General features: G+C 36.7%; 1 protein-coding gene and 1 long non-coding RNA gene across 3 annotated transcripts; one reads left to right on the forward strand and one right to left on the reverse strand.

Annotated features, from left to right (window-relative positions):
- Positions 1-30,062: 30,062 nt before the first annotated feature.
- LOC122197333 (uncharacterized) lies at positions 30,063-32,401 on the reverse strand. Of its 2 annotated transcripts, XR_006190578.2 has the most exons (3): positions 31,953-32,392; positions 30,652-31,639; positions 30,063-30,542 (listed from the first exon to the last, which is right to left on the reverse strand). It is a non-coding gene; the product is annotated as an uncharacterized LOC122197333 (long non-coding RNA). The 2 variants fall into 2 exon arrangements; XR_006190577.2 differs by having other exon boundaries at positions 30,652-32,401.
- Positions 32,402-38,674: 6,273 nt separating this feature from the next.
- LOC111907858 (5'-adenylylsulfate reductase 3, chloroplastic) lies at positions 38,675-41,304 on the forward strand. Its single transcript, XM_023903662.3, has 5 exons — positions 38,675-38,852; positions 38,951-39,118; positions 39,577-39,706; positions 39,844-40,630; positions 40,886-41,304. Exons 1-5 carry the CDS (start codon positions 38,780-38,782, stop codon positions 41,114-41,116), a joined length of 1,389 nt encoding a protein of 462 aa, XP_023759430.1. The 5' UTR covers positions 38,675-38,779; the 3' UTR covers positions 41,117-41,304.
- The last annotated feature ends 30,785 nt before the right edge of the window (positions 41,305-72,089 follow it).

A 72,089-nucleotide genomic window follows, 5' to 3' on the forward strand; every position in this document is an offset into this window, starting at 1 on the left:
ACTATTTTTAATTTTATAAGTAATTTAAATTTTGAATTAATTACAACAATTATAAATAATAATTTATTTCTCTTAGCATGATTTCGATCATTAATCAGTACCCATTTCAAGAGATTTAAAAGAGAAAATCAAATTTAACTTGTTAAATATAATAGTGTAAATTTTACAAAAGTCACAAAAAATTGATTTTGACAACATTATTTTTATTTTCAGTTTTGTCACTAAGTTTTCAAAATTTTAAAAAGTTGATAACTTAACTAGTTAACCTAGTTACCCGTCAACATAACATGATGATGTGTCAGTATTTGATGACGTGACATATTTACATAACACTATTTGGTTACGTTACATGATAACGTGTCAAAACTGGAAAAATGATAAAGACACTAAGCTAACACTTTGTCTTTTTTTTCAAAATCAGACATCATTTTTTTTTTCAATTTTGTTCAATGTTAATCATTTTCTGTTTGAAACAATATATATATATATATATATATATATATATATATATATATATATATATATATATATATATATATATATATATATTAAAACATATTCTTGTATAAATACAAGCTTTTTACACTAAAACCATAATGTTGTATACAGATATATTTTATTCATATTATAACCGTGTTTTTTTTTATTAAATACAACCAGATAAGCTGTGATAACTCAAACTAAAAAAATGTATAAATATATATAATTTGACTATATTATTAAAATAATATAATGGTGATTAAGTAGGAGTAAATAGAGAAATTATGGAATTTTAATACCAAAACCCATCACTTTGATTAGTGTCATAAATTTGGACTTTTGGGTTAACTAGAAAGGTTACAAACTTGGGCATTATAAAAGGTATGGGAAATAGAGTGTAATGCCCACAAAAAAAGTGCAAGAAAGGTTGGGGAAACAAAAGAGAAATCGGGGTTTGAAGTTCGTGAAGGTTTTCAAAGCTATTTTACAAATTAAGGTATGTCTCTTCGATTTGAGTTTGATTAAGTTGCTTGAGTGGGTTTATAGGATTTTAATATGTATTTTGGTTAAATCCTATGTCTCTTTTTGGCCAAGGAATAATCGAATTTGGTGAAAAACAAATGTTATGTTTTGGTAAAAGAAATGGTGAATTTAATCTTGCTTTATAATAAATTATTCAAGATTTAGTATATAAATGTGTTATTATGAAATGGAGATGATTAACGGTGGTTTTATAAATTTTATTTGACAACAGTTTTTAAGTTTTACTGTGATAAAATGGTCGAAAACGTTTTTATTGTTCGGGTAAAAAAGAAAAGAATATGGATCTTTTGTTGAAACGGTTTTCTTGATGTTTCAAATGATAAAGAAAATGAAGAAAAAGATAATAATATTTTTTATTAAAGTTGTTATGCACATTCTGTTTTATATGATGAAATAATTATTGGTTGGCCAAAGGAGACATATGTGTGATGGAACCAAAACAAACACCTAGGATGTTTTCTAGAATTACAACCTTAGAAAACTTGTTGGTTAAACGTAGGGTGCATGTCTGCAAGTAGCGTGACGACATCCGGTTAAGACCTAATGCCATCAAGGTGAGTTTTTCGTGTTCTGTGGTTGCTCGCACATAAATGTTTGTCATGCGTTTATTATGTGGTTTTTATTTATTTATTGACAGTATGTTTTATGATAAGTATGGTTGCGTACAAATGTTATTTTAAGTCATTTATCTTTTGTGCGTTTTCTTGGGTGACATGCTTAGTGGGAATGGGTGGGTGTTTAATCGTCGTGAGCATGACGGATGTGTGTGATCGGCGGGGATGGGAATTGAGAATCATACTCATTTCCTTGGATATTTAAAATACTTGAGTACAATGGATGATTAGTTGTCTCAAGGAGAAGGGAAATGAACCTTTGGTTCTTTCTCTGGATAATTAATCGTTCCCCTAAATTATGACATTGCATGATATGTGTGTTGTATGATTTATTGAAACTATATGACTGTTTATTTTTTTAAGTGATGAACATGTATGTGCAACACGAACTCACTAGGCTCTAGGCTTACCCATTTAGATACTTTAAATGTGCGCAACCAGGAAACTATTTAGCAAGTGGCAGAAAAAAGTTCAAGGAGAAGGATTGATCCAGAAGTCGACAGAGGAATTCCGCAAAGACGTAACACCCGACGTTGTTTAGTTGAAGACTTTGTTTTATTTTATTTTGTTTCCGCTGTAGTTTAGTCTATAAGTAAGTGCTTAATTGGTCTTGGGAGATGTTGGAACGATTATTTGTTAAATAATCTATATATGAAAATTGGGGTGTTACAAGTTGGTATCAGAGAGTTGTTTAAGCAGATTAGGTGTTTCCGTAAACACTTAAGCTTAGACGGAAGGAGCAAGAGGTAACCTAGCAACTAATTTAGACCATATCTTACTAGTAGGCATCATGTCCTCAAGGATATCAGGGAAGCTTACTTAGGTAGCACTAGAGCGGGAAGACATTCCAATTTAGAGCCGATGTTTCTACACCTGAAGAAGTACTAGAGACTCTTGTAAACCCTACATCCAGTTGTTGGCGCTCTTAGGGTCGAGGTAGAGGTAGGTGTAAGGGAAGAGGTCTAGGAGTCATCATAGCACTGATACGAGCACAATTGGTGAAATTGAGCTCTAACTCCAATCGAGGTCGTGGTCGGGGTCAAGATTGCGGACAAGGTCGTGCAACAAATATGGTTACGCGAGAATAATTAACTGACGAGATTGCTCAAGATATGCAAGCTACATTGTCGAATGTAAATGTTCACGACCGAGATGCACTATAGAATGTGAACGGTGGTAACAGGGTTGATGAAGAAGAAGGCTATGGATATGGTATGTCGCTACAATTTCTGACCCTAGTGTTGCACTACGATCACAGAAAGATGTAAACGACAAATGATGAGGTAATTGTTACAAGACGTTCATGACTTGTAAAACACAAACGTGTCGCGGGGACGTTCCTATCATCAACGTGGATAATAGAGATAGAGGAAATATTTGATTCCGATTAGTGTGCAAATAAGGACAATGTGGTTTATGTCGTGATGATGTTTAAAAATGAGGCTTTATATTGATGGGGAGGGTAAAAGAAGTTAGGGTGTCAGATACAATCAATAGGATGTCATGGGATGAGTGTGCCAGAATCTTTAGAGAGATGTTTAGTCCTCGAACGACGATCAAGCAATTGGAGGAAGAATTCTTGAGGATGGAACAAGGAAATGTGACAGTGAGAGAGTAAACCAACAAGGATGAAAGAATTTAATAGTAGTTGCAAGATTTGCTTGATAAGGTTTTTATTCGACATAGTACATCACCATGGGTGCACTAGTAGTGCTCGTCACGAAAAAAAAGAGGGGACGATATATATGCGCATGGATTACCAAAAGTCAAAGAAGGTGTAAGATCGTTACAAATTATGGAAGATTAACGTTGTCACTTATTCACTAAGCCGTATGTAAGGAAGGAACCAAGTAAGATTTATTTGATGAGGATTGATGTAACCTTCGGTGTATTGGGTGGACTGAAGAGGAGTCGAAAGAATCCTCGGTAGAGGAGAAGTGGAAAGTTTTTTTAGAATTGTTTTCCTAATATATGATGATACGTTTAATGAGGACATGGGTGTATGATAGCCGGGAAAATAACGGGTGTGGTGTGACCGACGGGAGATAGGAAATTGAGACGTTACTCATTTCCTTGGATATTTAAATGCTTGAGCACAACGGACGGGTTGTGCCAAGTCGGAAGGGAAGCGGACCATTGGTTCTTTATCTGGATATATAAAATGCTCCCTTAAACTGTGTCATCGGGTGAAATGTACGTGACGGAAAAGTTAGTTAAGTTGTGTGTTGATAAGATGGTTCAATTGTCTATTTATGACCAGAACCTTAATTTTATATCATCATTTTGGAAGAGTTTACAACGAGAAATGGATTATCTATTCATGAAGTTAATGAATGTGGAGATATAACTCATGAAAGCACAATGAAAGTAACGACATGAGGAAACGTATGAGATAATAAGACCAAATACCCTTATTTGTTTTTTAGTTCAAATTCCGAGGACAGAATTTTTCGAAGGGGGGAAGTTTGTGATAACTCAAACTAAAAAAAATGTATAAATATATATAATTTGACTATATTATTAAAATAATATAATGGTGATTAAGTAGGAGTAAATAGAGAAATTATGGAATTTTAATACCAAAACCCATCACTTTGATTAGTGTCATAAATTTGGACTTTTGGGTTAACTAGAAAGGTTACAAACTTGGGCATTATAAAAGGTATGGGAAATAGAGTGTAATGCCCACAAAAAAGTGCAAGAAAGGTTGGGGAAACAAAAGAGAAATCGGGGTTTGAAGTTCGTGAAGGTTTTCAAAGCTATTTTACAAATTAAGGTATGTCTCTTCGATTTGAGTTTGATTAAGTTGCTTGAGTGGGTTTATAGGATTTTAATATGTATTTTGGTTAAATCCTATGTCTCTTTTTGGCCAAGGAATAATCGAATTTGGTGAAAAACAAATGTTATGTTTTGGTAAAAGAAATGGTGAATTTAATCTTGCTTTATAATAAATTATTCAAGATTTAGTATATAAATATGTTAGTATGAAATGGAGATGATTAACGTTGGTTTTATAAATTTTATTTGACAACAGTTTTTAAGTTTTACTGTGATAAAATGGTCGAAAACGTTTTTATTGTTCGGGTAAAGAAGAAAAGAATATGGATCTTTTGTTGAAACGGTTTTCTTGATGTTTCAAATGATAAAGAAAATGAAGAAAAAGATAATAATATTTTTTATTAAAGTTGTTATGCACATTCTGTTTTATATGATGAAATAATTATTGGTTGGCCAAATGAGACATATGTGTGATGGAACCAAAACAAACACCTAGGATGTTTTCTAGAATTACAACCTTAGAAAACTTGTTGGTTAAACGTAGGGTGCATGTCTGCAAGTAGCGTGACGACATCCGGTTAAGACCTAATGCCATCAAGGTGAGTTTTTCGTGTTCTGTGGTTGCTCGCACATAAATGTTTGTCATGCGTTTATTATGTGGTTTTTATTTATTTATTGACAGTATGTTTTATGATAAGTATGGTTGCGTACAAATGTTATTTTAAGTCATTTATCTTTTGTGCGTTTTCTTGGGTGACATGTTTAGTGGGAATGGGTGGGTGTTTAATCGTCGTGAGCATGACGGATGTGTGTGATCGGCGGGGATGGGAATTGAGAATCATACTCATTTCCTTGGATATTTAAAATACTTGAGTACAATGGATGATTAGTTGTCTCAAGGAGAAGGGAAATGAACCTTTGGTTCTTTCTCTGGATAATTAATCGTTCCCCTAAATTATGACATTGCATGATATATGTGTTGTATGATTTATTGAAACTATATGACTGTTTATTTTTTTAGGTGATGAACATGTATGTGCAATACGAACTCACTAGGCTCTAGGCTTACCCATTTAGATACTTTAAATGTGCGCAACCAGGAAACTATTTAGCAAGTGGCAGAAAAAAGTTCAAGGAGAAGGATTGATCCAAAAGTCGACAGAGGAATTCCGCAAAGACGTAACACCCGACGTTGTTTAGTTGAAGACTTTGTTTTATTTTATTTTGTTTCCGATGTAGTTTAGTCTATAAGTAAGTGCTTAATTGGTCTTGGGAGATGTTGGAACGATTATTTGTTATATAATCTATATATGAAAATTGGGGTGTTACAAGTTGGTATCAGAGAGTTGTTTAAGCAGATTAGGTGTTTCCGTAAATACTTAAGCTTAGACGGAAGGAGCGAGAGGTAACCTAGCAACTAATTTAGACCATATCTTACTAGTAGGCATCATGTCCTCAAGGATATCAGGGAAGCTTACTTAGGTAGCACTAGAGCGGGAAAACATTCCAATTTGGAGCCGATGTTTCTACACCTGAAGAAGTACTAGAGACTCTTGTAAACCCTATATCCAGTTGTTGGCACTGTTAGGGTCGAGGTAGAGGTAGGTGTAAGGGAAGATGTCTAGGAGTCATCATAGCACTAATACGAGCACAATTGGTGAAATTGAGCTCTAACTCCAATCGAGGTCGTGGTCGAGGTCAAGATTGCGGACAAGGTCGTGCAACAAATATGGTTACGCGAGAATAATTAACTGACGAGATTGCTCAAGATATGCAAGCTACATTGTTGAATGTAAATGTTCACGACCGAGATGCACTATAGAATGTGAACGGTGGTAACAGGGTTGATGAAGAGGAAGGCTATGGATATGGTATGTCGCTACAATTTCTATCCCTAGTGTTGCACTACGATCACAGAAAGATGTAAACGACAAATGATGAGGTAATTGTTACAAGATGTTCATGACTTGTAAAGCACAAACGTGTCGCGGGGACGTTCCTATCATCAACGTGGATAATAGAGATAGAGGAAACATTTGGTTCCGATTAGTGTGCAAATAAGGACAATGTGGTTTATGTCGTGATGATGTTTAAAAATGAGGCTTTATATTGATGGGGAGGGTAAAAGTGATGGGTTTTAGCCATAACAACTTTCCTATGTGCGCATGCAAAACCCTAATGCTCGGATCTAGGCTTTCTAATAAACATGCTTTGAATCCAAGACTTCTAATAACTAATTAGGCTAAATAACAACATTGAAATAGATCTAGAATCATACCTTTGAGTTCCTTGTTGATCTTGAGGTCTTGGAGCTTCTAGAGTCACAAATGTCACTCCTCTGATGGCTTACAAACACCAATAGCAAGGAGGATGATTTAGGAGAGAGGAGAGGGGAGGAATTCGACCAGAGGTTCCTTACTTTAGGTTCTCACACGAATTCCTTATGCCATGGGGTCTATTTATACTTGTAGACTCCTTAAGGATTACAGATAAGTCCCTATCAGATAATCTTCTCTTAAGGCTATCCAAATCCATTCCTAGATAACTCTAATGGACGATTTTAGCTATCCTAATCCTCTTAGAATCCGTCCATAGTATATCCAAATGGATTTACAGTCTAAAGTTTAACTATCAAACAATTGACAGTTTATACCCCTTTATTTAATTAATCTCTTTAAGTCACCAAATTAATTCTAATTAATTCTATGACTTATATTAATCAAATAACAATATATTATTCATTATATTATTTCCATAATATATTAATAATATTTACTCTCTCTTAATAAATCATCCTATCAAGTTGCTATGGTGAAGGCAACCCAAAAGGACCATGCACAACCGGATATAGTTACAGCCTTAGACACTATTCCAACAGTCTCCCACTTGGATAAGTCTAGTAACTATACAAGTACAATTCGGTTTGCAATCGTAGCTCTCAAAGACGCTGTCAAACTCTGATCTAATCAATCTTGTCCTTTAGATAAGGGATCGTACAGTCCTCTGTTAGATATCATGCTGACAATCCTATGGAATGGTTAGTCAAGCATTTAGGTTTCTCGATCTCTGATTTATTTGACATAGAACTTAATCGAACACATCAATTCAGTTCTGACCGGGCCCGGCACATAAGTCAAATCAAATCATCGAGCGGCCGAGATATCGCTTTTACCTTCTTAGATAAAAGTTACAGATAAACTTCGACTTATATGCATTTACTTATTCATTAACCAACTATACACAACAATGCGTTTTATAACACCGAGTTACTGATGCGTTTTCGCATTATCAATGTACAACTAATTAACAAATAACAAACCATATATCTAGGTTTTAAGACTATATGATATTATCGTCTTGCGATCATCCTTTTATATCTTATTCCATAAGGTGATTCCAGCAAGCGCGGGTTTGTTCCAATGCTCAAAACTAGTTCATAAGCACTCATGAATGTTGCAGCAACCCTTTGCTATGTCTAACACCATTTAGACATTCTACACACCAATTCATGACAATCTTCATTCATATCTACTTCCAACATATGAACGATTGTGGACAATTTGAACAATTCTATTATTCCTAATAATTTCAATTATTCTGGAAGTCAAAACATGCAAAGTGAAACAATAGTTAAACAATTAACATAAGACAGTAACATTACTCATAAATAAAACTCCTTTATTTAATCATCAAATGTTAATTACATTTATCTATTACATGTTTCTAATACTATCTAATCTATGCTAATATCATCCTTCAGCCCAATGCTCCTAGCATGCTGTAAGTGCTTAACCCTACTCAGTCCCTTCGTAAGCGGATCTGCTGGGTTATCTTCTGATGATATCCTCTTCACTACGAGTTGTCCTTCTTCTACACGATGTCTAATGAAGTGATATTTTCTGTCGATATGCCTTGATCTACCATGATCCCACGGTTCCTTGGTTAAGGCAACCGCACCTTCGTTATCACAGAAAATCTCCATGGGCTCCTTTATGGCAGGTACAACTCCAAGATCACCGATGAAGTTCTTTAGCCATATTGCCTCCTTCGACGCTTCGCTCGCTGCAATGTACTCTGATTCGCACGTTGAATCAGCTACGGTTTCTTGCTTGGAACTCTTCCAGGTCACTGCTCCTCCATTTAGGGTAAAGACCCAGCCCGACTGCGAACGGTAATTGTCCCTGTCGGTCTGAAAGCTGGCGTCACTATACCCTCGCACCTTCAAGTCATCACTCCCTCCGAGGACTAAGAACCATTCCTTCGTCCTCCAAAGGTACTTAAGGATATTCTTCACCGCAATCTAATGTGCTTTGCCAGGATTCCCTTGATATCTGCTAACCATGCTCAAAGCGAAGGCTACATCAGGGCGAGTACGAGTCATAGCGTACATGATTGAGCCAACTGCGGAAGCGTATGGTACTCGGCTCATTTCTGCTATCTCAGCTTCGGTACTCGGACTTTGAGTCTTACTCAACTTGGCATTACTTTGTATTGGTAATTCTCCCTTCTTTGAGTTTTCCATACTAAAACGTTTTAGTACCTTCTCCAAGTAAGTGTTCTGACTAAGTCCAATTAGTCTCTTACTTCTTTCTCTCACTATCCTTATTCCCAAAATGTAAGAAGCTTCTCCGAGGTCCTTCATAGCGAAGCACTTCCCGAGCCAGGACTTAACTTCCCGCAGAGTCGGGATGTCGTTTCCTATGAGTAATATGTCATTGACATATAGAACGAGAAAGCTTACTATACTCCCACTGGCTTTGACATATACACAAGACTCGTCTTCGCTTCGTACAAATCCAAACTCTTTGACTTTCTCATTGAAGCAAAGATTCCATCTGCGAGATGCTTGCTTAAGTCCATAAATGGACTTCTCAAGCTTACACACTCTATTCGGATGCTTCGGATCCACAAACCCCTCGGGCTGAGCCATGTAAACATCCTCAGCCAACTTCCCATTAAGGAAAGCGGTCTTGACATCCATTTGCCAAATCTCATAATCATGAAATGCGGCAATAGCTAGCATCACTCTAATAGATTTAATCTTCGCAACTGGTGAGAAGGTCTCATCATAGTCAACTCCAGGAGTTTGAGTAAAGCCCTTCGCAACCAATCGCGCTTTATATGTGTGCACGTTTCCATCCACGTCGGTCTTCTTCTTGAAGATCCATTTGCACCCAACGGTCTTACGTCCGGGCACATAATCAACCAAATTCCAAACTTGGTTATCATACATGGATTGGATCTCGCTATCCATTGCCTCTTTCCATTTCGCAGACTCCAGGCCTGCCATGGCTTCCTTATAGCTATTAGGTTCATCAAGATTTATTAGTGTACCATCACTAATATACGTGTCCCCTTCGGTAGTAATATGAAAACCATAAAACTGGGGTAGAACTCTAACTCTATCAGAACGTCTAAGAGGTAAGGATTCGTCAATCGGTTCAACCGGAGTTTCCTCCTCGGGTTGAGTGCCAGCGATAGCGGTTCCTTCATCTATCGGCTCTTGAATCTCTTCAATCTCGATTTGCCTCCCACTGTCTCCTTGGCTTATGAGTTCTCGCTCTCGGAAAACTCCTCTCCTCGCAACGAAGACCACATTGTCCTTCGGTCTATAGAAGAGATATCCAAAGGATGTCTGCGGGTAGCCGATGAAAATACATCGCTCACTTCTAGGTTCAAGCTTGTCGTGAGTATCTCGTCTTACGAAAGCCTCGCATCCCCAAACCTTGATATGAGCCAACGAGGGAGCTTTCCCTGTCCACATCTCGTGAGGTGTTTTGGCAACCTTCTTGGTAGGGACTCGGTTAAGGATATGGGCGGCAGTCTCTAAGGCATACCCCCAGAAAGAAATAGGTAGTGAAGCACGACTCATCATAGAGCGAACCATATCCAATAAGGTTCGATTACGCCTTTCTGCCACACCATTCAACTGCGGTGTCCTAGGAGGCGTCAATTGCGAAACTATTCCACACTCCTTGAGATAATCGTGGAATTCAAGACTTAGGTACTCTCCTCCTCGATCGGATCGAAGCATCTTGATTTTCCTGCCCAATTGATTCTCCACTTCATTCTTGAATTCTTTGAACTTTTCAAAGGTTTCTGACTTTTGCTTGATTAAGTAGATATACCCATATCTACTATAGTCATCGGTAAAAGTCACGTAGAAGCGGTTCCCATCCTTCGTGGTTGATCTAAATGGTCCACATACATCGGTATGTATTAGGTCCAATAGACCCTCGCCCCTTTCACATGTACCCGTGAAGGGTGACTTAGTCATATTTCCAAGTAAACAAGATTCGCATGTGTCATCTTCCCTAAGGTCGAATGACTCCAACACTCCATTCTTTTGGAGTTGGGCTATGCGTTTCTTGTTGACATGTCCAAGACGACAATGCCACAAGGATGCTTTATCCATACTAGTGGAAGAATCAATATTCAAAACATCATTTCCTAAGTTATCAACAATCATAACGGTTTCATATATTCCATTACATGGTATAGCTTCAAAGTAAAAGACACCATTTAGATAAGCCAAAATAGAACCATTCTCATTATTAAAAGAAAATCTAAATCCTTGTCTATACAAACCATGAAATGAAATGATGTTTCTAGCCATTTCTGGCGAATAGCAACAATTGTTCAAATCTAAAACCAAACTATTCCTAAGCACCAAAGAATACACTCCAATCTTGGTCACAGGCGACGATCTTCTTTTCCCCATGATTAGATTTATCCTTCCTTGCTCCACATCCCTACTTCTTCTTAGTCCCTGCACATTAGAACAAATGTGGTAACCACAACCGGTATCAAGGACCCAAGAAATAGTATGATTAGAATCGTTAGATTTAATTGTGTATATACCTGCGAAAGATGGCTTGATCTTTCCTTCTTTGATTGCTTGCAGGTACTCTAGGCAGCTTCTCTTCCAATGTCCTATCTTGTGGCAGTGGTGGCACTCTGCCTCCTTCGGGTTAGGACAGGGCTTAGCGGGATCAACTTTGGTCCCACTAGAAGAGGCACCATCTCGGGCTTTCGCCTTGCGATAGTTCTTTGATGAAGCTTTCCTCTTCTTTCCCTTTCCTTGACCAATAGCCAAGACAGGAGCAGCGGGCGGATTGGGAGTAGGTGCAACAGACTTGTCCTTGAAGCTGCTCTCAGCGACTCTCAAGAGACCTTGGAGTTTGCTTAGGGTGACCTCCTCTTTGTTCATGTGGTAGGTCATCCTGAACTGGTTGTACATCGGAGGCAAAGAGTGAAGCACCATGTCGATCGCCAAGTCTTCCCCGAAGTCAACATTTAACTTGCGAAGGCGGTCGACATACCTTTGCATCTTTTGCAAGTGCACGGTAAGAGATTCTCTATGACCCATCTTCGCGGAAATCATGTTAGTGAAAATCTCATACCGCTCTTGTCTCGCGTTTTGGTGGTACCTCTCCAATAAGTCTTGGTGCATCTCGTACGGGTACATGTCCTCGTAGGACTTTTGGAATTCGGAGTTCATGGTAGCGATCATGATGCAATGTACCTTCGTTGCATCTCGCTCATGAGTTTCAAAGGCGGTGATTTCGGCTGGAGTAGTGATTTCGGTGTTGATTTTCTCGAGCTTCTCATCAAGGACATACTCCTTGTCCTCATAGCGATCAATGGTGCGAATGTATCTTATCCATTCGCTAAAGTTCGTTCCATCGAAGGTGACCTTTTGGCAAAGGCTCATCAACGTGAAAGAACTAGCAGCAGCGTTGTTTGCGTTCGACATCTATAATTAGAAAAGGACAAAGATAGATTAGAATATGAATCCCTAATTATCACCCAATAAGAAAAATTAGGGCTAGGATCCAACAATAACATTTACATATTAGAAAAGGGATGCCGTAATCTAACATGCAAATACATTGAAGGTAAGTGAATGACGATTCACTAATTCTCCATCACAAAAACCTAAACTATTAGTCCTAAGTGTTTTTGAGAATTCCTAGGTTCGGATGAGATTCATTGAAACTATTCAATGGCATGTTTAAATCTCGATATGCCCCTCTTGTTTGTGACTGGGATACCGAGGATCACAAAGCGGGTGTGAATAACCATGCAAATTCACATAGTGCCTTCATTGTAACGATCACCTATTCGATGTGCCGGTAAACCACAGACGCTCCATCGAACTATGATATACAATGAATCACCCTTTGCCACCTTCGCTTAGAACCAATTAGTGTGTCGGTAAACCACACACGCTCCACTAACTTCTTAGCAAGGTGCAAAGTGTAATTTCATGGGATTGCATCAATTCACTTTTCCTAAAGTAACTAAGATTGGGAATTTTAAAATATGTGTAGTTACTTTATATTTCTTATTATACTTTTAATGAGAGGATGAGGTTGCCCTATCCTACCCGTTCGGCTAATGACCCATCACCAATCAAGCAAGCGGTGGGTGTGAGTGTACACCCATTAAGCGCCATTTTATAGGCCGCAACCTTATACCCACCTTATAGATTGGCTTCGTGAATGAGGCCTACTAACGGTAAGACTAGCATTTAGTTATACATATATATATTATACTAGTAATATCATATTAGTATAGGGTTGTATTTTAAACCTTTTAAAATCTAGGGTTTTGAAATTTAAGTTGTCTAAATTAAAACTTTTAATCACAAATATAAATTTCAAAACTTGAGGGCAAGTTTTAAACATTTAAAACATGGAGGATCAAATAACAAATAATTCCAATTAACAATTAATGTCCTAATTATCTATATTTGATTTATTCAAGATTTCTTTTAAGATAATTACCAAAATAATCAAAACAATTAATTAATTATCATATAAGGAAATTAAATATTTAATTAGTTGATAATTACCTTTAACTAGATCAAGATAACAGTTATATTTATCAGAAAAACGAATTAATATTGATCTAATCAGTTTATGGTAAGTTTAGATAAGATAAACACAAAGAAATCCCGAATTTGGCCATTCCTGACGCCTGGACTCGCCGAGTGCACAAGGGGACTCGCCGAGTCAGGCCTACTCGCCGAGTCCACCTTGGAACTCGCCGAGTCCATGACTCAGAAACCTAAAAATCGAATTTTGCAGGTTTGTTTCAGTTAATCAAGCAACAATTTACAGAAAACCAAGCTAGTCTCTGATACCACTGATGGGTTTTAGCCATAAGAACTTTCCTATGTACGCATGCAAAACCCTAATGCTCGGATCTAGGCTTTCTAATAAACATGCTTTGAATCCAAGACTTCTAATAACTAATTAGGCTAAATAACAACATTGAAATAGATCTAGAATCATACCTTTGAGTTCCTTGTTGATCTTGAGGTCTTGGAGCTTCTAGAGTCACAAATGTCACTCCTCTGATGGCTGACAAACACCAATAGCAAGGAGGATGATTTAGGAGAGAGGAGAGGGGAGGAATTCGACCAGAGGTTCCTTACTTTAGGTTCTCACACGAATTCCTTATGCCATGGGGTCTATTTATACTTGTAGACTCCTTAAGGATTACAGATAAGTCCCTATCAGATAATCTTCTCTTAAGGCTATCCAAATCCATTCCTAGATAACTCTAATGGACGATTTTAGCTATCCTAATCCTCTTAGAATCCGTCCATAGTATATCCAAATGGATTTACAGTCTAAAGTTTAACTATCAAACAATTGACAGTTTATACCCCTTTATTTAATTAATCTCTTTAAGTCACCAAATTAATTCTAATTAATTCTATGACTTATATTAATCAAATAACATATATTATTCATTATATTATTTCCATAATATATTAATAATATTTACTCTCTCTTAATAAATCATCCTATCAAGTTGCTATGGTGAAGGCAACCCAAAAGGACCATGCACAACCGGATATAGTTACAGCCTTAGACACTATTCCAACAAAAAGAAGTTAGGGTGTCAGATACAATCAATAGGATGTCATGGGATGAGTGTGCCAGAATCTTTAGAGAGATGTTTAGTCCTCGAACGACGATCAAGCAAATGGAGGAAGAATTCTTGAGGATGGAACAAGGAAATGTGACAGTGAGAGAGTAAACCATCAAGGATGAAAGAATTTAATAGCAGTTGCAAGATCTGCTTGATAAGGTTTTTATTCGACATAGTACATCACCATGGGTGCACTAGTAGTGCTCGTTACGAAAAAAAAGAGGGGACGATATATATGCACATGGATTACCAAAAGTCAAAGAAGGTGTAAGATCGTTACAAATTATGGAAGATTAACGTTGTCACTTATTCACTAAGTTGTATGTAAGGAAGGAACCAAGTAAGATTTATTTGATGAGGATTGATGTAACCTTCGGTGTATTGGGTGGACTGAAGAGGAGTCGAAAGAATCCTCGGTAGAGGAGAAGTGGAAAGTTTTTTTAGAATTGTTTTCCTAATATATGATGATACGTTTAATGAGGACATGGGTGTATGATAGCCGGGAAAATAACGGGCGTGGTGTGACCGGCGGGAGATAGGAAATTGAGACGTTACTCATTTCCTTGGATATTTAAATGCTTGAGCACAACGGACGGGTTGTGCCAAGTCGGAAGGGAAGCGGACCATTGGTTCTTTCTCTGGATATATAAAATGCTCCCTTAAACTGTGTCATCGGGTGAAATGTACGTGACGGAAAAGTTAGTTAAGTTGTGTGTTGATAAGATGGTTCAATTGTCTATTTATGACCAGAACCTTAATTTTATATCATCATTTTGGAAGAGTTTACAACGAGAAATGGATTATCTATTCATGAAGTTAATGAATGTGGAGATATAACTCATGAAAGCACAATGAAAGTAACGACATGGGGAAACGTATGAGATAATAAGACCAAATACCCTTATTTGTTTTTTAGTTCAAATTCCGAGGACGGAATTTTTCGAAGGGGGGAAGTTTGTGATAACTCAAACTAAAAAAAATGTATAAATATATATAATTTGACTATATTATTAAAATAATATAATGGTAATTAAGTAGGAGTAAATAGAGAAATTATGGAATTTTAATACCAAAACCCATCACTTTGATTAGTGTCATAAATTTGGACTTTTGGGTTAACTAGAAAGGTTACAAACTTGGGCATTATAAAAGGTATGGGAAATAGAGTGTAATGCCCACAAAAAAGTGCAAAAAAGGTTGGGGAAACAAAAGAGAAATCGGGGTTTGAAGTTCGTGAAGGTTTTCAAAGCTATTTTACAAATTAAGGTATGTCTCTTCGATTTGAGTTTGATTAAGTTGCTTGAGTGGGTTTATAGGATTTTAATATGTATTTTGGTTAAATCCTATGTCTCTTTTTGGCCAAGGAATAATCGAATTTGGTGAAAAACAAATGTTATGTTTTGGTAAAAGAAATGGTGAATTTAATCTTGCTTTATAATAAATTATTCAAGATTTAGTATATAAATATGTTAGTATGAAATGGAGATGATTAACGTTGGTTTTATAAATTTTATTTGACAACAGTTTTTAAGTTTTACTGTGATAAAATGGTCGAAAACGTTTTTATTGTTCGGGTAAAGAAGAAAAGAATATGGATCTTTTGTTGAAACGGTTTTCTTGATGTTTCAAATGATAAAGAAAATGAAGAAAAAGATAATAATATTTTTTATTAAAGTTGTTATGCACATTCTGTTTTATATGATGAAATAATTATTGGTTGGCCAAATGAGACATATGTGTGATGGAATCAAAACAAACACCTAGGATGTTTTCTAGAATTACAACCTTAGAAAACTTGTTGGTTAAACGTAGGGTGCATGTCTGCAAGTAGCGTGACGACATCCGGTTAAGACCTAATGCCATCAAGGTGAGTTTTTCGTGTTCTGTGGTTGCTCGCACATAAATGTTTGTCATGCGTTTATTATGTGGTTTTTATTTATTTATTGACAGTATGTTTTAAGATAAGTATGGTTGCGTACAAATGTTATTTTAAGTCATTTATCTTTTGTGCGTTTTCTTGGGTGACATGTTTAGTGGGAATGGGTGGGTGTTTAATCGTCGTGAGCATGACGGATGTGTGTGATCGGCGGGGATGGGAATTGAGAATCATACTCATTTCCTTGGATATTTAAAATACTTGAGTACAATGGATGATTAGTTGTCTCAAGGAGAAGGGAAATGAACCTTTGGTTCTTTCTCTGGATAATTAATCGTTCCCCTAAATTATGACATTGCATGATATATGTGTTGTATGATTTATTGAAACTATATGACTGTTTATTTTTTTAAGTGATGAACATGTATGTGCAACACGAACTCACTAGGCTCTAGGCTTACCCATTTAGATACTTTAAATGTGCGCAACCAGGAAACTATTTAGCAAGTGGCAGAAAAAAGTTCAAGGAGAAGGATTGATCTAGAAGTCGACAGAGGAATTCCGCAAAGACGTAACACCCGACGTTGTTTAGTTGAAGCCTTTGTTTTATTTTATTTTGTTTCCGTTGTAGTTTAGTCTATAAGTAAGTGCTTAGTTGATCTTGGGAGATGTTGGAACGATTATTTGTTATATAATCTATATATGAAAATTGGGGTGTTACATAAGCTAACATGATCTTGGAAACATAGGGGTCCGGGATGCCACCCCTATGTAGTTCCAAGGGGCGTCGTTCATGGTGGGTATTATCAAGATAAAAAATTGAATTAAAATTTGAGGAGCATAGAGATTAATCCTTTATTGTTATATTATTTTAATTTTATTCATTTGAAGCCGATCATAAAATCTTGTATATTTTAAGAGTTTTTGCACAATTTACTTGCATTTACATCTATTTGCACTTGTTAAAGGAGATGGTCCATGCCTTATCAAGTCATTTGCTTTTATTACCCCATATATTGGTGGGCATAAAATTGATTAAAGTTCATCATATGGTCATGTTTCTCCTTACCACATGATTCATACAACATTACAACCTGAGAATATATTTTTTTGGGAAAAATTCAATCCTACACATGATTCAACTAGACTCATACGTAGGGTTTTTAGGTTTCATACATCATCTTTATTTATGACAAAAGGGTTGCCTAATAATCTCTAATCCATTGGCAAATGTTAATTATTTCATTTATTTTTGTCATCATTCATCTTTAATTCTATCCCATTTTCTTGTTGTCAGTACTGTTTAGTTTATTTTTTATTTTATATATTCCTACTTTATATTTATCTACCGGTAATAATTTACAAAGTAATATTTAATATTTGTAATATTTTGTTATATATTAAATTGTCATAATTAATAATAAATATAAAGTTTAATATGTATGTATCAAATTTATATAAAAATCAGTACATATTAAAAAAAATAAAACACGATAACATATTTTATAAAAAGATATATATATATATATATATATATATATATATATATATATATATATATATATATATATATATATATATGTGTGTGTGTGTGTGTTAAGACTTATTTAATAGAAAATATGTTTTTATAAATCTATGTAAGTTATAAGAATAAAATATATTAGAAATATATTTTTTTGAGGTTTAAAAACTAAATAAAAAATAAAAAATATGGTTTAAAATGAAACACTTTAGCTTTAAATCAAACTTCAATAAAAAGGTGTTGTAATCCCATTTGTTAATTTATTTTGAAATTGTAACTTTTTTATTATATTTCTTTTTTTTTACCTCTTAGCCTATGGTTTTTTTTTTTTTTAAATAATGACTTAAAAGGATAATATATTTTTTTATTTGTACATATTTGATCACTGGGTTTTTTTTTGTCCATATTTACTCCTTCAACTTGTTAAACTGTACACATCCAGTCCTTATGACCGGTTACTCCAGGTCAACCAGGAAAAATGATATATTAGGGTAATATATTTATCATTTTGTACACATTTAGTCCTTAATATTTTTGTACACATTTAGACCTTAATATTTTTTATTTTTGTTTCAAAATAAGCCTCTTGTTGTTTTTGTACCAATTCAGTACTTATGAATGATTTATTTAGGGTTTTTCTCACGACATCTAACGTGGGACTATCATTGATGAGGTGTTTGGGGCTATTGATGCTTATTTCCATCGCGACCTCAACCGCTTGGTTGCATAAGTCTTGTGGTTTGGCTTAGGTTTTGTATTCTGAACGTCATAACTTCTTCATACGATATCTGATTTTAAAGATTTTTATATTCACGCGTTCATTTTTTAAGTCTACTATAAATTTTAAGATTACTCCCGTTAAAATATAATATGTTTTTACTTACAATTTTATAAAAAAACATCCATCCATGCATTTCTTAAAAAACGTATGGATATAAAGATCGTAAGAAAAAAATATATTACTTTTTAACGGGAGTAATCTAAACGAAAGTTGTAGCAAACTAAAATACAAACGCATTGATATAAAGACCGTTAAAATCTAAGATAGTATGAAAAAGTTATGTGTGACATCCCCAAAATCTTGGCTAGAAAAGACCGGTTTCATTTATGCTTTTTAAACATTTTCAGAGTAAATCCTTTTGATTTTAAAAGAGATGCGGAATTTGTTCCCAAAAACAAAACATGATAAAATAGATTTTTATCAAAACATTTCATGAAGAAATATAATTTCATTTCATAATCAAAAACCGGGATGTCATGTTCCGATACAGACCATAAAGTATAAACGATAACATTACAAGTCATTCAACAAATATATACATATACAGACTTGTAAACAAAACAACTTGATGATTATCCATCTTATGCCATCGCGCCACTTCCTGTAATACAAAGAAACTGAGTGGGCCAGGCTTGGAAGCCTGGTGAGCATATAGGGTTCTCAACCCACAATAAATAATTATATTAATTTCATCAACCAACAAAAACCCAATTACCCATTCCCGTTATCCTCACTTTACGTCCCTAAACACTTTTCTCAAGGGACTTAATCTAAGAATATTTCATCGGGCGACAACACATGCTTTGGGGGTTTCCCGGCAATATATGTCAAATAAGGCAACCATCGGGGGATGGAGTACAACGAATGAACACCCAAGTTCATTAACACCTATAGGTGGCGAGCCTGCTAGTGCTCCAATAGACTGTCTAGAAAAGTCCGTGGTCATCATCTAAACTCCGCTAGATGACTGAATCAAAACAACATCGAGGCCTCTCATCTGTTTATCACACATCAACTATCTACCCATGTTCTACCCAACATATTAGTAAATAAAAATATTTATTTTTATACATAGTTTAAAACCAGTATAACATGTTCAATCAATACATATTCCACATAACAGATGAGGCACACACATAACACGTATTTCATAGAGAATAAATCAGATCTATGAGATAGCAGAAAGTGAATATACATTCACACATATAACAACAAAATATATACACATAGCACGTATTTTATAAAATACTTCATATCTATGTGTAAGATGAAAGTGACTATACACTCACTTGATCAGAAGATGATCAGACAACACTACGACTTGCAGAAGTAGTATACTTCGATAGATTTGGAAGATCTTCACAAAAATCGGACTCCTCACGGGCAGAGCTTCGGCTTGGGAATAACGCTCTTCGGGATCCTCGGGGCTTCGGATCTTGCTTCAGGGCTCGAGAACGATACCGGGGCTTCGGGATATGATTGGCATGCAAATCGAGGCAAAAACTAGAGAGAAGAAAGAGTTTGAACAAGAGAAAATGGTTGATCTCGGTTTCTATTTATAGGCTGCTGGGTCTGGGATTACGCTGGATGTAATTTCCAATTACGCTAGGCGTACTTCGACGTCACTACATGCGTCATTTGGTGGCACTCGAGTATTGGTCAGGCAACTTGCACCCTTCTGAGTACGTTGGGCGTACTCAAATTACGTTCGGCGTAATTTGACTCGTCAAACTTCTAAATTGCGTAAATTTCGCATACGAGCTCCGTTTTCGATGTTCTTTATATCCACGCATAGGTGAGACTACGCTCTACAACTTTCGTTTAGACTCCGTCGGCTAATTTTGACTTTATTTTTATTATTTATTTTTAGTAGGCCCGGACAGGAAAACTTCGTTATAAATTCATAACTTCTTCGTCCGACGTCCGTTCTCGCCTAACTTTTCATCGTTTCGTTACTAACAACGAGATCTTCGATTCTCGTTTAGATTGTTTCGGCTAAAAACCGCTCGATCTCAAATCGAGTATTCGGGCTGCATACTGCCAAGTCGAAACTTCAGAAAATCATAACTTCCTCATACGAAGTCAGATTTGGGCGTTCTATATATATTCGGAAACCTTGTTTCGGCCACTACAACTTTATGCAAAGATATCGGGCTTATCTCATACTTAACTTTTGACGCTTATTTTATTCTTAATTCATTAAATTATAATAATTAAGAAAATAAACACATGATTCACATAATTCACATAATACTCAAATATTTCTTCATTAATACTTCAAAAAGAGTTACAAGGGTTAACCTAGACTATTACATCAATGATAATGCCTAGCCTGGAAACGCGGGCGTTACAATTCTCTCCCCCTTAGGATGATTCCGTCCTCGGTATCACACATCAACAAACAAATGCGGATAGCGACTCAACATGTCACTCTCCATTTCCTAAGTGAGATTTGGCCCATTCGAATGTTTCCAACAGACAAGCACTAATTCGACCATCTTGCGTCGAAGCTTCTTAGTCTTTCGGTCAACAATTGCCTCCGGTTCTTCAATTAACCTCTTGTTTTCATCAATTCTCAATTCAGAAATTGGAATTATATCGAGAACTTCTCCCGTGAACTTCCTCAAATAACACACATGAAAAGTGTTGTGAATTCCATTCAGTTCTTCGGGTAACTCGAGCTTGTAAGCTTGGTTCCCAATCCTCTGAAGAACTTTAAACGGTCCAATAAACCTTGGACTTAACTTTCCCCTTTTACCAAATCTTATAAGTCCCTTCCACGGCGAGACTTTAAGCAAAACCGAATCTCCAACTTCAAAAGTCATCGGCCTTCGCTTCTTGTCAGCATGGCTCTTTTGACGATCCTGAGCTGCTAACATTCTTTCTCTAATTATTTTCAACTTTTCAGCGGTTTGATGGACCATCTCGGGACCCATAAACATCTTTTCCCCAGCCTTAAGCCAACATGACGGCATATCTTTATGCTTGAGTGGAAACTATTATTGTAGGAAAATTCTACTAAAGGTAAGTGTTCATCCCAGTTGCCTAGGAATTCCAGGGTACATGCTCTCAACATATCTTCAAGTGTTTGTATTGTTCTTTCACTCTGACCATGAGTCTGTGGATGGTAAGTTGTACTTAAACACAACTTGGTACCCATTTTCTCCTGTAGACTTTTCCAAAACCTCGAGGTGAAACGGCTGTCACGATCCGATACAATCGTTAACGGAACACCGTGAAGCCTCACAATTTCCTTCACGTAAGAATTTACAAGCTTTTCCATAGACCATTTCTCATTGGCTGCTATGAAATGTGCACTCTTAGTGAATCGATCAACGACCACCCAAATCATGTTGTGACCACTTTTCGTTCTGGGCAGTTTAGTGACAAAATACATAGCAATGTCTTCCCATTTACCCATAGGCACAGGTAAAGGTTCTAAACTCCCATATGGTTTCTGATGTTGTGTCTTGACTCTCGCACAGGTCACACACTCGGCCACATACTTTGCAACATCAAGCTTCATTGTCGGCCACCAGTAGTAGGGTTTCAGGTCCCTATACATTTTAGTGTTGCCGGGATGAATCAAGTACATGGTTTTGTGAGCTTCTTCCATTAGAAGATCTCTTATCCCTCCGAACTTAGGTACCCAAATCCGACCTTGGAATACCTTCAGTCCATGACCGTTTGTATCAAACACCAACGTTTTTCCCAAACGTTTCTCCTTTCGGTCATTCTTCTCAGAAGCTTCCTCTTGAGCTTTCTTTATACTTTCCACAATTGTCGAGACAACTTCTATTCTCAACGCTCTTGGCCTTTTTCCTTCAAGATTGACTTTCCGACTGAGAGCATCAGCAATAACATTAGCTTTACCGGGGTGGTAAAGTATCTCACAGTCGTAGTCCTTAAGTAATTCTAGCCAGCATCGTTGCCTCATATTTAACTCTTTCTGATTAAAAAGATATTAGAGGCTCTTATGATCAGTGAAAAGTTTGCACTTCGTGCCATAGAGGTAATGCCTCCATATTTTTAGAGAGAAAACTACCGCTGCCAACTCCAAATCACGAGTCGGGTAATTCTTTTCATGCTCCTTCAGCTGTCGAGACGCATATGCTATCACCTTTTCTCTTTGGGTCAAAACACAACCCAATCCAACCCCAAATGCATCGCTATAAACAACGAAGTCTTCAACTCCATCGGGTAGAGATAGAATCGGTGCCTCACATAGCTTCTTATTTAGCTTCTCGAATGCTTCTTTATGCTTATCACTCCAAGCATAAGTAGCTCCTTTGTGGGTCAAAGCTGTTAATGGACTAGCGATCGAAGAAAAACCTTGGATAAACCTTCGGTAATATCCGGCTAATCCTAAAAAGCTTCAGATCTCCGTGGGACTTTTCGGCTGTTCCCACCTCATTATAACTTCAATCTTTGTTGGATCAACCATTATCCCTTCTTGGTTGACCACGTGACCCAAGAATTGGACTTCTCGAATCCAAAAATCACATTTGGAGAACTTCGCATACAGCTCCTCCTTCTTCAAGACTTCTAACACTTCTCGCAAGTGTCTACCATGCTCCTCTTGGCTTTTTGAGTAAATCAGAATGTCATTTATGAACACTATCACATATTTATCTAGAAACGGATTACAAACCCTATTCATCAAATCCATGAACGTTGCTGGAGCATTGGTTAGTCTAAACGACATAACCAAGAACTCGTAGTGTCCATATCTAGTTCTGAATGCAGTCTTCTCGATATCTTGTTCTCTTACTTTTAGCTGATGATATCCTGACCTTAGGTCGATCTTTGAAAAATAACTTGAACCTTGAAGTTGATCGAACAGGTCATCAATCCTTGGCAACGGATATCTATTCTTTATTGTTGCCTTGTTCAGCTCTCTGTAATCAATGCACATTCTCATACTTCCATATTTCTTCTTTACAAATAACACCGGAGCTCCCCAGGGTGATGAACTAGGTCTAATGAAACCTTTGTCCAATAACTCTTGAAGTTGCATCATCAGCTCCTTCATCTCCGTCGGTGCTAATCGGTAAGGTGCTTTTGCAATTGGCGTGGTTCCTGGTAACAAGTCTATTCTGAACTCCACTTGTCTATCAGGTGGTAATCCAAGAAGATCTTCGGGAAATACTTCCGGATAATCACACACCACGGGAATATTCTGCATCACCTTCTTTTTCTTCTTAGCATCGATCACGAATGCTAAGTATGATGTGCACCCCTTGGTCAAACACTTTCTGGATTTCATTAGAGAAATGATTCCAGAATTCACTTTGCATTTATCTCCATACACCATAAACGATTCCTTCCCAGGCGGGTTTACATTCACTATTTTCTTCTTGCATAAAATCTCGACATCGTTGGCGCTAAGCCAATCCATTCCCAAAACGATGTCGAAACCATTAAGTTCGATAGGCAATAATTCCTCGTGAATGTAACATCCGGAATTTCAGGTATTATATTTATACATTTTATTTTGAGTTTTGTGGAAGAACTCGGCGAGTTGGTGCGAAGACTCGCCGAGTTGAGACGCGATTTCTCACCCGGATTAATGACCGGACTCGACGAGTCACATTGGTGGACTCGGCGAGTCTGCGCTGTTTAATGAAACCCTAATTTCTCGGGTTTGGGGCCTATTTAAAGGGCCTTATGGCTGTCATTTGTGCTCATCAATCCCCAGAGTGAAACCCTAGTGAGCTTGAGCGTTTTGGAGTGAGATAAGGAGCCATTGTTGACCTTGGAAGTGTTATCTAGCAAGGGAAAGGAAGCAATAGCTAAGAGGAAACAAGAGGATCAACTTCCTGAAGATCTGAGGTCCAAAACATCACGTTTGAGGTACTATTTTCAAACCATTCTCTGTTATGGTGATGTTCATGTTGATTTAGGGCTTATTGAGCCCTTTTGTGGCTAGATCTAGTGCTTCCTTGGTCCCTTAAGCGAGTTAGGTTCTAGATTTGGGCCCTTGGAGGTCCAGAGTGTCCTTTTGTCCAAGCGTTTTATGAATCCATGGAGGTTTTGGATTGGGGTCTTTGTGCTTGAGGTCAAAACACCATTTATGAGTCATTAGGTGTGTTATGAGCGCCAAGACATGAACTTTACGTGATGAATAAGCTTGGAAGGACTGGATCTATGAGTTAGTGAAGCAGATCTGATCTCAGAAGGTCGCTTGGGGTTGTGCATGGAATGCACTCGCCGAGTCCATTTCCAGACTCGAAGAGTTGGTGCGGGTTGTTCAGTGATTTCGAACAAGGGTTTGAGTAACCGAGTCGGGTGAGTGACTCGGTGAGTCGGAAGGGACTCAGAGGAATCGGGTCCCCGTAGAGACTCGGCGAGTCCACGCCAGACTCGGCGAGTTGAGTTGACCGTTGACCATTGACCAGAGTTGACCAGTGTTGACTTGATATGGTTAGTCAACCTTAGTTGGGAAAGTGTTAATTAGAGATGTATTGTGTTATAGGAGGACTATAGCTCGGGAGATCGAGCACTAGTGATTTCAGGGATTTGCGAGTTGTCGAGATACGCGAGGTGAGTCTTCTCACTATACTTTACCTTGAGTAGGTAATCAGAGTTATGTGACAGAGTATTTGTATGCTATATGTATGTTATGTGTTGTACTGCATTATTTCTATGTGATTTATGTTGTGCATGTTTATAGACTTGGAACCGGAAGGTTCACAGAGTTAGAACCAGAGGGTTCACAGAGTAGGGTCCACGGGCCCACAAAGTTATAGCCTCGAGTGGCTAATATGTGCTATGTGTGGTATTTTGGGGAACTCACTAAGCTTTGTGCTTACAGTGTTTGGTGTTATTTGTTTCAGGTACTAGTGATGACCGCGGGAAGACGCCGGCCTGATCAGTACACACACGAGATTTTTATGTTATGAGATCTTGGGATTTTTATATGTTATGGATTTGAGTTTCAAACATTGATGTCTTTATGAATACTAAATGAATTATGTTTTTATAAAATGCAAAAAATTGTTTTGAAATTTACGGTGTTACAGTGAAACTTATTCCCATTCAGGTCGATTAAGATGTTTTTCATACGATGGCTAACAGGTACGAACTTGCCACTAGCAACTTCGACTAATAAAGCATTATCTAGTCTATCAACAGGCAAAGCTAGTTTTCTACCAAACTCATGCGAAATAAAGGAGTAGTTGGCTCCAGAATCAAACAAAATCTGAGCAGGTAGTTCGTTAACAAGAAAGGTACCTAAAGCGACATCAACTTCATCTTTCGCAGCCTTAAGTGTCATCTGGAAGGCTCTCGCCTTCGGCTTTGGTGGAATGTTGGGCTTCGCTGCCTCCTTCTTCTTCGGATAGTCTTTCAAAATGTGCCCCTCTTCATTACAACCAAAACACATCCTTTTGTTGGACGGACACTCATTGGCAAAATGTCCAATTTTTCCACACTTGTAGCAAGTTACTTCCTCACTACATTTTCCAAAATGATTTTTCTTGCACTTCTCACACAATTTTGCTTCGCCTCCTTTTCCTCCAAACTTTTTCGAATCAGACTTCGAAAATTTTCATTTCTTGTTGGAACCTGAAGTTCCTTCAAATTTTCTCTTTTCGCCAACTTCAACCTTGTCGGCGGTCCTTCCCTTGATCATGTCTTCAACAGACTTGGCAGCCCAAATAGCTGCCTCTAGAGTAGGTGCCTGACGCACTGGCACCCCGTACTCCCATGGAAGTCCTTTTGCGTATCGGTTAACCTTTGTCAGCTCATATGGCACGATGCGCAAAGCAAACTCCATCTTATCGGTGAAAGCGTTTGTGTATTCATCAACTGACATGCTGCCCTTGGTCAATGTCAGAAACTTGTTCTCTAACTCCAACAGATTTTGGGCCGAACAGAACTTGCGCTTGAACTGCACCAAAAACTTTGCCCATGTCAGTTACAGTGGCTCATTACGGATTAAAGTCTTCCCTAGAGTGTTCCACCAACGAACGGCCCCACCTTGGAACTGACGCACTGCATAGATAGTCTGCAACTTGCCTCTGCAGCCACAAGTCATGAAGGCTAACTCCATTTCAGAGATCCAATCCATCACTCCGATCGGATCCTCCTTTCCAGTGAAGGTCAATGGTTTGCAAGTCAGAAAATCCTTATACTTGCATCCTTTACCATCAAACCTTCTTTCCTGGTTGTTTTGCCTAACTATCGCTGGGTTGGCTTGACCAACAGATCCACTGAAGTTTCCACCTTCCGAGTGCCCTTCATTTAATTCGGGCTCTTCCACTTGAATTGACAGTTCTTCACGATTTTGTTGAAGCAACCGCCTAGTCTCCTCCATTTGACGATCCAACATCGTTTGAATCATCAATTGTACACCAGCCATTGTTATCGGCTCGGGTGCTGCTGCTACGACAGGTATTTGCTTAATCACTGGTGGTTGATTCCTGTTTTCATCAGCATTTCCAATTCCACTTCTTGTTCTCACCATTTTTTATCTACACACCAAATAAGGTGAAATTAGATCCTTATTCACGATAGATATTCAAGTCATCCTTATCACTCCGAAACGTTTACATGCTAGTTCTAATATCGTAGACGTACGCTTAGAATGCTACACACATAAGGTTTCCAGATCCAGTCGGCAACAGACCGTAGATCCGAATAAATAATATCATATATGGCAAACATATAACATTTAGCACATAAAAGCATTTTAGGCAATTTTCCTAAAATAAACTAGTGCTCGTGTCTAAAATATCACAGACACACCTCTCAAAATTTCACTTAGCATTTTAAGTTTAAGTCTAGAAATCCTACAAATTCCTAGTTTGCTTAAACTAATGCTCTGATACCAACTGTGAAATCCCCAAAATCTCAGCCAGAAAAAACCGGTTTCATTTATGCTTTTTAAACATTTTCAGAGTAAATCCTTTTGATTTTAAAAGAGATGCGGAATTTGTTCCAAAAAACAAAGCATGATAAAATAGATTTTTATCAAAACATTTCATGAAGAAATATAATTTCATTTCATAATCAAAAACCGGGATGTCATGTTCCGATACAGACCATAAAGCATAAATGATAACATTACAAGTCATTCAACAAATATATACATATACAGACTTGTAAACAAAACAACTTGATGATTATCCATCTTATGCCCTCGCGCCGCTTCCTGTAATACAAAGAAACTGAGTGGACCAGGTTTGGAAGCCTGGTGAGCATATAGGGTTCTCAACCCACAATAAATAATTATATTAATTTCATCAACCAACAAAAACCCAATTACCCATTCCCGTTATCCTCACTTTACGTCCCTAAACACTTTTCTCAAGGGACTTAATCTAAGAATATTTCATCAGGCGACAACACATGCTTCGGGGGTTTCCCGGCAATATATGTCAAATAATGCAACCATGGGGGGATGGAGTACAGCGAATGAACACCCAAGTTCATTAACACCTACAGGTGGCGAGCCTGCTAGTGCTCCACAAGACTGTCTAGAAAAGTATGTGGTCGTCATCTAAACTCCGCTAGATGACTGAATCAAAACAACATCGAGGCCTCTCATCTGTTTATCACACATCAACTATCTATCCATGTTCTACCCAACATATTAGTAGATAAAAATATTTATTTTTATACATAGTTTAAAACTAGTATAACATGTTCAATTAATACATATTCCACATAACAGATGAGGCACACACACATAACACGTATTTCATAGAGAATAAATCAGATCTATGAGATAGCAGAAAGTGAATATACATTCACACATATAACAACAAAATATATACACATATCACATATTTTATAAAATACTTCATATCTATGTGTAAGATGAAAGTGACTATACACTCACTTGATCAGAAGATGATCAGACAACACTACGACTTGCAGAAGTAGTATACTTCGATAGATCTGGAAGATCTTCACAAAAATCGGACTCCTCACGGGCAGAGCTTCGGCTTGGGAATAACGCTCTTCGGGATCCTTGGGGCTTCGGATCTTGCTTCAGGGCTCGAGAACGATACCGGGGCTTCGGGATATGATTGGCACACAAATAAAGGAAAAAACTAGAGATAAGAAAGAGTTTGAACAAGAGAAAATCGCTGATCTCGGTTTCCATTTATAGGCTGCTGGGTCTGGGATTACGCTGGGCGTAATTTCCAATTACGATGGACGTACTCAATATGTTGGGCGTAACTTGGTTACGCTGGGCGTACTTCGACGTCACTGCATGCGTCATTTGGTGGCACTCGAGTATTGGTCAGACAACTTGCACCCTTCTGAATACGCTGGGCGTACTCAAATTACGCTCGGCGTAATTTGACTCGTCAAATTTCAAAATTGCGTAACTTTCGCATACGAGCTCCGTTTTCGACGTTCTTTATATCCACGCGTAGGTGAGACTACGCTCTACAACTTTCGTTTAGACTCCGTCGGCTAATTTTGAATTTATTTTTATTATTTATTTTTAGTAGGTCCGGACAAGAAAACTTCGTTATAAATTCATAACTTCTTCGTCCGACGTCCGTTCTCGCCTAACTTTTCGTCGTTTCACTACTAACAACGAGATCTTCGATTCTCGTTTAGATTGTTTCGGCTAAAAACTACTCGATCTCAAATCGAGTATTCAGGTTGCATACTGCCAAGTCGAAACTTCAGAAAATCATAACTTCCTCATACGAAGTCAGATTTGGGCGTTCTATATTTATTCGGAAACCTCGTTTCGGCCACTACAACTTTATGCAAAGATATCGGGCTTATCTCATACTTAAATTTTGACGCTTATTTTATTCTTAATTCATTAAATTATAATAATTAAGAAAATAAACACATGATTCACATAATATTCAAATATTTCGTCATTAATACTCCAAAAAGAGTTACAAGGGTTAACCTAGACTATTACATCAATGATAATGCCTAGTCTGGTAACGCAGGCGTTACATTATGACGTTCAAAACACATGACCTAAGTAATCAAGTAGTCGAGATCGCGATGAACAAAAGCATCAAAAGCCTAAAACACCTTATTAATGCTTGTTCCACATAAGATGGTGTGAAAAAAACTTAAAGAAAACATTCATAAGTATTGAATGAGTACAAAAACAAAAAAATTTATTTTGCAACAAAAAAAATAAGGAGTAAATGTGTACAAAAATATTAAGGACTAAAGGTGTATAAAAATATTAATATATTACCATATCAAGATATTTTTACCAGCTAACCTGAAATAGCCGGTCATAAAGACTGAATGTGTACAGTTTAACAAGTTGAAAGGGTAATTTAGTCAATTAATATAGATTTAATAAAGGAAAATTGCATTTTTTAAGGGATCATAGATTCTATTAATTTTAAAAATCCGATTTTACGAATTATAATTTTTTTTATTCGGACGTTCTGATAGAATATGTTTATGACTATATTCAAAAATAAAAATATTCTTGAACCATAAATAATAAAAATATTCTTGAACCTATTTCTTGATCATGAATTTAAAAACTTCTTGGAGAATAAAAAATTCTTGAATAATCAATTGAAGAATAAAAACAAAAAATACATTATTTCTTATATAATACGTGTAACAATTGTTAAGAATTACATTTATTGTTAAATAATAAAACTAAAAAACTTTCAAAACGGGAAATAAAACATCAAAATCTAACAACGACTAATACGTTCTAAAAGAATAATGTGGTATGTTTCAATTTTGTGGTCCGTTCTTCAAGCATCAACTTCTGTGATTCCAACAGAATTGGAATTCGTGATTCCTTTCCAATAGAATTGGAATCTCACCAATATCATCCATTGAATCATCTACATAAACATACTTGATACCTTTTAAGAATTCAACCTTGTTGCGATTACTCGAGCTTGACTTCTCTAGTTGGTGGTGCTAATTGGAAATAGTAAAATGGTTCGCATTATTCCAAGATTCTGTAATTGTCAAATACCAAATGCAAGTAAAAATTCACCTGGGCAGGACACACCTGGCCTCCTGTAACATATTGTATGGCTGTAGCATATTGTATGGCAGAGTAAACATAAAGAAAGCAAAAGCAGTTAGTTCCGTCCAAACTCAAATTATACAAAGGAATCATAAAAACAACAAAAAAAATCTCTACCTTTAGATGGAGCAGCCGGCTGTGACAACCCAACCTCCACCTTCTTCTTCGTCTTCTGCAACGACCACACACTCTAGTGTGGTATTTTCTTCTTGTTGTATCGATCAAAGCACAAAACGTACACCACCCCCAAATCACTACTTCTAAGAAACAGAAGTTGACGCAACTAGAGGTTGCTAGAACAAAAAAAAAAAACTAATTTCTTCCTTCTTCATTTCCTGTGAATCAACAAACCCAAGTTCCCTTCATTTTCATTGATTTCCCAGCAAACCTAAACACCCCAACGATTTCTATCAAACAAACAAACAAAATCCCAAAAGAATTTTTTTTTCGTTTTACTATTGAGGTATCAGAATAAAATATCAACCATCTTTATGCATAAAAATGTGAACTTTTTACAAATTTAAACTATCAACATGAAAAATCAACCATTTTTTTTTGCAAAAAGTGTTAACACTTCACAACTTTGAGGCATTTGAATGATAAATCAACCATCTTTTGGCATAAAAATATGAACTATCAAAAACCCATAAATATTTTACCCGACTTAAAATCTAAATATCATATTTGCTATTTTTAATCTTTTAAAATATCTTATATGCCCAAATCTATTTTTTTAAATAGTTTTTATATTGTAAAATCATTATAATTAAAAGAAACTAAATGGATTATTTTGCCCCTTCATTCTAGAACACATGAATTCTTCACAGATCCATTGGCTTTATGCTCTAGCTTCTTCATCACGACCCTTCATTGTTCACTCTCGCCATCTTCCTTTTTTCCTCTCACCAACTTCATTCCTTCCATCCCAATAAGCACATGTAATTATGCACTTTTTTCTAATTTGCCCATATTCAACCAGGGGCTTTAAAGAATTCCTGTTTTTCCAGCAATACCAAAAACTGTAATAACATAAACATGACTCTAGAAGCCAAGACTGGGACCAAATATGTTACACTTCAAAAGTCATTTTAATTTAAGGAACAACCTGCAATATCATTGAAAAATTAGAAGTGCAGAAGCAAAATTAGGCTTGTGGTTTTAAGTCATGACCTAAACATAAGGCATGTATGGAAAAGGAATTGTGATATTAAATAGATAGGCTTCAAGTATTCACGATTCTAGAGGAACATGTGTCTTGGTTGACAATGTTTCCAAAATGAAGGGTATATATGTAAAGGAGTTGTGAAAAATCATATTAAAGAAACCATATAGAAGTTCTAATCGCATTCTCAAAAAATTTGAAGCCCCTGGTTGAATTTGTTGCAAAAAGAAGGGTATTAAGGAAAATTCATATTTACCTGGTGCTTATTGTCGATTGAAGGAATGAAGCTGGCGAGAGGCAAAAAGGAAGACGTAGAGAGTGCACAAGGAACGACTGTGAGGAAGAGGGCCAACGCATAAAACTAACAATATGAACTACGCACCGCCTGTGAGCTTTGTTTTCTTCAGCCTTCTTTGTGGTCTGCGACAACCGAGGAACCGGAAGCAGCGCCGACGAGCCTTCGCTTTTCCCTCGATTCATTCGTCTGCTTGCAGACGTTCTTCCCTTGCCCGTTCAACAAATGACGACGGGATGCGATTTAAACCTAATCACTTGTAAAATCTTTTAAAAATAGCAAAAATAGCCTCACTATTAAATCTTTCCCCATCGATTATTTTTGGATGATCAGTGAGGGTTTTCCGAACACAATAGCTTCAATATCCTGTAGGATGCTAGGGCTTTATTGGGTGGGAGAGAGACATGCTTATTTATTTAGGTTATAAGTTAATACCGGATTATTTTTGGAAATTACTAAATAAATTACTAAATTATCTTTATTTATTTATTTTATTAATTATTTTATTATTTAATTTGATTGGCCCATATTTATGCATACGATAAAACAATACTTAGTTTAAACAAATGAACCTAACTCTCTCTCTCTATATATATATATATATATATATATATATATATATATATATATATATATATATAATGTTAAAGCCAACATTTTTACATAAAAGTTCGACTGAGGCTACTCTAATAACCTATGGTCAATTTAGACTTCAGTATGTTACCAACTCAAGAGGACCATGCAAGTTTTTTTTTCACCAAAGTCATTCATATTAACATGTGTTTTTCACATTTGTCAACATAACATTTTTTTTGTATCTTTTAAAGAAAAAGTTGTTATTTTTTTTTCATTCTCTCTAGTATTTTTATTCCTTTTTTTATTATTATTATTCAGATGTTTGTCAGTATCTTGTGTTTATGGTTGTTGTCAATTTTTTTTTCCGCATTTAACTACTTTTTCAAATGTTCCATGTGAGTTTTACATTTTTTTTGAACGACGGAGTTAGTGATTAGCAGTTAATATCACAAAACCGTCAACGTTTTGAATAGAACTCAAGACCTCCAATCTAAAAATCAAAGTCTCTACCGAATAGGCTAGTCCCACGTTGGCTTTACATTCTTTCTAGTAATAGAACATTGATGATTATCAACCAAACTTACAAATCAAACAAATTGCTTCTAATCAATGTGAGTTTAAACTCTATGTTGTGAGATTATTTTCGTTGTGAAAGAATATGTGATTTACAAGATTTAATAAGTAAACAAATTACTTCAAATAATTTGCTTTTAATAAAATTAAAAAAAATAAAAAATAATAATAAAAAATAAATAAATAAATAAAGATTGAATTCAAAACCCCTTCTACTAAGGTGAACAATCAGATTGTATTTCTTGTACCGAACGGGACCCTAATTTGTTATACTGTTTGGGATTCAGTTTCTTCATTTCATGATTTTGATTTTCGATACTACCGTACTAGTGGGTTCAGTACCACCGATTATCGGGTAATTTATGAAGGGTCACTTTTATCCCAAATCTAATCTACTCTAATTAGTTGCAATTTATAAATTCAATCTCTCCTCGCATCCCTCATTCGAATAAGACAATAGTTCAAATCCAAAAAACTAGCCAAGAAACTTCAAAAAACCAAGTCTTTTTAGTGTTAGGTTAAGTTCTGAAAATGATTCCACTGTATATTAAATTGTTGTTATTGTTTTTATTATTTTTAACATCTTTTTTATTATTGCGACAGTTATGAAAGCGTTGCCACTGCGTATTAAATATTAATCGGCTGCTAACTTGTGACAAATTTAAGTGTGTTTGTACTTGTTGCTTTGAAAGTTGTAACTTACAAATCTGGGATTAAATTGGGATTGGCACCGAAATCCGAACTCGGTATCGCATGTTGCCCCAAAAGTTTCCGACCTCTAGTTGTTTACTGTCCATAAATCAAGAACAAACCCAAAAAACTTCATATTGTTTCTGATATTTATAAAGATCATACAGAAAATTAATACCATCTACAATTACGAAGCTTATACAGAAAATCATTATTAGTAATGAGCTCACAGAAATCAATAAAACCTACATTTGCAAAAAAATAATGCATACATGTTCATCTTAAAAGCGTGTTCATCGTATTATCAATATCCAAACAAATCTTTATCCCCATCCATTCTCTCTCTCTTCTTCAGTCACTTATCTTATCTATGTGAAACCCCTGTAGTCCTATGAAAATCTCAAGTTCTAAATAACGTATGGCGTGACTTGGCGACAATGTCAAGCTTCAAGTTTTTCTGAACCTTGGCGAGTCATGTCGTTTGTAAGGCGTGACATAAGGTGACAATTTTGTATATAATTAATATTTTTATATGTATTTTCAACTATTATTCATTTTTATACACATATATGAGTCAAGACGGCGTTTTGGTAAAGCTTGACGGCAAGTCCAAGCATTGGAGCCATGACGCGCCATGACGGAGCCATAACGAGCTTTTTAGAACCTTAGAAAATCCACATTTTCTCCGTACTTAACCAAACCAAAAATCAAACTCAACAAAATCATCTTGGTTATTTCTCTATACTTAACTAAACCAAAATTAAACTCAATTCCATAAGTATTTTAGTTAATCAAAGGTTTTAAATCATAAGAAATTAAAACCCAATCGCTTTTTGTTTTGTTTCTTGGTTCAATTTTTGAAGGAAAAAAAAGTTTACCGGAGAAACCGAGAATAATAGATTAGAAAGGGAGATATAGACATTGGCGGTGAACATGATCTTCAAAAATAGAAGGCAAATCTAGATCTTCTAAATTAGAAGGCAAATCTAGGGCTTCTAAAGTTAGAAGGTTGTTTCACGACGGTTATAGGTGGTAATGGTGGAAGCTCCAAACATGTAACGGTGGTGGAATGGTAAACATGAGGATGAAAACATGTAGTAATGGTGGAATTGAAAATAACGATAGTAAATAAATGGGGCTCTTAGTTACGTTGTCGACAGTGATAAGGAGGTCTTGAGACATGTGTTTTAGCTGGAACGTCAAAGTGAGTGAAAAAGAGAAATGTAGAGAAAATGAGAGGGTACGGTGGATGGGTGGGAGGTTATATAATTTATTTTATTTTATTATTATTTTTAAATTAAAAAGTTTGTTAAAATAAATATAGGGCATAAGAAATTAAAATGGTATAACAGCCTTTTCAGGTTTTCTATGACCAAAATCATGAGTTATTATTATTATTATTATTATTATTATTATTATTTATTTTTATTTTTTTTAATGATTTTTGACTTTTCATACAAAGTGAAATTTTTTTGGATTTTATCCACAATTTTTTCATACTATAAGGACCGATTTTGCAGTTTTGTCTTCATTTTATCATTTTATCGGGGAAAAAAAAAGGGGGAGGGGGAGGAAGGGGAAGGGGATGAGGAGAAATTTCCATCTTTGTTTTTAGTATAGATGAAGTTCAAAACAAACCATTAACATAACATTAAAAGACACGATTGTGTAATAATATAAAGGAATAATGAAGGTGTTTGGGGGGGGGGGGGGGGGGGGGGGGGTGAGGAGAAATTTCCATCTTTGTTTTTAGTATAGACGAAGTTCAAAACAAACCATTAACATAACATTAAAAAACACGATTATGTAATAATATAAAGGAATAATGAAGGTGTTGGTATAAAGTAACATTTCATCTTGTTATCAGATTTTAGTTTGGTCTTAGGCCAACTCTAATGAACCTCTAAAACATCATTTTAAAGGCCATTTTTATTCTAATCAACCTTTAAAAATCACTCCGTTTTATGTTGACTCCCTTTTAACACTAAATATAAATGCCAAATATGAAAGTTTCTAAAAACCACAATTTTAAAGGTTGGTTGGAATGTCATCACTAAAATAGTTTTAAATAATCACTATCTTGGTGTTTGCGATTGGAGAAACTCTTAATATTCATATAGGTTTGTGATTAATATCGTCTCATTTTAGATTGTCTATTTATCTTATCTTTTATACACATAAATAGTTATATTATTTTCTTTTGTATTGTAATCTAAATTCACAATTAATAGAAAACACATATTTTTCTCTAATAGAAGGAATCGTTGTATCCATGTTGCTGCAAGATTTTTTTCTTGGCTTTCAAAGATTGTTATTAGAGGCTTAGGTTCAATTGGAGTAGTAATGAAGCTTTACACTAAACAATCCATAAATATTTTTCATGTATGGCATTGATCTCTTAACCCATAATTAATTAAAATATTATAAAAATAGTAATAACAGTCAATTCTATTTGTTAGATTTTTGTAACATTGTCTTACGTTTTTTTTAATACATCATATTGGTCAACAAAAAAATTAATTTAATTTACATGGTTATTTGTTAAATTTCAAAAATATATGATTATTATATACAAAATAAGTTTTTATATGGTTTGTGGTGGTATTTTCTTTGGCGACATACAATGGCGAATTGGTGGTTTGGGTTTATACCCGGCAGTAGAGGTTATCTCATATGTTTTTTGTTACATCAATGACCTAATCTTGAGTATTACAAGACCACATCTTACGGGATAGCGACATGTATGATATGGATTCTGATTATGCTTGTGTGTTGGCTTCTCTTCGTTAGAAGCTTCTAGACATTGACCTTAGCAGTTTTACTACTAAGGATACCACCCCCTAAATCCCATAATACACTGACGAGTGTCATTTTTAGTAAAATTGTCCAAGATATGGAAGTGCATCTCGACATGACGGTTCCACAGAAAGCAGTTTTCCAGTGTTTACATGCACCATATGCTTAAGATTTTCTTCTAGCTATCCATATAATTGAGTTTGGCCAACATATGTCTCATGTGGAGTATCGTATTATCCTCAAATATCGACTCATTATTCCAAGATTCCCAGCTGACTAGATATGTTCGGTGTGCCGCCCGACATGTTTGAACTCTTTTGGAGAACATGCAGTTCATTGTAAAGAATTCTCGGGGTTCAGATACAGACACAATACGGTTAATGATGTTTTGTTTAACATATTTAAACGTGTTGGAGTTTCCGCCAAGAAAGAGGCACGTGTGAATTTTCTTGGTTGGCCCGACAGAAGGAATGTTAACCCTTAGACCGGTTGTCGTTTTAATTTTTGGATGAGTTGGAGGGAAACACACATGTGTGGACCCAGGGGCGGAACATGATCATTAGAAATAAGGGGACCAAAACCAATTCAAAACTGTTAATCATATCAATAAAAATCATTTAAAGTTTTTATAGTCTTTTACACTGAACAATTTTGTTGTTTTTTCTAATTTATGTTTATACCAAATTTAGAATGAGCAATATTAATTGTACTAAAGCAGTTTTAGAGGTCTAATTGATTGTAATTTTTCAACTCGCTACAAAATAATAGTAGATTTATTACTATATTAAGTTAGATGTTTTAATATATTTTTGAACTAGTTTTGTACAGACCACATATAAAAAGACAAATAAAAAACTTTTTCTTTCTGAACAAGCCTTTAAAAAAATCATAACTTATAAAAATAAACTCATCATAAAAACAATTGTTTTTATTCATTTCTCATAATGATTATCAAAGGCATTAGAATTATATTAAAAATATATTATATGGACATCCCTATTTCAAGAAAAAAAAATTTACCTCCAATTTTGCTTCAACATCATATATATGAGACTATTGTAGGTAAAAAGATTTTATTTTATTTTGTCCCACATTTTGGTGATCTACATTATAAAAGGGCTTACATGGTATATTTAAATGAAAATTAGAATTGTATCTCCTCCCTGGAAGCTCATCGATAAAGACTTTAGTATAAGATATTTTTAATACTATTTAGTCAAAACATGTTAAAAATAAATTGTGATATTTAGTGGAGCAAAAAGTTGTCCCTAACCCCTAAAGGCATCCGCGACTGTGTGGACCTTACAAGAGCATTTCTTCTTGTGTGCTTGAGAACTAAGGGTTGCTAAATGCAAACTCATCAGACATGAGAATTTATGCACGGAAAATCAACAAATGTTCATACATTTTGCATTTTATACGTTTGGTTTCCTCGCGTCGCATGTGATAGATCTTCTTAATAGAGTACAACGGATCATGCGTAATAATATTGTATCTTCTAGATCTATAGATATAGTCTTTAAAAAAATTAATTTTACCATACAAAAATACTTAACGATATAGTGTGTTACTCGTTTATCATCTTGATAACTAAAAGAATATAACCTTTTGTCATCGAAACCAACAACTCAAGAAAAAAAAATGTTTGTTCAGAGCAATACGATACAAAAAATAATATATAAAAGTAGAATTTGATATCGAATAAAAGATCCATATCAAACTTTTTTCTATTTTAGTGGACTCCCAACCTCATATCATTAAATAAATCGAATAAAAAAATATAAATTATTTATAAAAATCCGGTACCACGTAAAAAGAAAACAATTGTGTCCAATTGTTTTCGGTCCTTTCGGGCAGCCAAGTGACACTCTGACGGAAGCAATTAGCTAAGTGTAAAAAATTGACGCCCTCAACCTCTTAAATATTGCCACGTGTCACTTTCATTTTGCATTTTCTCTCTCATTCAATAACACGTCCAGGTTCAATGAACCTAAAAGGCCGCTCACCATTTATCATCCGCTTTCTTCTCCCCTTATTTTATATAATCTCCATTTCCCTTCTCTTCATCATCAGATTCACACAAAGCAAAAACCATATAAATCAATTTCAATCCTTTTGTATAGAATCTGTAATACAATTTGAAGGTTTTAACAATGGCGTTAGCTTTTACTTCTTCTACTTCCATTGCATTTTCTTCCTCTTCTTCTTCGTCACGAACAGAACAAGGTAAAAATCGATGATTTTTGTCGCATCGATTTACTCAATTACTCCGTTTTCGTTGATTTTTGAATTGGGAATTTGATTATTTGATTGTGTTTATGTAGGGATTCATGTGAGTTCTACTAAATTTCAACCATCGGATGTGTCTCATTTGGTATCACCGGCGGTTTTCAATTTATCTCGGAAGCGGTCTGCCGCCGTGAAGGCGTTGAATGCCGAACCGCGGCGGAATCATCCGGTTGTTCCTTCAGCTGCCACCACTTTTGCTCCTGGTAATTAATTAATTATTTATTTATTGATGATTCGTTGGTGTTTTCGCACTTTTCTAGATTCATATTCAGATAAAATAAACTGTATGAATAACTCATGATCTTCATAGAGAATAAACATATTATCCCATTTTCCAACTTCGATTTAAGGTCAATTTTTGGTGCTTTTTACACATAAATCGTAGATAGAATGCCAGAATAATGTTTCAGTGTTACATGTTAAGTATAATCTATTCACTCAATCTTTATGAAAAATTTATAAAAATTGTAATAAAATTTTGTTCATAAAATTGTAATCAAATCTGAAGTTGCAAATGAATGCATTAGACCTCAAAAAAGTCAGTGACTTGGAGTGGTTAGATTCCCCATTGATATTCTTCATAACAGACTTCAAAATTTTATACAAATTAATTTGAGGGTTTGTGAATTGACAAGAATACCCTTTTGGATTAAATTTACAGATGTAGTCGAGAAAGCGGTCGAAGTTGAGGACTTTGAAAAACTAGCAAAAGATCTTGAAAATGCTTCCCCACTTGAAATCATGGATAAAGCCCTCGAGAAATATGGCAATGACATTGCTATTGCTTTTAGGTAATCAATGATACACAATGTTTTGTTTACCCCAACAAATTAGTAAAATGTGATTGTAACAATTTATCATATAGCAAATTTTTCTCTCTGGAGGCCCGTGGTTTTTTCTTTGTCGTGACATATTTTTTGTTTGTCAGTGGCGCTGAGGATGTTGCGTTGATCGAGTATGCCCACCTCACCGGGCGCCCATATCGCGTATTCAGTCTAGACACCGGCCGATTAAACCCTGAAACCTACAAATTCTTTGACACAGTAGAGAAACATTACAATATTCGAATCGAATACATGTTCCCGGATTCAGTAGAAGTCCAAGCATTGGTAAGAACCAAAGGCCTATTCTCATTTTACGAAGATGGGCATCAAGAATGTTGTCGTGTAAGAAAAGTGAGACCATTGAGGCGAGCACTAAAAGGGCTCCGAGCATGGATCACGGGTCAACGGAAAGACCAATCGCCCGGAACCCGGTCAGAGGTTCCGGTTGTTCAAGTGGACCCGGTTTTTGAAGGAATGGATGGGGGTTCGGGCAGTTTGGTGAAGTGGAACCCTGTGGCTAATGTGGGTGGGAATGATGTGTGGACCTTTTTACGGACCATGGATGTCCCGGTTAACTCGTTGCATGGTCAAGGGTATGTTTCGATTGGGTGTGAGCCGTGCACTCGGGCGGTGTTGCCAGGTCAGCATGAGAGGGAAGGAAGGTGGTGGTGGGAGGATGCGAAAGCGAAGGAATGTGGATTGCATAAAGGAAATATTAAGGAAGAGATTGTGAGTGGGAATGTTAATTCGAATGATGGTGCTTCGGATATCTTTAATGGTAATGATATTGTGAATTTGAGTCGACATGGAATGGAAAACTTGCTTAAAATGGAAGATAGGAAAGATGCTTGGATTGTTGTTCTTTATGCACCTTGGTGCCAATTTTGCCAGGTACTAACCAACTTTTAATACATTTCGTTAACATTTAAATGTTTAAAATAGTACAACGTTGTAATTTCAAATTATTTCTTATTAGGACACTTTACTTTGAAAATCGATTACCTGTTTTTATGACAGGTAGAATTTTCAAAGTATGATGCGCTAATAACAAATAAGTTGAAAGTATAATGATGTAATAATTTTTAATAAAGTACAATGCTATTTTTTTCATTTAGTCTGATTTAGTTATTGTTTTTGTGATCACAGGCAATGGAAGCGTCATACGTTGAATTGGGTGAGCAGTTGGCGGGAAGTGGTGTGAAGGTTGGAAAATTTAGAGCAGACGGCGATGAAAAAGCGTTTGCTCAACAAGAATTGCAGCTCGGGAGCTTTCCAACGATCCTTTTCTTCCCGAAACACTCGTCTAGGCCGATCAAGTATCCATCTGAAAAGAGAGATGTTGACTCTTTGACTAGCTTTGTTAATGCCTTGAGATAATAAAAGATAAAAAGGTTCAATATGTAGAGGGCCCTTTTGTATATTTATGTGGACATTGTGGGCTAAGTCCCGCTATTTGGCATATGGTGGTGGTGTTGGTTTTGGGTGGTAAGGTGGCGGCGGTGGCTGTCGGAGATTTTGAATTTGCTAGTTTTTGAGAATATTGGAATGGAATATAAGTTTTTGAATGGTGCTCGATTCGTATTTTGAAATGCTAAATGACATGGCTTGTTCAATGTTGCCCAAAAAACGTATGCAACCGTCGTCCGAGTCTCATTTAGTACAATAATTACATATATGATTTGTGTATGAACGAGAGAATATGCAATGACAATAATGTGTTAAGTTGTTAGCTCCTTGTGTTGTGGTTGCATCATTGACTCATCGACCAAAAGAGGTATGGTGTAACACCCTTTGTTGGACATTTTTAGAAATGACATTCTAAAATGTCGTTGAGAAATAAAAATATATATAAGTGGTACATTAAGTCCACCACTTAATTCATTTGAGAGGATAGTTCAAATCATACTAAAGATATTAGACTAGAGAGAGTAGTGTCATTTTTGACACATTCTTTTTCCTCCAACATATGCCACACCACACAAGTTTTTGCCATTTAGGAGAGATGGTTTGCCATACTATTTCATAAATAAATTATAACAATTTTCTTTAAACATTTTTCATTACTAGAAATAACAAATAGATAACAATAATGAATTAAAAGCTTAATTAAAAATTACAAACTTAAAAACTTAAAAAAATTACAAACTTAAAAAATTAAAAACCTACTAAAAAAAAAATCTAAAACACCGTGAACAACTTCACGATTTCTCCGCCGTGCATTTTCGGTATTCCTCTAACGTAGTTCTCTCTACCGTTACTTCCATGGATTACTTCCATGGTCATTCTATCATCGACTCATAAATTTTCGAAGATGAAGACATTAGAGTGAGGAATGAAGGTGTTGGTATGAGATAAAATGGTGTTTAAGGTTTGTATTTATAGACTTTTGGAATTAAAAAATAAAAATAAAAAAGTAGGCGTTTGGATCGGTGGTCAAAATAGTCAAAGGAAGAGATAGAGTTAGTGGAGGGGTGATGAGTTACATTGTCGAGCAACCTTCACCGAGCACAAGGCACGGTGTGCGTCGAGTCCACGTCAGCAGTATCGAGTGCATTTATTAGCCACTCTATGTGTAGCCAATAGTCATGTAACAAAATTTTCTAAGCATCCTTTTATACCCTTTACCATGCCAAAATAGTATGTTAGATTGTAAAACTTAATAAGTCACACATGAGTTAAACATCATAATATAATATATAAAGTTAACAAATTAATATATTTTACAAAATAAAACCCCTTCCCCTCGCAGTTTCAACAAATCAATATTCATTGTTAACATCGCCATTCATCGTGAAAATATTGTTTAGTAAAAACATTGCATTTTGAATTGTACACTAAACACTTATCATTTGTGACAAACATTTTGTGGAATTAACGCAAAATATGAAATAGACTTATAATACACAATTCCGAGTCACATCGTCATAAGTCATTAATAGGTCTATTGTTCCTTGTGAAGTAGTGGCTTCCCTAGATCATGTTTATAAGCTAACAAAAAAAGCAACAAAGGCCTACAACATATGTTGCATTAAGTATCTAAGTTAATAACTATTCCTGGAATGTATTTGACCCGATTGGCATGGTCCATTTGGGTTGGATGACATTGCAACACTTGGATAGATTAAATAAGAGAAATGACACTTAAGGTTTATTAATATATTATAAGTTCTAATATATTAATAATATTATTTAATTAGTATTGATCAAAGAATTAATATGAAATTAATTAAGTGATCAAAAATAGACTAATTAAATATATGAGGTTGATTGTGTAAATCATATATTCTTGTATAATGGGCTAATCATCCATGGTTTGTATGGATTGGGCTAAAACTCATAAGGTGCTCCATGGATAGTCCATGGAGGTTACAAACTCATTGATCATGGAATATGAAAAGTCAAGCACATTAGGGTTTACATGGAGTAACCCTACTTGTGACACAACTATATAAGGACCACATGGCAAGCAAAATCGGCACACTAAGAAGAGAATAAGAGGGCTAGCCGATTTTGAGTGATAAGTGTCTTCTCTCAAGGTTATTCCAAGTGGTGTGGTGTTGTGTGAGACATTTGAGGCATCACACTTGAGGTGCTAGGCTTACAAGGTTCTCAAGGAATCCAAGCAACAAGAAAGGTATGTTTTTTCTTACTAACTTTATGATTCAAGTACCTATGCTATGCTAGATAGTTGAAGAACCTTAGAAAATCAAATTTGCATGTATCTCAGTAAAACATAGATCCAAGGTTTCTAGGGTTGCATGTACACATTAGGAGTGTTAGAATGCTAAAAACCCTTCAGTGGTATCAGAGCCTAGGCTTATTTACTTGATACTTGATGCAAACTTGTTTTTCAAAAACCAAAAACTGCCCAAACAAGAAAACTCGACGAGTTATGGCCAAAAACTCGTCGAGTTCATGTGTTATTACATGAACTCGACGAGTTTGTCATCCAGTGAGCAATTTTTCGAGTATTGCTGCTAGAAATGGACTAGAAACATTACCCTAAACTGTTTTGGTCTTATAAAACTTGTTTTAGTTGGTGTAATGGTTATGCTAATCCATTTTCAATAGTTATTATCAAATTTTCAAGTTTTGTATGGTTTATTTATGTTTCTTGAAATTGTTGATATGAATGTTCATGAACTTATGAGTTTAGAATATCATAGGAATTATTTGCAACTTGCTTGGTAGTTTAATTCTTGATCTTGATGTGTTTTAATGGAATCCATAATTTGTCCTTAAGTTATGGATTACCAAAAGTCACTCTTTTAAAGTCCATTAAAGAAACACATAGGTTACATAAAATGAAAAGTCTCTCATTTTAATAAACCATTAACTTATAAGTTATGAAAGATGAAAAGTTTTGAAAGTTACAAAACTTTCCTTCAAGTTTTGGAACATGTAAAGTCACTTTAAAAACTTTAGTTCCAACCCCTAGAATTTTAAAACTTAAAATTCAACCCTTATACTTTATAATATTATAAGTTAATAATATATATATATATATATATATATATATATATATATATATATATATATATATATATATATAGAGAGAGAGAGAGAGAGAGAGAGAGTTAGGTTCAAATGTTTTCACTATCTATTGTGTGCATGTATGACTGATTCTGGACCAATCATTTTAGTTATTTTAAGAAAGTAATTAATGCATATTAAATGCTGAAGATCTAATTAATACCCATTATATCTTCAACATTTAATATGCATTAATTACTTTCTTAAAATAACTAAAATGATTGGTCAAGAATCAGTCATACATGCCAACAATAGATAGTGAAAACAAAATAACCTAACCCTATATATATATATATATATATATATATATATATATATATATATATATATATAAGATCAAGTCGCCTTACCGTTAGTAGGCCTCATTCACAAAGTCGGTCTATAAGGGAGGGTATAAGGTTGTTGCCTATAAAATGGCAGCTTAATGGGTGTCCACTGTCACCCACCGCTTCCTTGACCGGTGGAGGGTCGTTAGCCGAATAGGTAGGACAAGGACTTTAAATCCTCATTAAAATTATGATGAATATAAAGTAACTAAGTGTTTTTATAAATTCTCAATCTTAGTTACTTTAGGATAATGTGAATAAGATGCTAACCCATGAAATTACACTTTGCACTTTGCTTAAGTCGTTAGTGGAGCATGTGCGGTTAACTGGCACACTAACCTGGACTTAACAAGGTAGGCAAAGGTTGGCTTAAGGTTTATCATAGGTCGGTGGATCGCGTGTGGTTAACCAAAACATCGATTGAGTGATAAACATTAAGAGTACCAAGTAATTTGCATGGTTACTTCACACCTTGTTTTGTGATCCTCGGCATACCATTCACAAAACCTGAAGGGCACACTCAGGATTGAAACATGCCATTGAAAAGTACAATGAATCTCAAAGAATATAGGAGTTTCAAAACCTATTAAAACCTAATAATTTATTTCGTTTTTCATGGTGGAAATTGGTGAATTGTCGTTCACCTACCTTCAAATATTTTATAGCTTAGATTACAGCATCCCTCTTCTAAGTTATAAAATATTGTGTTGGGTCGTAGCCTTAATATTACATTTTGGTGTCTTATTAAGGACTATCTTTATATCTAATCAAAACTTGTCTTTCTTATTTTTCAGATGTCTTCCAACAATGCTGCTTCTGGCTCAAACCCTACCGGCTCCTTCTCTCTCATGAACCTTTGTGGGAAAGTCATATTTGATGGATTGGATCAGGAACATCAGGATGGGCACTCGGTATGAGGACACGGAATATGTCCTCGATAAGGAGCTTAAGGAACTTGAGTCGTCTGCTACTCCTGAGGAGATTGCTGAATACCAGGCACATGATAGAGATGCTACCAAAGTGACATGTATCATGTTGGCCACAATGACAATTGAGCTCCAAAAGTCCTATGAGGACTACTACCCTTTTGAGATGCACCAGGACTTGATGGACCGCTACCATCAGAGTGCTCGTCAAGAGCGGTATGAAATCATCTCCTCCATGGTAACAACCCGAATAAAGGATGGTGAACCCATCACGGGACACATGCAGAAAATGCAAAGGTAAGTGGACTGTTTGCTGAAATTGAATGTGAACTTCCCTGAGGAGTTGGCAATTGACATCATTTTGCACTCCTTACCTTCATGTTATGATCAATTCCGAATGACATACCACATAAACAAGGAGGAAGTTACACTCATCAAACTTTAAGGACTTCTGAAGACTGCAAAAAGTGGTCTTAAAGGTAAGTCGGCTGTTACCACTCCTACTCCTACCGCGACCCTTGTCTTGGCAATCGGGCAAGGCAATGGAAGGAAGAGGAAGAGCCCTTCGAAGGGTACCAAGGGAAAGTCCCTTGATGGCTCCTCTTCAAGTGGAACCAAGAAAGGTTTCGTCACTCCTTCTACCAACCCTAAAGAGGTTGAATGCTTCTATTGCCATGAAAAGTCGCACTGGAAGCGAAACTGCCCGAAGTACTTGCAAGATGTTAAGGATGGGAAAGTAAAACCCAACCATGCAGGTAATTACACTATATTGTCTAATAACTCACCCCATTCTAATTCTTAGGGTCCTTGATACAGGTTGTGGTATTCACATATGTACTGATTTTCAAGGACTAAGAAGAAGTGAGAATGTGGAGCATGGGAAGATAAACTTAATCATGGGGAATAGGAAAACTTCACCTGTCACCAAGATTGGAGTTTATTCTTTGTGGTTAAGTAGTGGGTTAGTGTTAGATTTAAATAAGTGTTGTTACTCGTCTGAAATGGCGAGAAATATTATTTCCTTTCATGGTTTGTACAAACAAGGGTTTACCTTTTCGTTTGATAATGAATGTGGTGGTATTAATGCTTTCTTTAATAATGTTCTTTATTTTAAAGCATTACCTTGTGATGGTGTGTATGAAACTGTGTCGGTTGTTGATAACCTAGGAAATAATGTATTGTGTATCGATTCTTCCACTAGCTTGGATAAAGCATCATTATGGCATTGTCGTCTTGGACATGTAAGCAAGAAACGCATAGGACAACTCCAAAAAGATGGATTCTTGGAGTCATTTGACCTAAAGTCAGATGATAGTTGTGAATCTTGTTTGTTTGGGGAAATGACAAAGTCACCCTTCACTGGTTCTTGTGCTAGGGGTGAAGGTTTGTTGGATCTCATACATACTGATGTGTGTGGACCCTTCAGAACCGCCACAACAGATGCTAACAGCTTCTATGTGACTTTTACTGATAATTTAAGTAGATATGAATATATCTACTTAATCAAGCATAAGTCAGAAACTTTTGAAAAATTCAAAGAGTTTAAACATGAAGTGGAGAATCAGTTGGGCAGAAACATTAAGATGCTTCGATCCAATTGAGGTGGTGAGTATCTTAATACAGAGTTCATTGACCATCTTAAGGAATATGGGATTATCTCACAATTGATACCTCCCAGGACACCACAACTTAATGGTGTGACCGAGAGGTGCAATCGAACCTTGTTGGGCATGGTTCGTTCCATGATGAGTTGAGCTTTGCTACCAATCTCATTTTGGGGGTATGCATTAGAGACTGCCTCCCATATCCTTAATCTAGTTCCTACAAAGAAGGTTGTCAAAACACCTCATGAGATGTGGATCGGAAAAGTTCCCAATCTGGACCACATCAAGATTTGGGGTTGCGAGGCTTCCACGAGGCGCGGGGCTCACGATAAGCTCAAATCTCGAAGTGAGAGGTGTATTTTCATCGGCTACCCACAAAGATCCTTTGGTTACCTCTTCTACAGACCCAATGATAATGTGGTCTTTGTAGCAAAGAGATGAGTCTTTCGCGAGAGAGAGCTCATGAGCCAAGGAAACAGTGGGAGACAAATTGACAATGAAGAAATTCAAGAGTCAAGTGATGAAGGAACCTCAAACCCTAGCAATCAACCTGAGGAGGAAACTCCTGTTGATCCGACATAAGAGTTTGTACCTCTTAGGCGTTCCACGAGAGTTAGGAATGCACCTGAGCATTACTATGGTTTCCATATTACTGCAGAAGGTGATACACTTATCAATGATAGCACACTGGTAGGTCTGGATGAACCTAACAGCTACACAGAAGCCATGGCAGGCCCTAAGGCTGCTAAATGGAAAGAGGCTCTGGACAGCGAGATATAATCCATGTATGACAATCAAGTTTGGAACTTAGTTGACAATGTACCGGGTCGTAAGACATTCGGGTGAAAATGGATCTTTAAGAAGAAGACCGACATGGATGGTAATGTACACACATATAAGGCACGACTGGTTGCAAAGGGCTTTTCCCAAACTCTAGGAGTTGACTATGATGAGACCTTTTCACCAGTAGCGAAGATTAAGTCTATTAGGGTTATGCTAGCCATTGCTGCGTTTCATGACTATAAAATATGGAAAGTGGATGTCAAAACCGCTTTACTTAATGGGAAGTTGGCTGAGGATGTTTACATAAGTCAGCCATAGAGTTTTGTTAGCGTAAAGTACCCTAATAGAGTGTGTAACTTGAGAAATCCATTTGTGGATTGAAGCAAGCACCTCGCAGATGGAATCTTTGTTTCGATGAAAAATTCAAAGAGTTTGGCTTTTCGAGGAGTGAAGATGAATCTTGTGTATATGTCAAGGCTAGTGGGAGTATAGTTAGCTTTTTGGTACTGTATATGGATGACATACTACTCATAGGAAATGACATCCCAACTTTGCAGGAAGTGAAGTACTGGATTGGGAAGTGTTTCGCTATGAAGGACCTTGGACAAGCTGCCTATATCCTAGGAATAAGGATTTTGAGAGACATGAGTAAAAGACTAATTGGTCTTAGTCAGAGTACCTACTTGGATAAAGTGCTGAAAAGGTTCAGCATGCAGAATTCCAAGAAAGGAGCGTTACCGATCCAGAGTAACGCCAAATTGAGTAAGACTAAGAGCCCGAGTATAGAGGATGAGATAGAAGAAATGAGTCGAGTACCATATGCTTCCGCTGTAGGCTCGATCATGTATGCTATGACTTGTACTTGTCCTGATGTGGCCTTTGCTTTCAGCATGGTCAGAAGATATCAGGGGAACCCTGACAAGGCTCACTGGATTGCGGTAAAGAGCATTCTCAAGTACCTGCGGAGGACTAAGGATTGGGTCCTTACCCTCGGCGGGAGTGATGACTTGAGAGTATTAGGGTATAGTGATGCTAGCTTCCAGACTGACAGGGATATTTTCCGCTCTCAGTCAGGCTGGGTCTTTACCCTAAACGGAGGAGCAATTTCTTGGAAAAGTTCCAAGCAGGAGACAGTAGCTGATTCAACTTGCGAATCAGAGTATATAGCAGAAAGTGAGGCAGCAAAGGAGGCTATATGGCTGAAGAACTTCATTGGAGACCTTGGAGTTGTACCAGCTATAAAGGAGTCTATAGAGATTTTCTGTGATAGTGATGTTGGGTTTTGAGCATTCTAACACTTCCTAAGTGTACATGCAACCCTAAATACCTTGGATCTATGTTTTCTCTATTATACATGCAAATAAGAACTTCCAAGGTATTATCCTAATCTAGCATACAAAACAATGACTATAGCAAGATAGAATACATACCTCTTTGGTGTAGGAAGTCTTCATGAAGCTTGAGTGCCTAGTGCCCCAAGTGTGACACCTCAAATGGAATCACAATCATCAAAACACTTGGAATGACTTGAGAGAATTCTACACTCATCAAAATCGGCTAGCCCTTTCTTCACTATCTCTAGTGGCCGATTTTTCCTCAATAATAAGATGCTTATATAGTTACACAATTAGGGTAAACTCTTAATTGTCATGGCTTTCCATTTCCTTGGATCCATGGGTACAAATACACCATGGAGCATCCATGGACCATCCTATGGGTTTTAGCCCAACTTGATTATCCATGGAGCATTAGCCCACTATACAAGTATGGATGATTTACACAATCAACCCATATATTTAATTAGTCTTCTTTTGATCACTTAATTAATCCTAGATTAATTCTTGATCAATACTAATTAAATAATCTTATTATTCTTATTATTAATATACTAGAACTTATAATATATTAATAACCATAAGTGTCTTATTTCTCTCATTATAGTCTATCCAAGTGCATGATGGTATGCAACCCAAATGGACCATGCCGGGTCGGGTCAAGTCTTACCAATTATAGTTATGGACTTAGACATTAATCCAACAGTCTCCCACTTGGATAAGTCTAAAACTATTATTGCGTATGACTTCAGGAACCAACCGGCAATCGTAGCTCTCAAAAGCTTCTGTCGAACTCTGACCTTGTAGATGAACTCTGACCTTTGTCAGTGACCTGTCCATTAGATAAGGGATCATATATTCCTCCATTCTAGATATCATATGGACTGAGACATGGATTATAATCATTCTCTCTGTCCATTTGTTGTTTCCCGATTTCCGATTTATGACAACTGACTAATTTGAACAAATCAAATCAGTCCTGGCCCGGCCGAGCACTTCCATTTGTCATCATCAAATCATCGAGGGGCCCACAGATATCGCTTTTATCCCGAAGGTAAAAGGAACGGATAAACTTCGACTCATATGGCTTGTTCTACTACTTGTTGAATCATACACAAAGGCACGTTTTATAGCACAGAGTTACCAAATGCGGTTTCGTGCAATCAATGTACTATCAACTCATAGTAACAACTCATATCTCTAGGTTTGAAGAATATAAGATATTATCGTCTCATGATCACTCGTGATAAAATCCATGAAGTGATTCCAATGAGCACGGGTTGAATCCAATACTCAGAACTTATGAGCACTCATGATTGCTGTAGCCTTGTCCAACACCTTAGACCTCTACAACCCATCATGACAGTCTTAATTCATATCTACTTCCAACATATGACCGACTGTGGATGGTTTGAATAACTTAGTCATTCCGGAAGAATAACCCAATTTATTCGGGAAGTCAAAACATGCAAAGTGAAACACAATAATAATTGAATCCAATATGGTATCAACTCTTTGAACATAAATAAAACACCTTTTATTTCTCACCATATGATTACACATTATTCATTGTATACTGTTTCAACTATCAACTTTATTCTTGAATTTAGAACAATAGTTGTCCCATGCTCCAAGCATGTACACTATGTTTTCTAAACACTAGTCATGCCACACACCAAGTATGCATACTATGTTTGTCTATGATCTTTACTTTGTGAATTAGATCAATTGAACATAACTTCAATGATTCTCTTTTCACACTCCCAAATCCTTACCGCAAATGCAAGAATTCCAAATTCATGCCATTTACTGAAATCTGTTAGATTCTAAACTTATATGCATTGATCCTCTTGTAATGATTATGCACAAAGTCAGAAAGACTTGACAACAATCATTACAGAGTATTCCAAAGGAGATAAGCTCCTTGGAAACATCCTTCTTGCATTAAGTTTCCTTAATTTTACACAGAGTGAAAATTCTAACTTTGAAACATTTCCAGATTCCATTTTGACTATCACTTCTGAACAAGAGTTGCCTCCTTACAGATTATGTCAATATGGTCCTTCCAGAATTATCACTATACTTCCAACTGTCCTTGAGCAACCAATATTTGGTAAAGCTTAGATTGTCCTCGACAATTGTTTAATCCTTTTAGTCATATCCAGTTCTAAACCTTTTCCCTTCTTAATGCCCCAGGCATTTGGAAAATTTTAGAACGGATGAATATAGCACATGTAATCGATCCTATATCCGAAGCATATGGGACACGATTCATGATGTCTTACATAAAGACTAAACCAGTCTTTTGCTATAATATTTCCATTTCAATTTGCCAAGTTCTCATAATTCAGATTATGAAAAGGGATGCCGTAATCATAATCGAATTTTAGAACGCAAATAATGGACCCATATACAAAATTTCCTTATGTTGAGCCATTCCAACATGAAATTCATATATATCCTTGACTAAATGATAAAAAACCTCACGATCTAAGCTTATAGATTTGAGATGAAGCATAATTTCCTCTCCCTTAATTATAGCAAAACAACTTTTTCCCAATTGAAACTTTTGTTTTCTATAATTAACATTGCTAACTTGCAATACTTATCATAATTATCATGCTCCCACTAACATGATGATTAATAGCATAACACTTATGCTCCCACTAGCTTTGACATGTACTCAGAAATCAGCTGGACTTCTAGAAATCAATACTTCATTGACCAAAGTTCAGATTTCTGATGCTAGATTGTTTTGATAAAGTTGTATCAAAATCATACACCTTCCCTTAGATAGCACACTTGTGAGTCTAAACAATTATGAAGAGGTATGCCGTAATCATAATGGTTAGACCTTTTTGCCACTTCTCACAAGTCCAGGTTAGTGTGCCGGTTAACCACACGCGCTCCACTAACGACTTTGAGAATGCAAATATCACAATTGCTATCTAGATAAAATCTACTTAGTGAAAGTGTTTCCTCACCATCATTTTCATGAATCGGAGAGAAACCTTATGACACTTAGATTTATATGGTGTATGAGTTCCTACCCATATGAATTTGTCAAACCATAATCACAAGACAAAGATAATGACAAATCCAAAACCATATGGATTGAACTCAATCTTAACTTCTTGCCACCTGGCAGCTCAAGGGCCTGCCATTGCTTCCAAGTTGTTATGCAACAAACTGAGAACTCTAAGAACTCATATGCAAAGCCAACTTTAACTGGAATGGGCACAGATATGTCAACACAATAGATTATAAACCTCAAATTGTGTGCTAGAGAAGAACTTTAGGTTTTATTCTTGATTAGTTCTTGAGACTTTCAAGACCTTTAAGACTCCCACTGTCCTCTTGACATATAAGACTCCCTTGTCAAACATCCAAGAGATAGTGCGGATTCTAATCAAGAAAAACACTTTACCCAATTGGCCTAAGTTGGTCTTTGTTTTATCCAAAACATCACAACTTACCAATTTCAAATGTACAAGAGTAGAAAACTTTTACTCTTACATTTGACAAGTGTTTTAAACCTTCTTTAAGACATGTCACTCAAATGACAATCTTGGAGTATGACTCTAAGACTTGTATTGGAACGAAGTATGACTCATCTTCTTGATTTAACCATTTCAACAATTCAAGTTCCTCTTCTTAGTCATAAGAGATTTCCTTAGAGAACTAATTTTGATATGGTTTCTTAATCATTAAGATGATCACAATACTGATACTAAAGTACTCTCCCATCTTTTCAGATTTGAGAAACTTTTATCCTTCTGCCTTATTTGATTCTTCTTATCGATCTTTAGTGGTGGACTTAATCAGTGCACAAGAATGTGTACTCGATCCCTAAGTCCTTTACTTGACTCACACATCCATGTGAACAAGTAATTAGTCTTAATTTTCCAAAACTTGAAAGTTCTCATTCATCATGCTATACAACTTGCATGATTCCAAGTTCCGGTCCAATTGAAACTTGGGTGATGAGAATCTTTCCTTATTTGGTAAATTTAGACATTACCACAAATGAAAGAATCAATTTCATACTTCCACTCTTGCTACTAATGGAATCTTATAAGCAACAAAAATTTCCACAGATGCCATTGTAAGGATATTTTAAAATAAATAAAATCAAAAATTTCCTTTTATTTTAAAACTTTGCGGAAAAACTATCCTTACAATCCATATGAAAACTTGTTGTTATCTATTCCTAAGCAATATCTCATAACTCCTAAGAAGTAGCTCAAGAATCCGATTTTTCAAACTATGCGATAGAAATCCATCTATGCGATCAGATTCAGCATATTCTTCCTTTAAGTTTCTTCACTTTCCTTTGATTCTTAAACCATCACCATGCGACCCGGTCACATCATGTATCAAGAATCTCAGAATAGAAACTTAACAGAGTTAGATAGTGGATTTTACCTGAAGTAGAGTCAAACTTATTGACTTTAACATCCTTAGGTAAATTTGGCAGCTTCGCAACCAATGCCCTTTCTTTGGCAATACAAACATATGGACCCTTTGATAATGGTACACAGGACTATCACAGACTTAGCTTTTCTCTTTACCATTTGGTCAACCGAGTTGACTATAGCCGATCCCTTTCCATTGGGAAGAGAATGCTTTACTGGATATCCAATGTCATCATTGTCAATGTCCATAAAGTTTTAGGAAGTTGATCTTAACAAATAGATAAGATCATTAAGGGTCTTGTCATAGTCTTTTTCATAGGTGTTCCAAAAGAACTCACTATGTGACTTAGAAAGTAGTTGAACCACCAACTTTCTCAAGACTTTGACACCCAACTCTCCCGGCTTGTCAATATGTGACTACATCTCCAAGATGTGACCACACCTAGACCTTGCCTTGCCTAATAGGGCCTGAGTGACCTTAAACTTTTCAAGAACTTGTGGGTTAGGGAGAATAATTTGAAGAGGTGAAGAAGTATGATATCCATGGGACATCATCTTCATTAGGAAACCTTGTTTCAAGAGATTTGGGAAGATCATAGGTGTCTAAACCAGACATCTTTTGGGAGATATTCAAGATAGTTGATTTAAAGTCCTTAATATGACACCCAATATGAAATATTAAGGCTAGGACCCAACAAACTATTTTATAAATTAGAAGAGGTATGCCGTAATCCAAGCTATAAAATATTTGAAGGTAGGTGAATGACGATTCACCAATTTCCACCAAGATAAACGAAATGTATTATTAGGTTTTAATTGGTTTTGAAACTCCTAGATCTTTGAGATTCATTGAACTTTTCAAAGGCATGTTTCAATCTCGAGTGTGCCCTTCAGGTTTTGTGACTGGGATGCCGAGGATCACAAAACAAGGTGTGAAGTAACCATGCAAATCACTTGGTACCCTTAATAAATTACCCCTCAATCGATGTGCCGGTTAACCACACACGCTCCATCGATACTATGATAAATATTAAGTCACCCTTTACCTACCTTGTTAAGTCCAAGTTAGTGTGCCGGTTAACCACACACGCTCCACTAACGACTTAGACAAAGTGTAAAGTGCAATTTCATGGATTAGCACCTTATTCACATTTTTCCTAAGTAACTAAGATTGGGTATTATTAAGAGTTTAGTTACTTAGTATTATCATTAATACTTTTAATGAAGGGAGAATTCTAGTCCTGTCAAACCCGTTCGGCTAACGACCCTCCACCAGTCAAGCAAGCGGTGGGTGAGAGTGGACACCCATTAAGTTGCCATTTTATAGGCAACAACCTTATACCCACCTTATAGACCGGCTTCGTGAATGAGGCGTACTAGCGGTAAGACTGACTTTACTCTTATACATATATATATATTATTGACTTATAATATTATAAAGTATAAGGGTTGAATTTTAACTTTTAAAATTCTAAGGGCTAACTTGGAATTAAAGTATTCATAAGTGAAAACTTTACAAATTCCAAAACTTGAGGGCAAGTTTTGAAACTAGTCAAAACTAATTAATCCATAACTTATGTGTTTAAAGTAGTTTTAATCCAAAAACTCTTCAAGTTCCATAACTTGAGGACAAGTTATGGAAGACTTTAAACTAATAAAAGAATTAACTTTTCTTTATTTTATAACTTATGGAATTAATTAAGGTTACACCTTTTTTTTATTTTTTATTTTATTTTATTAAATGAAGAGACTCTTGGTCCTCCATAACTTGAGGACAAGTTATGGAGTCATAAAACCATTTAATTAGAACTAGACTCTTCATTTTTGTAACCTTTGCCAATTTTTATGAGTTTTATGATTCTTAAATGTGACTTTTCATATAACTTGAGGACAAGTTACAAAAACACATTTTAGAATCAATTCTTAGATTAATTTGGATTAAAACCAACTATCACATAATTTTATTCATTAATCTAAATTCACTCATAAAACAAGGTAACACAAAAAACTTTTGGTGATCCATAACTTATTCTTAAGTTATGGAATCCTTTAAAACATTAACACCAAATTTTGTAACTCCATAAAAACTTTGAATCATTTTTTTTTAAAACCTTTTCATATCCATAACTTATGGAGGTTTCAAAAAAAAATAAAACTCTTTAGATCAAACTTTTAAAACTAATAAAATAATCATATTATTTTATCTTTTATTAAATTTGACCTAATTCAACTCATAAAGCAAATTATTCAAATTTTACAAATAATTAGTTTTTCACAAGAACAAGTAATTATCTTAAAATTTGACGAACTTCATGTTTTTTTTCTTTTTTTTTCAACTTTGAAATAAAATATTTGCATCAATATAACAGAAAACAACCCGTGGCTCTGATACCACTGTTGGGTTTTGAGCATTCTAACACTTCCTAAGTGTACATGCAACCCTAAATACCTTGGATCTATGTTTTCTCTATTATACATGCAAATAAGAACTTCCAAGGTATTATCCTAATCTAGCATACAAAACAATGACTATAGCAAGATAGAATACATACCTCTTTGGTGTAGGAAGTCTTCATGAAGCTTGAGTGCCTAGTGCCCCAAGTGTGACACCTCAAATGGAATCACAATCATCAAAACACTTGGAATGACTTGAGAGAATTCTACACTCATCAAAATCGGCTAGCCCTTTCTTCACTATCTCTAGTGGCCGATTTTTCCTCAATAATAAGATGCTTATATAGTTACACAATTAGGGTAAACTCTTAATTGTCATGGCTTTCCATTTCCTTGGATCCATGGGTACAAATACACCATGGAGCATCCATGGACCATCCTATGGGTTTTAGCCCAACTTGATTATCCATGGAGCATTAGCCCACTATACAAGTATGGATGATTTACACAATCAACCCATATATTTAATTAGTCTTCTTTTGATCACTTAATTAATCCTAGATTAATTCTTGATCAATACTAATTAAATAATCTTATTATTCTTATTATTAATATACTAGAACTTATAATATATTAATAACCATAAGTGTCTTATTTCTCTCATTATAGTCTATCCAAGTGCATGATGGTATGCAACCCAAATGGACCATGCCGGGTCGGGTCAAGTCTTACCAATTATAGTTATGGACTTAGACATTAATCCAACAAGTGAAAGTACAGTTGCCTTAGCCAAGGAACCAAGGGATCACGGGAAATCCAGACACATCAACAGAAAATACCATTTCATCAGACATCGAATAGAAGAAGGACTCCTCGTGGCAAAGAGGGTATCATCAGATGAGAACCCAACAGATCCCCTCACGAAGGTACTGGGTAGGGTTAAGCATCTCCAACATACGAGGCGCATAGGGATGAAGGATGATATTAGTTTCAGTAATTAGATAGCTTTGAAATGTGTAAAGTTTAATTGACATTTGATGATAAATAAAAGTTGTTATTTATTTATGAGTAAAGTGTTGCTATCTTTTGTCAATCGTTTACTATTGTTTCATTTTTCATGTTTTGTCTTCCAGAATAATTATGTTATAGTATTTCATATTATTCAAATTCTCCACAGTCGGTCATATGTTGGAAGTAGATATGAATCAAGGTTGTCATGAGTTAGGTGCTAGATGTATAAGATGTTGGACATAGCAAAGTGTTGCTACAACACTCATGAGTGCTCATAAGTTTTGAGTATTGGATTCAACCCACGCTCACTTGTATCACTTCATGGAATTTATCTCGAGTGATTGTGAGACGGTAATATCATATAAGTCTTCAAACCTAGAGATATGATTTGTTGCCTATGAGTTGGTTATGCATTGATTGTACGAAAACGCATTGGTAACTCGATGTTATAAAACGTGCATTTGTGTATATTTCAATAAGTAGTAGAACAAGCATATGAGTCGAAGTTTATATGTTCCTTCTTGGATTAGAAGCAATATCTGGGCCCCTCGATGATTTTGTGTTGACCCATGTACCAGGCCCTGTCAGAACTAATTTGATGTGTTCAATTAAGTTCTATGTCAAACAAATCGAAAATCAGGAAACAAACTGCTGGACAATAAGTAAGACATTATTCCATGTATTTGTCTGGCTGATATCTAGAACAGAGGATTATATGATCACTTATCTTAAATGGTGTATCCTCATCATTTCAGTTCCGCGACACCTTGAAAAAGATACGATTGTTGATCGGTTCCTAAAGTCATTCTTGCAGCTATAGTTATTAGACTTATCCAAGTGGGAGACTGTTTGATTAGGTGTCTAAGTTCATAACTATTCCTGGAATGTACTTGACCCGGTTGGCATGGTCCATTTGGGTTGTATGGAAATGTAACACTTGGATAGACTAAATGAAAGAAATAACACTTAAGGTTTATTAATATATTATAAGTTCTAATATATTAATAATATTATTTAATTAGTATTGATCAAAGAATTAATTCGGAATTAATTAAGTGATCGCAAAGAGACTAATTAAATATATAGGGTTGATTGTGTAAATCATATATTCTTGTATAGTGGGCTAATGATACATGGTTTGTATGGATTGGGCTAAAACTCATAAGGTGCTCCATGGATAGTCCATGGAGGTTACAAACCCATGGATCATGGAATATGAAAAGCCAAGCACATTAGGATTTACATGGAGTAACCCTACTTGTGACACAACTATATAAGGACCCCATGGCAAGAAAAATCGGCACACTAAGAAGAGAAAGAGGGCTAACCGATTTTGAATGACAAGTGTCTTCTCTCAAGGTTATTCCAAGTGGTGTGGTGTTGTGTGAGACATTTGAGGCATCACACTTGAGGTGCTAGGCTTACAAGGTTCTCAAGGAATCCAAGCAACAAGAAAGGTATGTTTTTTCTTATTAACTTTTATGATCCAAGTACCTATGCTATGCTAGATAGTTGAAGAACCTTAGAAAATCAAATTTACATGTATCTCAGTAAAACATAGATCCAAGGTTTCTAGGGTTGCATGTACACCTTAAGAGTGTTAGAATGCTCAAAACGCTTCAACAACCTTAAAGTGTGTGTATACATATATATATATATATATATATATATATATATATATATATATATATATATATATATATATATATATAGAATTAGGTTCATATATAAACACTAAGTATTCTATGAATGTGTGACCAATTGTGAACCAATCATTTGCTAGGGCTACAATGGTAACTTTAACAATATAATATATATATATTAAAATAAACAATAATTTATAGAGATCAATATTGGTATTTTTTCATATTGCCATTATTTACATTTCAAATTCATTTTCGTTTTTTTGTCATCCAAACCATTAAATATTTCAATTCCTTCGTATTTTTAATTTATTTAAATTCTATTCATTTGAAAGATCCCAATTCTAGACGGATCCTAATTAAAAAGCACATTATACAAAGTTGATCAAAATTAGAAAACTATACTTTAAAAAATCTTTCAAAATATTACAAACTAGGTTTAAACCCATGAAATCACGGTTAAAAAAGAAAAACATAGTTTATAATTGGAAATTATAATCACTAGTCAAGTATTTACAAAAAAAAATTGTTAAATTAAAAAGATATAAATTTTGCGAGTAAAGTTAAAATTTTGTTTTAAAATAAATAAATATATATACTGTTATAAAAATCCAATTTACGTCTTGTTTTTATATATCTATTATAATAGATGTCAATACTTGAACATCATCTATTTGAAACTCCCAAGACAATTTAAAAATTTTCTAATTTTTGTGTACTTATGATTTCAATTTAAAGTGATTATGTAACATCTCAAAATTCAAGACAAAAAAATTTCTTTTAAATAAACATCACTTAAAGCAAAATCATCGATTCAAAACATAATCAGAGTAATAGTTTCCAAAACACATGTTCGTTATCAGAGTAAAACATTCCCAGGCTGACTAATCTTTGGTGTGTGCCATGCGATCACCCCGAGCTCCATTATCCGCTACCGGAAGTACCTGAAACCAAAACTGAAAACCGTAAGCACGAAGCTTAGTGAGTTCCCCACCCTACCACATACCATGCATAACCACATACTGCACATATCGGGCCACGCCCGCTATCCTGGCCCTCGCCCCCTACCTCGGGCCTCGCCCGCTACAATGGCCCCGCCGCTCCAGGCCCCGCCTGGCTTCGAGCCCCGCTCGGATACAGATCTGTTTTACTTAGGCCTCGCCTGTCACAGGGCTCGCCCACTAACATTTAATAGCACATAAACATATCACAACACATCACATAAGCTAAACACATACTAACAGATTTTGTCCTAAGGCGTCGCCTATCTCTGGGCCCCGCCCTTGTCCTGCTACTGATGAGTCATGGAACCCCGTCCATACTCCTGCTGATAGTGAGGTACGGGCCCAACCCACCCTCATTCCTTCCCTAACTTGGGCCTCGCCCCTGATCTGCTGTTTCTGAGTTGTGGAACACCATCCACACTCTGCTATTGGTGAGATACGGGACCTCGCCCACTCTCACCTCCCTACCAGGCACATACAAGTATCACACAGACAACAAGTATAAACTATCACATAAACCATTCCTTGGGCACCCGCCCTCTATCATTGGGCCTCGTCCCGAATATCATACTAGCATACTGTGCCTAGGGCTAACCCCCGGGTCTTCTACTCATAACTACATGGGCCGACATTGTGGCCGTAGACCCATTCATACAAAGGGAAACTCACCTGCACTGGCTGAACTGGCTGATGAACCCACTAGCTACTGCCCGACAACTCTCTGAACTCCTGCTCCACTCGCTCCCCGAGCTACCAATATCAATGCAACACTGAGTCTAACTGACCCCCGAAAGACAACCAAGTCAACTCTGGTCAAAGTCAAAGTCTTGGTCAAAGTCAACCTTCCAGGTCAACCTTACTCGCCGAGTCACCCTATTGACTCGCCGAGTTCATATGTTCAGAGTCCTTCTATTCGCGACTCGACTCGCCGAGTCAGTCCATGACTCGCTGAGTTTACCAATTTTCGAGTCCTGACCTGTCTAACTCACCGAGTCTCCATTCGACTCCCTGATTCGAGTCTCAAATCGAAGGGTTTGGGGTTTCGCGACCTGACTCGCCGAGTCCAAGAACAGACTCGCCGAGTCCAAGTCAATCTTCAACAGACTCGCCGAGTTGTTCATCCAACTCACCGAGTTCCTGCCCAACTTCATCTGACTTGACGAGCTGTTCATCCCACTCGTCGAGTTCCTCCAAACCGTTATGCTACTCGCCGAGTCCACTCAAAGGACTCGCCGAGTTCATTCAGATCTACATCCATGCAAAGGACTTTTGAGTCATGCATGGGCTCCAAACAGTAGATCTACCCTCCCCAAGCCTATTCCTCACGTAAAGTTGCAAACTTTACATGTAGAGAAGGAGATCTAGGCTAAATACACCATGAACTATGGTTTAAGGCAAAGAGGCTCCATAATCAACTCAAGGGCTGAAACTTTATGCTTCTCAAGACCATAATATGCTTAGATCTGAAGTAGCAACTCCAGATCCGGCTTCTAACCCAAATGGATCACTACTCATGGCTAAAAGCCCCAAAACTCACAACCAAAATAGATCTAAAGGAAAGGAAACGACTTAATACCTTCAAATGTTCATAAATATCTTCCCAATCCCAGATCTATAGCCCCCTCCTTGCACCTTCAAGATCCTTCTTCCTTCTCCAAGCTTTAATGCACTCTTCAAGACAACAATTGGCTCAATCAATGGATATGGCGGCTAGGGTTTGGCATTCTGGGTTAAAGAGGCAGTAAAGGGACCCTAGGGAAGAGAATGAGACGCTTAAATAGGCTCCAAGTCCCAAATTTAGGGTTTTCCTCGAACAGACCTGACTCGCTGAGTCTCATTGGCCGACTCGCCGAGTCGGTTACTTACTCCTCGACCCGGATCCCGCTCAGACTCGCCGAGTCGTCCCCTAAACTTAGGGTTTCCTTTCCTTTCTTGGCCTTTCTGACTTTGGGTGTTATAACTCTCCCCCACTTAAACTAAACTTCGTCCTCGAAGTTTGCTATGGCCCACCGCCTGCGATCTGCCTCCAATATCCCACCAATTATTCCAACACCAGTTGCCTACCTTCGCTGGCCTTCCGCTCGGTCATTCCAACTAACTCTAATCCTTGCGGATAATAGACTCGGGTCACCCTGACCCTGAACATCCTGGAAACACAACTTACTCACCGACAATCCTTCTGGTACTCACCGAGTACTGCACTGAACCTATAGGGGTTCACCCCTTCTTTCCTTGCGCAAATTCCTTGCCTTCCCAAGGCAAAGCTCCATAACCAACTATTTCCTCTGTCACTGTGAAGGTCCTATCCTTCACCAACTTCATCACCCCCACTATTTCCAGTACGGGTCATCACCGTCAATAACCACTGACACTCCTCTCTGTCAAAACTTGGTGTCGAGCACCCCTCGATTCAACTAACTGAATTCCACCATACACTGCTTACCCGCAGTACTACTGACTGAAAATTCTGCTATTCCTTGTCTGCCTTCCGGATGAACTGAGACTACCCTCGTCCCTACCAACCTATCAATGTCTGGATTACCGGCTCCCACCGGTAGCTAGTTCCAACACCATCACTAGTCGCTCTTAGCGGCTTCCGAAGAAACTTCGACCACCTATAACTACTCAATCTATTCTGCCATTCAGGCACTACAAACCTGGGATCCCCGATCCCTCAACTTGACACTAAGGTCCCTACCAGGTCCCACCTGTGCTGCTAAAACTCACAGGCCTCGCCCACGGGTCCCACCCAACCATACTACTGAGCAACCTTGCTCTCAGGTCTCATCTACACTGCTAATCTCATACGGGCCTTGCCCATAGGTCTCACCCAACTATATCTTGGAGCGGCCTCTCCCAAGGTCTCACCTCTCTAGGGCTATACAGGCAAACTCCCTATCATTCTCATCCACTACCCATTCCTGATCCCTATCTGATCATTAGGAGATAAGGGCCTCACCCCAACTCCGCTAACGAAGCTACTAAGGAATGATACGGCTTACCCGTAGTCTTACATCACCATCCATTGCTGACTGCTAGTGAATGCTACGGCTGCCCCATAGTCTTACAACACTTCCACCACTAACTGCTAATACGAAGGCACCCATGTGCCATTAGCTCTCAAGATCCTCATTCCGACTCCCTCGAGTCCTACGGGCGATCCAAAACCTGAATTCCCAACCACGTACCAACCATTACCATCACATGCACTAGCTGATGGGGAGTTTCTCAAACTCCCAACCCTGAAATCCTCAATCCATCAAACGCTGAACCACTTCTTCTCCCTCTCGGAGGTCGCGCACTCATTCTGGGTCTACGTGCTCCTACCTTTGCACACTCGAAGGATTCTCCCTCACTTCGATCCTGCTTACCCCTTGTTGCTCAATACTCAAAAGAAATCCCAGTCCTTGTTATCATTCCATAATCAATCTGCTGAGAAACCCAAGCTTACCATAGCTAGGGATCTAACCAATCCATCTCTAACACTATACAACTTCGATCTAGCGAGACATACCAAGTCCCTCCCAAGCATGCTACAGTTACTGCATCCTATGTAACCTTCTCCAATAGGGCACATCCCCTCACTACCAATCGAATAACCAAGGTATGCAGATGGCATATAACATAATCACAAGCAAGCCACACCATAATACTATACTCATACCAAAATGGATGCAAAACCATAACAATATAATCATGCACAAATAAAAGAATTGAAAACAGAATTCGCATACCTGCAACTTCTGGCGTCGCTCGCGACTCCAAGGTAGTCATCTGAAAAGCCCTGCCTCCTACCGCAGGCGCCTCTGCACGGCCCTGACGGCCGTTTGTGATCCTCAAAGTTGCAGGGGCCGGTGCCATCACCCGTCCTGCTGATAACAAACTGGAGCACTGGGCCTTCTTCTGGCCCCGTTGATTGCAGTGAAAACATATCAAGTCTGATCCCTGTGTAGCGGTAACAGTACAACCCTGATGAAATGACCAGTCCGACCGCACTTGAAGCAGCCAGACTCACCACCGCTACCACTCCTGCACGCGCCCCCGTGCACCCTGCCATACTTCCCGCACCGGCTGTGGTCCTGATAATCCCTTGATCTCGAATCCGATCCCTTGGGCCTTTTGCCCGAACCCACAGCTACCTAAACCTCATCCGACTTCCTCTTCCGGATCTGCTCCAAATCAATTTCCCTCTCTCTAGCCCGAGAAATCATATCTTCCAGCGTCTTACAGCTGGATCTGCTCACGAACTCCCTGATGTCATCCCTCAACATCTCATGATATCGGGCCTTCTTCATCTCTTCATCCGCGACATACTGCGGTACAAGAATAGCCCTCTCCCTGAACTTGGCGGTGATCTCCGCCACAGTCTTAGTGGTCTGCGTCAAATCCTGAAACTCCCGTGCCAACTGCTGCACCTCAATAATTGGCGAAAACTCCGCCCTGAACCTGGCCGAGAAATCGCTCCAAGTCATGGCGTCCAACGCGGCATCATCCCCCATCACATGACCAATCTCCTCCCACCAATCCCTCGCTCTGTCCTTCAGAAGACAAGAAGCGAGTCTGACCTTGTCCCCTTCAGGACACCGACTCGTACGGAACGCGTTGGCAACATCAGCCAACCATCTGCTACTAGCAATGGGGTCCCTAACCCCATGATAATCTGGTGCCCCATAAGCCCTGAACTCTCGAAAGGTCAAGGTACGCGCTCCCATCAATGCCATCATCTCAATACGGAAGGCGCCCAGCCTCTCATCCAAAATCTCCAATATACCCTCCTTGATCGTGCCAAAGATCACAGGAGTCTGATTTAGAATACTGCGCGTAACCTCTACTGATATCAACTCCCTCATTCGCTCCTCGAGCTGCTTGGCTCCTGAACCCGAGCCTGATCCCTCTTCGGCGCCTGATCCGCCCGCTGGTCTCTCTCGCAATGTCACCATACTGAAAATATAATACATCCACTATCAGAATACTCATCACTGCTGCGAGACCAAACACACTCCCTACTAGGTTCCCGGTCTTGTCTTGGCCTTTCCCGAATCGAGTACGGATCCTCTGCTTTCAGTAGTACAGGCCCATACTACCTTCCACATCTATCCGTACTTTCCTCAGGAATTGCTTTGACTCCACCAAGTCCCTTATCCACTACTACTGCTCCCAGCACTATCTCATCCTAGGTTTACCCTAGGGAAACCTCTGACTCAACTCAAACAAGTCGTCAGCTGCTGAAGGTCTCCTTGTGATGCCAATTAGCCATCACCTGGATACCATCACATGTGACGAGGCTCAGATAATCCTTCAAGTAAAAGACTCGTCCCTACAACGGTTGGACTCAAACAAGAGCTACGCAATAGGACCAAATCTAGCACTCTGAGATTATTCAACCCTGATCACATGTGACGTATCGTATCCACCTAATGCCTAACTTTCATCACTCAGAATCCCACAATGCACAAAGCAAGCAACATTCAGACAAGGGAAAATCTAACCACAACATACTCAAGCAATCATATCCACATAGCAGGAAACTGAACTAGCATGCAACACAAACTCATAGGCCTGCACAAACTCATAAACTCAGGCATAACCTAAACAGGCTATCCTAGTACTGTCTAATCAGCACTGTCATGCAGCTCAAAACACATATAATAGGCACATAAGGCATCATCCCTAGATCCTTAGTCCTAATCTAGCATGCTGTTCTATCAACTGATAATCATAACATAAACTTGTATGGGTATTTTGGGGTACTTACTTGAGCTCGGTTGATTGCATGCACCACACCCTTTTTCTCTTTTCAAAGTTCTTTTCTTCCTGAATTATTTTTGCTTTTCTAAAACTGTTTTCCTTCCCAAAACTCTCTTTTTACAAAATCGTCTTTTCATTTTGAAAACTTCTATACTAATTCCTCAGTTTGAGTTCAGACACACCCAAGAGCATGTCCGAATCCCTCAAACCAAGGCTCTAATACCAACTTGTAACATCCCAAAATTCAAGACAAAAAAATTTCTTTTAAATAAACATCACTTAAAGCAAAATCATCGATTCAAAACATAATCATAGTAATAGTTTCCAAAACACATGTTCGTTATCAGAGTAAAACATTCACATGCTGACTAATCTATGGTGTGTGCCGTGCGATCACCCCGAGCTCCATCATCCGCTACCGGAAGTACCTGAAACAAAAACTGAAAACCGTAAGCAAGAAGCTTAGTGAGTTCCCCACCCTACCACATACCATGCATAACCACATATTGCACATACTGGGCCACGCCCGCTATCCTGGGCCTCGCCCCCTACCTCGGGCCTCGCCCGTTACAATGGGCCCGCCGCTCCAGGCCCCGCCTGGCTTCGAGCCCCGCTCGGATACAGATCTGTTTTACTTAGGCCTCGCCTGTCATAGGGCCTCGCCCACTAACATATAATAGCACATAAACATATCACAACACATCACATAAGCTAAACACATACTAACGGATCTTGTCCTAAGGCGTCGCCTATCTCTGGGCCCCGCCCTTGTCCTGCTACTGATGAGTCATGGAACCCCGTCCATACTCCTGCTGATAGTGAGGTACGAGCCCAGCCACCCTCACTCCTTCCCTAACTTGGGCCTCGCCCCTGATATGCTGTTACTGAGTTGTGGAACACCATCCACACTCTGCTATTGGTGAGATACGGGACCTCGCCCACTCTCACCTCCCTACCAGGCACATACAAGTATCACACAGACAACAAGTATAAACTATCACATAAACCATTCCTTGGGCACCCGCCCTCTATCATTGGGCCTCGTACCGAATATCATACTAGCATACTGTGCCTAGGGCTAACCCCCGGGTCTTCTACTCATAACTACATGGGTCGACATTATGGCCGTAGACCCATTCATACAAAGGGAAACTCACCTGCACTGGCTGAACTGGCTGATGAACTCACTAGTTGCTGCCCGACAACTCTCTGAACTCCTGCTCCACTCGCTCCCCGAGCTACCAATATCAATGCAACACTGAGTCTAACTGACCCCCGAAAGACAACCAAGTCTACTCTGGTCAAAGTCAACCTTCCAGGTCAACCCTACTCGCCGAGTCAGTCCATGACTCGCCGAGTTTACCGATTTCCGAGTCCTGACCTGTCCAACTCACCGAGTCTCCATTCGACTCACTGATTCGAGTCTCAACTCGAAGGGTTTGGGGTTTCGCGACCAGACTCGTCGAGTCCAAGAGCAGACTCGCCGAGTTGTTCATCCAACTCGCCGAGTTCCTGCCCAACTTCATCTGACTCGATGAGCTGTTCATCCCACTTGTTGAGTTCCTCCAAACCTTCATGCTACTCGCCGAGTCCACTCAAAGGGCTCGCCGAGTTCGTTCAGATCTACATCCATGCAAAGGACTTTTGAGTCATGCATGGGCTCCAAACAATAGATCTACCCTCCCCAAGCCTATTCCTCACGTAAAGTTGCTCCATAATCAACTCAAGGGTTGAAACTTTATGCTTCTCAAGACCATAATATGCTTAGATCTGAAGTAGCAACTCCATATCCGGCTTCTAACCCAAATGGATCACTACTCATGGCTAAAAGCCCCAAAACTCACAACCAAAATAGATCTAAAGGAAAGGAAACGACTTAATACCTTCAGATGTTCAGAAAAATCTCCCCAATCCCAGATCTATAGCCCCCTCCTTGCACCTTCAAGATCCTTCTTCCTTCCCTAAGCTTTAATGCACTCTTCAAGACAACAGTTGGCTCAATCAATGGATATAGCGGCTAGGGTTTGGCATTTTGGGTTAAAGAGGCAGTAAAGGGACCCTAGGGAAGAGAATGAGACGCTTAAATAGGCTCCAAGTCCCGAATTTAGGGTTTTCCTCGAACAGACCTGACTCGCCGAGTCTCCTTGGCCGACTCGCCGAGTCGGTCACTTACTCATCGACCTGGATCCCGCTCGGACTCGCCGATTTCCTCCTTGGACTCGCCGAGTCGTCCCCTAAACTTAGGGTTTCCTTTCCTTTCTTGGCCTTTCTGACTTTGGGTGTTACGGATTAATCATTACAACTCAAAAATTTTATAATTTATGGGTCTTTTTATTTTTCTCTACTTTATACTCATTTTAGTTATACGAGTAGTTTATAAGTAAGTTTTGTTCACAAAAAAACAAAAATGTGTTCATAGAGATTTTTTATTCAAATATGAAAATTTGCAAAAACAAGTTTTTCCGCAATCAATGGTTATTGCAACACATATTTTTCATAAAATAACAGTGTTTCTATATATCAAATGTATGTTGATTTCTATATTCTGTTTGAATGATTTATAAGTGTTTAATAAGTTTTAAATACAAATGTTATATTTGATGTTGTTGTGTTTTTATGTCATTAAAAGTTGTAATATTTTTTTCATATTATTTGTTGTTCGGTATATATATATATATATATATATATATATATATATATATATATATATATATATATATATATATATATATATATATATATATATCAACATACGTTTAATATACAATTTACACAACTTAAAATGGCTAATAAATCATCCAAAGTTGTATATATTTTATAATACTATTTCTTATTCGTTATATATAGAAATCAACATATGTTTTATATACAATTCACACAACTTAGAAACAGTCTATAAAATCATAAATTTTCGATCAATTTATCAAATTATATAAAACTATTGTGCTTAATAAAAATATAAGTAACTATAGGTTTGCGTTGCTACGAACATTGATTTATCATGTATAAATATCCAATCATAATTTGTTAAAAGTTACTATTTTATCTATATGTTTATAAGCGTGCGCAACGCACATGGACTCACCTAGTACTTATCATATAATATCATCATATCATATCATATCATATCATATCATACTATATTATAAATGAATCATTTTTCCTTTCACCACATTCATTTGAAACTCTCATGTATTTTTCTTTTCACCATATTCATTTGAAACTCCCATGACTTTTCAATTTCTTTCTAAGAATAATTATAAGTTGGTTAATAAGATTAAATAAATATCAAACCTAAAGTGTAATCACATATAAACTAAATTCCAATATTAAAAATAATATATTTACTTCTACTTAGTAAATGATTTTTTTTTAACTTTTAACATATTATACTTAATTTGTTAGTTTTAATATATTGTTGGATGTAAACCATTATCATTTTAAAGATATAATTTTGGAACAATTTGTATAAAATACTTAAATTATTAATTTGATTATAACATTGTCGGGTAGCCCTGTCAAAAATACCCGTTACCCGGATTATCCACCCGATTTTTTCGGGTAATAGGTAAATCGGGTATCAGGTTAATTTGTTTGGGTAAGTGGGTAACCCGAATTTTTTTCGGGTCGGGTAAAGGGTAAGTTGTTTGGGTTTCGGGTATACCCGATTACCCGAAATATATATAAGAAATAATGTCCCTTTATGAGTTTATCTAACCCTCCCAATTCCCAAATCCCAATTTCCCTCGTTGAGGCTCGTTCTATTTTCCCCACGTCAAAAAACCCTTGTACCTCGTCCGCTCTTCGTTGGTATTCGTCACCAATGGATGACTATATTGAAGTAGAAGATGAGAAGATTGAAGTTGACAACCCAACCAATGATCAAGTTCCACAAGAAAAATAGACAAAAAAAATAAAGTGTAACACCGTGAATTTCAAAATAATTTTTTCGCATAATATAAAAACATATTCATTTAATTTTCATAAAAACATCAATGTTTGAAACTCCAATCCATGACATATAAAGAATCCCAAGATCACATAACATAAGAATCCCATGTGTGTGTACTGATCAAGTCGGTGCCTTCCCACGGTCATCACTAGTACCTAAAACAAATAACACCAACACTGTAAGCACAAAACTTAGTGAGTTCCCCAAAATACCACACATAACGCATATTAGCCACTCGAGGCTATAACTCTGTGGGTCCGTGGACCCTACTCTGTGAACCCTCTGGTTCTAACTCTGGGAACCTTCTGGTTCCAACTCTATAAACATGCACAACATAAATCACATAGAAATAATGCAGTACAACACATAACATACATATAACATACAATTACTTTGTCACATAACTAAGCTTTGTGCTTACAGTGTTGGTGTTATTTGTTTCAGGTACTAGTGATGACCGTGGGAAGACGCCGGCTTGATCAGTACACACACATGGGATTCTTATGTTATGTGATCTTGGGATTCTTTATATGTCATGGATTGGAGTTTCAAACATTGATGTTTTTATGAAAATTAAATGAATATGTTTTTATATTATGCGAAAAATTATTTTGAAATTCACGGTGTTACAAGTTGGTATCAGAGCTAGGGCACGGATCGATGTGTTCGACGGGGACGTCGAACCCTATAATGGGGGTGAAGGTGGGTTAGATCTGACCCCACATCGGCTGGGAAGAAGAACTAAGCATTCCTTATAAGGGGTGTGGATACCTTCCCTATCACAACGCGTTTTAAAGCCGTGAGGGCAGCAGATCCCATAAGAACTCTACAGTTAAGCGTGCTCGGGTGAGAGTAGTACCAGGATGGGTGACCCCCTGGGAAGTCCTCGTGCCGAGTGGCCCAAAGCGGACAATATTGTGATACGTGCCAGAGGGGGGGTGTTACATAAAGAATTCAACCCAATATCGAAAGTTTGTAAAGAATACTTGATATCTCAAATATTATTGAGTAAAAAATCTCAATGTTCAAAGTTTAGCACAACATACTTATTTCATTACATTTATTTTTAGGTGCCATTAAAAATTTTTAAAAAAAATTAAAAAATCGGGTAATACCCGAATTACCCTTACCCGACCCATTACCCGAATTTAATTTGGGTAGGGTAACGGGTAAATTTTTTTATATGAAAAACCCGAATTACCCGACCCGAATTACCCGAAACCCGAAAATTTTACCCGATCAACACCCCTATTGCCGGGTCAACTTAAATATAAATTTTAATTTAACTTAAACAACCCAAAAAATATTTTGTAAATATTTAAAAGTGATTAATTGTAGTGTTTTTCTAATAATTATTATAAGTTGGTTAATAAGGTTAAATAAATATCAAACCTAAAGTGTAATCATAAATATAGTAAATTTCAATTTTAAAATTATATCTTTACTTCTACTTATAAAGTTATGTCTTTAACTTTTAATATATTATACTTAGTTTATTAGATTTAATATATTGTTGTATGTAAACCATTATTGGTTTAAAGCTGCAACTTTTGAACATTTTGGACAAAATACTTAAATTGTTATTTTAAATATAACATTACAATTTCAACTTAAATATAAATTTCAGTTCTACTTAAAAAACCAAATAATGTTTTGTAAATAGTTAAAACATTAAGCAAATAAATCTTAAAGAATTAATTAACAATAACAACAACTATAAATAACATTAAACTATATATTATATTTAATTTTATTCATGTATAACTCGCGGGTAGAAGTCATTTAAACGATTGAGATTATGCAGTTTTAATAGATGTATATATTATCATATAATTCAAAATAATCAATACAATATATCAATTTGGTATACGAATTTTTATATCAAATTTTACCATAACCTTATTGCTATATTAAAAAAACATATATTTGTAAAAACTTCAACTATATAGGTGTTTTTTTTTCCTTTCACCACATTCATTTCAAACTCCCATGACTTTTCAATTTCTTTCTAATAATAATTATAATTTGGTTAATAAGGTTAAATATATATCAAACCTAAAGTGTAATCATATATAAACTAGATTTTAATATTAAAATAATATCTTCACTTCTACTTATAAAGTTATGTTTTTTAACTTTTAACATACTCTATTGTAGTTAATTTATTAGTTTTAATATATTGTTGGATGTAAACCATTATCATTTTAAAGATACAATTTTGGAACAATTTGTATAAAATACTAAAATTATTATAATACTATATTATAAAGGAAGCATTTTTTCCTTTCACCACATTCATTTGAAACTCATGTATTTTTCCTTTCACCACATTCATTTGAAACTCACATAACTTTTCAATTTCTTTATAATAATAATTATAAGTTGGTTAATAAGGTTAAATAAATATCAAACCTAAAGTGTAATCATATATAAACTAAATTTAAATATTAAAATAATACCTTCACTTCTACTTTAACATACTCCATTATACTTAATTTATTAGTTTTAATATATTATTGGATGTAAACCATTATCATTTTAAACATACAATTTTGGAACAATTTGTATAAAATACTAAAATTATTAATTTGAATATAACATTACAGGGTCAACTTAAATATAAATTTCACTTTAACTTAAACAACCCAAAGAATATTTTGTAAATAGTTAAAAGTGA

The sequence above is a fragment of the Lactuca sativa genome, chromosome 4 (assembly GCF_002870075.4).
Source record: "Lactuca sativa cultivar Salinas chromosome 4, Lsat_Salinas_v11, whole genome shotgun sequence".
Lineage (NCBI taxonomy): Eukaryota > Viridiplantae > Streptophyta > Magnoliopsida > Asterales > Asteraceae > Lactuca > Lactuca sativa.

Coding starts and splice junctions, on each gene's coding strand:
- LOC111907858 (XM_023903662.3), top strand. CDS start 38,780: ATGGCGTTAGCTTTTACTTCTTCTACTTCCATTGCATTTTCTTCCTCT. Junction 39,707..39,843: donor GACATTGCTATTGCTTTTAG/GTAATCAATGAT, acceptor TTTGTTTGTCAG/TGGCGCTGAGGATGTTGCGT. Junction 40,631..40,885: donor CTTGGTGCCAATTTTGCCAG/GTACTAACCAAC, acceptor TTGTGATCACAG/GCAATGGAAGCGTCATACGT.